We start from the raw sequence: 72,089 nt of genomic DNA, 5'->3' as shown, positions 1-72,089 counted from the left end.
GATTCCAACCCAGCCCTGGACAAGGTGGCAAGTGAACATTCAACTCTGCTGCTGTTTAAATTACACATTTTAATATTTAACTGACTTTGCCTTTTTATACCTTTTTTTAAAAAAATTTATGTTTATTTACTTTTGAGAGAAAGAGAGACAGAGCACAAGCAGGGAAGGGGCAGAGAGAGAGAGGGAGACACAGAATCCAAAGCAGGCTCCAGGCTCCGAGCTATCAGCCCAGAGCCTGATGCGGGGCTCGAACTCACAAACCATGAGATCATGACCTGAGCTGAAGCTGAACACTCAACTGACTGAGCCACCCAGGCGCCCCTGCCTTTTTATACCTTTACGTCAAATAGGCTTTCCAGAGGAGTGTAAGGGGAGCTAATAATTTTTGAGTACTTCCCTTCTGCTTGACAATATAATGGGCTCACAATTCACCTCATTTTATCTTCACGAAATCCCTGTACATTAATACTTTTATCTTCATTTTAAAAAAGAGTAAACCGGGGCTGCCTGGGTGGCTCAGTCAGTTAATCGTCGACTCCAGCTCAGGTCATGATCTATGGTTCATGTGTTTGAGCCCAATGGGGCTCTTTGCTGACAGCTCATAACGCAGAACCTGCCTCCGATTCTGTCTCCTTCTCTCTCTGCCCCTCCCTCGTTTGTGTATGCTCTCTTTCTCTCTCTTTCAGAAATAATAAATGAATAAAATTTTTAAAAAAGAGAGAGATAAATCAGCTCAGAAAGGTTAGGTAACTCAACTACTGTCACACAGGTAATAGGCAGAAGGAGCTGATTTAAACATGGGCTTTTACCTTTACATTCTCCTAGAAATAGAAGGTGTTTGTCAGTATCAGAAAAGAGAGATTATTTGGGTGCAGTAATTAAAGATCTTTTCTATTATTCAGTCTTTACATTTCTTTTTTTTAATTTTTTTTAACATTTATTCATTTTTGAGGGTGAGAGAGAATATGAGCGGGGGAGGGGCAGAGAGAGGGAGACACAGAATCTGAAGCAGGCTCCAGGCTTCAAGCTGTCAGCATAGAACCCAGTGCGGGGCTTGAACTCATGGACCGTGAGATCATGACCTGAGTTGAAGTCAGACACTCAACCGACTGAGACACCCAGGCGCCCCTCAGTCTTTACATTTCTGAGATAAATCAACTAGCACCACTTCAGATAGAGGTTGTGAATCAATCATTTCCAGAATAATGATGTAATATTGATCCCTAATTAACACAAACCCCATTTTAGAATTGTAGCCAATGAGAATTGAATGTTTCTTCAGGGATCTTCTAGTCCCACAGAAACTACATTTTAAATCAAACTCTAAGGTTTAAAAAAAAAAAAAAAACCTCCTCTATAATGTTTAAATAATGGTTACAACTTTTGTATTGTCCGACTGAAAAGATAATTATAAAAATAAAATATAAATTTAGTGGTACTTTTAAAAGAATTAATCACATTTTATTACACACAATAACATCTATAAACATTAGAAAAATTAGTAGTACTTATGTACAAAGATATATTACTTAATTCCACCTATAGACAATGATTGGTTGATACATAGATTTGAAAAATTCGGCCTTGGGGCGCCTGGGTGACTCAGTCAGTTGAGTATCCAACTCTTGATTTCAGCTCAGGTCATGATCCGAGGGTTGTAGAATCAAGCCCCCCATCGAGCTCTGTGCTGAGCATGGAACCTGCTTAGGATTCTCTCTCTCTCCCTCTCTCTCTCTCTCTCTCTCTCTCTCTCCCTCTCCCTTTACCGGTCTCTCCCACTCACATACTCTCTGTCTCTAAAATAAAATAAAAAGGAAAGGAAAAGAAAAGCTCAGCCTCTGCAAAGGATTTCAGCGGCTAAATTAGGAAGTTCCAATCTAGACCAGCCCAAGGATAGAGACGGATAAGCACAAAGGAGAATTTTACCTGTCCAAGGTCAAACAGTAACAAAGACAGACTAAAATCTAAACGTGACTTGCATGTCAGCCCTTTTTCCTACTGGAAAACATCCCACTCACTCAATTGTTCACCTTCAGTGCTTTTTTCTAAAACATTAAAGTAGGGAAAATAAACTCAGGTATGCAAAAATATAAGTTCATTTTTCTAAAACTGAATGTAGGGTTCATCTAGAATCCATGGTTCATCAAGGATAAAATGTTAACCTTGGTCAATTGTGAGTAAACTTACTTCAGGATGTCTGTCTTCTCTAAGTGTTGTACCCGGTGCAGGGTGGAGAGGCCAGGGGGCAGGATGGGGAACTGCACAATGTCAAGGCTTTTGAGATATCTGGTTTGTGAGTGTCACCCATCTACAATCCCTGAAATTAACTCTTCCCTTTGGTCCCAGAATGTCATTATCTTGCACACTGCATGCACTGCAGCTGCATTTCCACCAGGGCCCGGGTCATGCTGCCCATACTGAATTCCAGTCCCACCTCCCTTTTCCTGACCTTGAAGATCCCTGGGACACTGGTTTTCCCACACTTCCCCTATGCCCCTCTCAAGGTCAGGACACAAAAAAATCGGCCTCTCTTGACTTTTCCTCTCACTATTGCTTCTGCTCTCGGTTCTAAAGCCATATTTCAAAACTCCAGAACAAGAAAGTATTCTTTATTCTTTTCCTCTCATCATTCCTTCTGTGGCACCCCTTTCCTAAAGCATAAGGAAGCCATGCAACTGTGAAAATACACTGTTAATACTTGAACACATTGTCCTGCTACCTTTTGCTCTGTAGTAACTAAAGTAATTACAACAGGGTTACTGTCACTGTTAAAATTTCCTCTGGGAGCCCTGGGTGGCTCAGTCAGTTAAGCATCTGACTCTTGATATCTGCTCAGGTCATGATCTCACGGTTTGTGGGATTGAGCCCCATGTTGGGCTCTGCACTGACAGCACAGAGCCTGTTTGGGAGATTGTTGTCTCCCTCTCTCTCAGCCCCTCCTGTGCTCAAACTCTCTCTCTCTCTCTCAAAATAAATAAATAAACATTAAAAACAAAATTTCCTTCAGGTAAGGAGGAAATCACCTTTAATGTTAATCGCTCCCCATGATATAACGGACATAATTCCTAACCAAAAAACATCATGGAAGATCTTCAAGAGAAATATATAAACACTGCAGTTAAAATGATAGCAAAATAGGTACCCCAGTTCCCCTCACTATAGAAGAGAAGGAGACTCACATCAATGTAAACTGAGGTCTCTATACAGAGTTAAGGTGTGCATAATGTACAAAATAATAAGTACTTTCAACTTACTTAAATCGTAGCTTAAACTGTCTGGCTTAATTGCTCTCTAAAAGTTTCACTTACCTAATATTCTTCTAGCTTCAGTCTGGCATGACCTGAAGTAGTCACCATCAATGAACTGGGTAATAACATTCAGTCACTGCCTCCAAAAGACCCCCGGCTAAATGAGATTGAATCCAAATGCCAGTAGACTTGTCTGGTTGCAGAATAAAAATGCAGTCAAATAATTTCAATCACCCAAATTTTCCATCCTGGTCCCCACTGCCCTCGATGGAATTCTAATTCCCCTTGCCAAGCCCTCACCCCCAACACAAAACGGAACCCTGCAGGTGCTGAAGCACAGGGCTGCCCTCCCACTACAATCACCAGCCCCCACCTGCCATGATGGTGCGCTCCCTCACGAAAGACTTCTCCCCTGCACCAGCCTGCTACAAGTTCCAAAATTCTTGCCATTAATCTCCTTTTAGCTAGAGCGCTGAATGTCACTCTCTTTTAAACAAATGTATAATCTGAAAGCTATACTATTCTTCAAGCCATTATTAAGGTAAAATTAAGTTACTAGCGGCAGTAAAAGTGAAACCCCTGAACGGAAGGGAAAGAGAGAATGAGGATCACGAACAACATCAAGTCAGAAGCTACAGCAGCAGGCACAGCAGAAACACAGAAGAGGGGCAGCGTTGCGAGGGAGAAGAGTGGAGACAAAGTAAGGATAACACAAGATGGAAATTAAACGGTCCAAAGGAAACCAGGTCTAACTCTCCCAAACAGAAAATAAAGTAACATATCTGGCTTCTCAGGTCAGGCCCCACGTGAGAGAGACTCTCTCTTGAGAAAGGGGTAAAGAATGTTCCTGGCAAGTTGAAATTTATCATCAGAGTCATCAACGACAAAATGATGAACAGGAGTGGATGATTTAACAAATCTGCCCTCCGGTGAATTCATTTCGTCCATAGTTAACAAAGAAGCTCAGACCTTTAAGGGGGTGATAAAAAGATGATTGAAGAGGCGCCTGAATCTGAACACTATTTCAGCACGTTCACCCTGGTGAGATAAACTGCAAATCTGCTACTTCCCTTGATCTGAACACTGTACTCTGATGAATATAGTTACTCTAGTCCAGTCGGGCCATTATAACAAAATACTGCAGACTGGCTGGTTTACAAACAACAATAAAGAAATTGATTCTCATGGCTCCGGAGACCGCGAAGTCCAAGATCAAGGTGACGGCAGATCCAATGTCTGGAGAGGGCTCACTTCCTGGCTCACAGACAGCTCCCCCCCCCCCCCCCCCCCGCCCCGTGCCCTCATGTGGCAAAAGGACAGAGAGAGCTCTCTGGGGTCTCTTTTCTAAGGGCACTGATCCCATTCATGAGGGCTCCATCCTCATATTTAACCTTCTCTCAAAGGTCTGACCGCCAAATATATCACATTAGGGCTTAACTCCCTACATATGAATTTTGGTGAGACACAAACCTTCAGCCCATAGCAGTAGCCTAAAGAAATCTGCTCTCAAGGGGCGGCTGGGTGGCTCAGTCAATTAAGCAACAGACCCTTGGTCATGATCTTGCAGTCTTGTGAGTTGGAGCCCTGCATGGAGCTCTGTGCTGGCAGCCAGGAGCCTGCTTGAGATTCTCTCTCTCCCTCCCTCTCTGCCCCTCCCCTGCTTGGTCTGTCTCTGTCTCTCTCAAAATAAATAAATAAACTTAAAAAAAAAAGAAGAAAGAATGGGGTGCCTGGGTGGCTCAGTCGGTTGAGCATCTGACTTCAGCTCAGGTCATGATCTCACAGTTTGTGAGTTCGAGCCCCGCGTCGGGCTCTGTGCTGACAGCTCAGAGCCTGGAGCCTGCTTCGGATTCTGTGTCTCCTTCTCTCTCTGCCCCTCCCCTGCTTGTGCTCTGTCTCTCAAAAATAAATAAATAAATGTAAAAAAATTTTTAGAAAGAAAGAAAGAAAGAAAGAAAGAAAGAAAGAAAGAAAGAAAGAAAGAAAGAAAGAAAGAAAGAAAGAAAGAAAGAAAGGGAGAGAAAGAAAAAGAAAGAAATCTGCTCGATAGGCAAAAGCCTCGTGCCAGCACCCCACACTCTACTCCTGGTCAACAAGATCCTCAAGATCTTTTCACACTAATTTCCAGGCAGCCAGGTCTCTCCAGTCCTGTAGTTGGTGGGTGATTTTATGTTTAGCTATTTGACTTTTAATTTGAATAACAATTCCATATCGTCATCTCTGCTAAATGTAGCCTTGCCAGTTTTAACTCAGTATTTCAAGCTTTAAATCTATCGGCTCTATATTTGCTGATCTTCATACATTTGTGTCACCTTACACTGGCCAGTGATGCCTTCTAGGTTTATCTAAATCAGAATAACACCAAAGACGGAGCCCTGTATCACAACACCAAGTACTTCTGTCCAGGCTGAAAAGAATCAAAATTAACACATGATAGATGCACCTAACAGCACTATCATCAACCAGTCCCAAGGACGATGATGACAAAGGTAATAAAAATGATGATGACGATTGATGCTGATAATCACTCACATTTACTGATCAGCGTGTGTCAGGCCCTGGGCCAAGTGCTTTAAATGCCACATCTGGTTTAATACCACAACTATCCTACTAGGTAGGCTCAAACATCCCCAGATTTCAGGTGAAGAAATGGCAGCAAGCTTAGAAGAGCTACGTAGCTTGTCCAAGATTATGCACTTAGTGGCTGCTTGAGCTGAAATTTTAAAAGCCAGGCCATCTGCCTCTAGCACCTGACTCTTAACCACTCCATTCTTCTATTTCCACATGACACAAGGTTTTATTCAGGCCCTCGTAAAATCAAGATAGAAAGGCGGAATGGGTCAAATGTAGTGTGTGAAAAACAAATGATCTAGAAAAAAGGTCGCTGCCCTCAGTAACTTACAGTTCTGTTGGAAGGACAAGACTTCAAAAGTAAAGTATTTTAGAACAAAACAGTTTACTGTGGTGTAAAAAATAATAAAAAAAAAATGTGAATCAGACCTAAACATTCCTCTCCAGCTCAGTTCTCCAACTTTAAGGTTATGGACCGAATATTTATAAACTCATACAGAAAAGGATGAAGGAAACAAGGAATAGTCCTCCCCATTCAAGGATGGAGTAAAGGAGGCTTTCTTCCCTCTAGAGACCCTGGCCCCAGGCAACTTGGCCCTGGGGAATAACATGGGGAGTAATGGAAGTCCATGGAATTTCTCCTAGTGAATGTTCACACACTGCTAGGGGATGGACTGCCTCTCAGAAAAGGCCTACAGAGCCAGTCAGTGGGTGTTCCCCCAATTAGTATCTGAGGTTCCAGGGACAGTAATGTCCAGGCAATGAGCCAACAAAGCCCCAGTCAAGCAGAAAAATATTCCCATTGAAGTTAGTGGTCCGAATTCTTCAGGTCAGATGCAGTAACCCCAGAATTAAATTTCACCAAGTTCAAAAATCTCATTACCAACCAGGTTATCAATTATTACCTCAATGCCCAAAGATAACAAGTTATTCATGGCCTGTCATCCCAGTTGTTTTCATCAAGCAAATGAGAGAATGTGCCTTCAGAAAGATCCATCCCTGTCTCTAATTGTGTGAGCTGGGGCAGCCTCCAGGCCACCTCCAAAATGCTGTGAGTCACGTGACGTGATGAATGAGAAGGTTGTCTCGTAACCTAAAAGGTGTATAAACAAAGTTATTACTCTTACGAGATGTTCAGGAACAAATTATTATCTATATTAGAAGTAGCCTCACGTGATATGCAGAGCGCTGCCTAATAGAACCCATCGACTTTGTGGGCCTTAGAATTTCCTTCTACATTCTCACACCACCTCTGTTACACTTCCAGACTCCACACACACATACTGTCCAGAGCAACCCAGCGCTTTTTTATGCCTCTCTTCCTTTGTGTTGGTAAAAACATGCTGCTAAAGAAGCTAAATGTTGCTCCTAAAGAAATTTAATATTAAAACATACAGGAACCTGTGATTCTCATTCATTTCTCATTATCGGACTTTATCCCCTCTAGGCAGAATATCTTAATAACCAAACATTTGCATAATGCCTTTCTTTTTATGTCCTTGAGTCCAACCAATTGCTTCAGAATATTTCCCCATCCCTCTAATGGTATCAAATTCAATTAACTGATATGTTAATTTTAGGTAACTTGGGATATTCAGAGCACTTTGCTGAACTATTATAAATCATAAACTAGAAAAGAGGGCAAGGCCTCCAGACAAGAAAATGTCAAAAATGTCTCCTCCTGCTTCTTTCATTAGGAGAATCATTACAGTCGGAGGAGGAGCCTGGATTGAGAAAATAATAATCTTTTGGGGGGTTAGGAAATATTTGTGAAATTTTCTCTTGAGTTAGGCTTAGCGGCTTTGTGTGATCTCCTGATACCTGGCAGATGTCACGTATTTAATAAAATCTCCCAGTTCTTTGAGCCAAAGATCTTTAGCATCTTTTAAGAGCTCCCATGACACCAAAGGGTCATAACTGAAAAGGGCCCTGGACCAGCACATCTGGTCTCCACGGCCTGCAAAGCCACTACTCTCTTCTCCACCTGCGAACTCTCATTCTCCCTGGAAGAACAGCTGAGCCATCACACCTTGAAGCATCTCTCCTAACAGTGTCATGCGACACAGGACTCCGGGCTTCCATGGCACCACAATTAGAATGTCTATCTATTACATTTATAAAGGTGTAATTATTTGTGTAAATCAATATTTTTCATAAGACCTCGGATGTTGTTTACTCAATCTTTGATTCCAAAGCTCCTAGCACAGTGCCTGGCAACTAATAGTTTGAGAAAATATTTGTTTACAAGGCAAAAAAAAAAAAAAAAAAAAAAATGTTTACTGGGCTCTTGAAGAAGGATTATCCTCAGGGATAGCTCTTTGATTCCAAAGCCCACACACAGTCGAAAACGTTTAAATGGGAATCTAATTAGTGTTTCAATGTGCCACACCCTTTTCACGGTAAAATTCCCAGCTGCCCCGAAGGTGTGGATAGATTACCACCCCCTATGTTTTGTCACCTACCTGCATTTTTTTCTGTGTACTGCAATGGCGTGACTGAGTAAAATTACCACTAACAAGTCAGCCTTGAGCATACAGTGCAGCACAGCTCTTATTCACTGTTCGAGTAAATTAATCATCTCAAGCTGTTTACAAGGCTCCAAGTATTGCCCTGAAATGACCAAACCTCTACGTTTAGCACTCACTGTTACAAGAGCCAATTGACTTCCAGCAAAGTAGTCTGGTTAACTATACACAGATATATTCCAAGAAAATCCTTTTTTTTTTTTTTTTAAGTTTATTCATTTTGAGAGAAGAGAGAAAGCATGAGCAGGGGAAGGGCAGAGAAAGAGGGAGAGAAGGAGAATCCCAAGCAGGCTCTGCACCATCAGCACGAAGCCCAATGCGGGGCTCCGACTCATGAACTACAAGACCATGACCTGAGCCGAAATCAAGAGTCAAACACTTAACCAACTGAGCAACCCAGGCACCCCAAGAAAATCCTTTTTCTACCTCCACCTACTGATACATATCTTTGGCACAGGGAAATTTAACATATTTACTCACCAGATTTAAAAGCTGACAGATTCATTGGGGCGCCTGGGTGGCTCAGCCGGTTAAGAGTCCGACTTTGGCTCAGGTCATGAACTTGCAGTCTAGCCCTGCGTCGGGCTCTGTGCTGACAGCTCAGAGCCTGGAGCCTGCTTCGGATTCTGTGTCTCCCACTCTCTCTCTCTGCCCCTCTCCTGCTCATACTTTGTCTCTGTCTCTCAAAAATAAATAAACTTTAAAAAAAATTTTTTTTAAAAGCTGACAGATTCATAAAGCCATTTATATACTGCAATTATTGGTTTGCCCTTCAGTTGTCTTCCCAGACTGGGGGCTCTTTGAAGGCAAAAATCAGTACCGCTAATCTTTAGATGCTTTCCTAACACGTTGCCCTGACACACTAAGCACATTAAAAATATGCTTGAATACATTACAATGTATCCGTGGTCGATTGTAATAATAATAGCTAACTTTTTACTAGTCGTTACCTGTTCTGAGAGGCAATTTCATTCCCTTTGCACAATAATCCGCAATTCAGGTGGTTACTACAATCATCCCCGGTTTAGAGATGAATAAACTGAGACCTAAAAAAGTTAATGATCCAAAGTCACGTAGCTATGTAGGAGTCAAGACCAAGCTGCCCCAGGATGGGCCACTTTGGCATGAAAATTATTTTGAGTTAAAAGGGCAATCAAAACACGGCAGATTCAGGAAAAGCTCTTTACCTCCACCACAACTGCCTAAAAAGAATCCAGATGAATGACTGACCTGCTCCAGGAAGAGAGCTATCACCACAGAGAGCTACCTTATACTATGAACTAGGTATGGAACACAGGGAGGAACATAGAGGCCCGTCTGATACAAGTCCTCTGTGTCCCTTTGTTCTCAAGGGAACCAGCAAACATTTTTTGCCAAATATTTACTCTTTTTCATCTTCCTGTGAATTGGATTTCTTGTCTCTGAAGTCCCAGACCCCTGCCCCCTTCTCCTTGGTTCAGAGTAACACATATACTTCATTTTGCCTGACTAGTCTTTGGAATTTCTGTGTCTGTAGATTCGCCATACGTACAAAAATTAAATTTGATTTTCTCCTGTTAATCTGCCTCATGCCAATTTGATTCTTGGTCTGGCCAGAAGGACCTGGAAGCATCTCTCCTAACAGGAATTTTTGCTCTTTGACAGCTACTTAACAGAAATGGGACTAAACTTCACTCCAGTAAAGTGCTTTTGTTTCCTAAGCTTACACATGTGTTAAACCACTCTCCCCTACTACCTGTCTAAATCCCGAAAGGGACCCAACTCCATATTTTCATCCTGCTGTTTAGAAACTATATAAGCCAGGCTAAGCTAACTGCTATAACAAACAGCCACATTCCAATGGCTTTCATGGTAGAGGTTTATTTCTTATATAATGTCCAAGGCTGTCAGAGAAGGCAGGGTCACAACATTGAAGGAGCCTAGGAGTTCTCTGCCCAACAGCCTGCATCCAGCCTGCGGACAGAGGTAGAGAATGGGGACCATGCATGAGAAGTAATGACCATCCAGACCAACAAGTGATGTGCATCATTTCCACTCACACCCTATTGGCTGGGACTCAGTCATGTGACCACCTGCTTACAAGGCAGGCTGGGAAATGTGCTCCAGCTCTGAGCCCAGAGAGAAAAGGAGAAGGCAGATATAGGTACGAACCAACAGCCTCTACCCCCAGAAAACTAGGTGAATCAAGAGTCAAGCCCAGCATCAGAGAAGTTTAGAATAAAACAGTAAGAGACTTTCCTCCTCAATCGTCTATAAGATGTGCATTTTCCATTCCTCACTTGAAACCACTCTGACTCTTTAGCAACTACAGTTTCTCTTACTGGCCTATACCCATGTTACCTAAAGAGATATATTTAAATCTCCAAAGTATAGGTATATGTCAGTTATCTTTTGAGGAAAAAATATTCAAAATGTATTTGTTGTCCTACAGTTGTATTAGGACATGTTATTTCTATTGAAGAAAGGTGCTTCCCTTCAGGAAGAACTCATTGTCAAATAACTCTCATGAGAAAACTCTGAATACACAAAATTTTACGCAAACATTTTATCTACAAAAAGTGTGTTTACCATAAATTAAGATCATAGATTTGACAAAGCAGAGTTGATCTACGGGGTACTGAGTATCAAATACAAGTTATATTCCATTCATTCATTCATTCATTCATTCAATAAATATGTACTAAACACCTATTATATTTTGTTTCATCCTAAACCCAAGGACCAAAGGCCAAGCCTCAATAGGCTTAATACAACTATGGATGATGAAGAGATTAGATGATAGTACCTAAGACAAACTTGGGTCAAAAAGCTGCACCTGTATTCCCTCCCAGAAAATGCCTCTACACCTCAGCAAATCTGAAAGAACATGTTCAAGTTGCATCCGGTTCTGTCTGTCAGATATGGACACAGAGCCATTCCCCAACATCACAAGGCCTTATAATGATACAACTAAGTCACAGAAACCGATGCATTTCCAAACTCCTTGCACTTAAAATTGCCCGTCTGGGACAGTTGGTTCCTATTCCCCAAGATCCCAAAGACTATCAATCAATATTCAGGGCATCAAGATTGCCTTCCACATACTCTCTCTTCTTTCTCTTTCTATGAGTTAATGGATTTTAGAGCCTGCTGGAGTCTGACTGCCTGAATTCAAATCCCAGCTTCAACTACTTACTTGCTCTTGGGACAACTTTGAGACAATTAAGGAATTTGAATGTATGTTGGGTATTACTAGATAATATTACAGAAGTACTGGTTAGACAGGATAATGACATTGATGAAGGATCATAAGGCAAGCTGACACCCTGCAAACACTCCCTCCCTCCAAGTGGGATGTGTGTGACATTGCTCAAGCACTCCGGGCTGCCCAAGAGAAAACAAATGGTTAACTGATAGAGATCACAGTCATGCAGGACGTGAATCTCTATCAGTTTACAAATGTCTTAGTAAATTACAAGAAAAAGGCAATCTTATCAATAGTCTACTGTCCAGAAACCTAGAGACTCAGTTTCCTGGAGCCCCAACATCACCCTCCCCTCCATAGTGATGTGGGGAACAAAGGCAAGAAGGAAATGGCAGGTAAAATTAAATTTCCTTATAACCTGCAGCTCATTGACAAATACTTGAGGCAGATGCAGAGTATAACATTTCTCCAGGAACTCCTAAGGCCTTAATGTGAATGCCATACTAGAAAAAACTTTGGACGAAAGTTTTAGGACAAAAGTCCTTCTGGAGGCCTCCGTTTGGCCTTTACCTCCCCTAACTCCGTAGTGTATAATCAGTCACTCTTCACAACCCCAGGGTAGCTCTTTTTTTGCCCATAAGTCCTGTGCCCATAAGTCCCTGTGCTTTAATAAAATCACCTTCTTGGGGCGCCAGCGTGGCTCAGTTGGGTGAGCGTCCGACTTCGGCTCAGGTCATGATCTCACGGTTCATGAGTTCCGGCCCTGCATTGCGCTCTGTGCTGGCAGCTCAGAGCCTGGAGCCTGCTTCTGATTCTGCGTCTCCCTCTCTCTCTGCCCCTCTCGACACGTGCTCTGTCTCTCTCTGCCTCTCAAAAATAAAGAAAACTGATATAAAAAAAATTTTTTTTTAAATCACATTCTTGCACCAAAGATGTTTCAAGAATTCTTTCTTGGCCGTCTGCTCTGGACCCGCATTGCTCCAAAACCCCATCAGCATGACAGTTACTCTTTTGAAAAGTCCTCACCCACTAGAGAAGAAATGTTGATGTTTGGGATTTACTTTAAAATATTTTAGTTTTTTTTTTTTTTTTTTTTAATGGGGAAGGAGAAACAAGGAGAGCAGGTGAAACAAGGCTGGGGACATGGTAATAATTGTGTAATCAGGGTGACAGATACAGTATACATTAGATGGTTGATTCTACTATGCTCTCTACCTTTGGGTAAATATGGAAATTTCCAAAATAAAAAATTACAAAATAAAACACAATGGAAATTTTTTTTAAAGGTTACCCACAATGACTCTATTCTTAAAACTCTCTAAATCCCTTTTTTGATGTGAACCTAAGCTCCTGAGCAGTGCATCATTCTAGTGGTTTCTAAACATTGCTGATCATCAGAATCAACTGGAAATTTATATTTGTGTAAATTCTATAAATTCCTAGTCTGTATTCCAGATCTATTGAACTAGAGTCTGACACTGAGGTCTGGCAATCACGGTCTTAAAAGCATGCCCCAATTAATTCTGACATGCCCAGGGTTTAAGAAGCAACAGGTCTTTTAAACTTGCCCAATACTGTTTCCATCCGCATTAGGTCCTGATACCAAGGCCCTCACTCACGTCTTTGACAATCAAGCAGCTCTTCTGTGATAGATTGTCAGCCACCCTTGTTCCTCTAGGGCTTGACTCCAACCTCAGAGACGTTTTTCCTTTTCCACAGGTTTTACCTGGGAGCAGTTCCCTGGTTAATTCCAAATGCTAGGCAGGTAGCACTTGTTAAGGTAATAACTTCATCAGCTACATTTTAATGGAAGCATATTCTCAAATCCTTTTCAAAAACTGAATCAGAGAGTGGATTTTAAAACAAACAAGTTAGCACTACTTTAAAATCCATTTCCAGTCATTCTCACATCCTTAGTACAAATCTGTGAAAACTTCAGAAGTCATTAAGGAGGAGCCCTGAAGGTTTTTTGATTGTTGGGAAGTGTTATTGAAATGGATTTGTTTAAGGAATGCTTTATACTATTTCACACTCCTGTCAAAGTTTTATTAGATTTCTAAACCGAAGATAAATACTTTTATTTTTAACCATAACAATCTGAAGCTCTAAGAGGGAAAATGAGAAAGTCAAATTGTCCTAAACCTTCGCACAGAAGATGGAATTGCACACTTCCCCGTGGAGCTGCCTGTAATTCAAATGTAGAAGGACTTCCTCCATAACAAATAACAGCCTCCACTAAAGTTGAGATGATCAGATGTGTAGAAACAGCTAACCTTCCCCACCGATTGTCTGATTTAATTTCCTTATTTAGTACAGCGCTCTGTCTCATTCACTCCGGAAAAAAAAAAAAAAAAAAATCCTTCTCTTATTAATGCCTTTAATGGGCTCACAAACCTTGACAGGAAGCCTGCTTGAGAAACTGTTGGTAAAACCTCTGAGCTGGAGAGAGCCACAGGGATTATCTAGTCCAAACTCCTCTGATACAAGAATCCTTTCGCTGGTGTCATTGACAAAGAGAAGCTCAACCGGATTCTGCCTCAAAGCTTTCAAGGAAATTACGAGGACTGACATTTATAGGGCACTTTGCAGATAACAAAGCACCTTCAATCACATTGTTTCACTTAAATTATATTGTAGATGATGACATGGAGATTTTGAGACATTAAACGACTAGCTAGGATGACACAGGGAACAAATGGCTGAGCCAACAACTGGAATTAAGTCTTTGGACTTTCAATCTGTATTTCTTTTTCCTGCTGCCTCCCAAGGGCCAGAGGAGGCTCCGTTCTTCGCACGGCATTTCACTTTGTTGGAAAGCTGTGATCATTTAAAAAATTCTTAAAGGGGCAAAATCTATCTCCCTATAACTTTTTAAATCATAACAGAACCTTAAATAGTGCTCACTATTTGGAAAGCACTATTTAAAGCACTTTCCAAATATTAAATTGTGTAATTCTTATAACAATCATACAAAATGAGTCCTATTATTATCATCAGTTCACAGATGAGAAAACCAAAGCTGCCAGTAAATGGCAGAGTAAGAATCGAAGCCAAACTAAAGTCTGTCTCCAGAGTCCAAACCCTATCCTGCCTCTCTCACCTACCGCTGGGACTTCTTTCCAGTCTTTGAATCAACACAGAATAAAACTGCTTCTCTGGTCACGTAATAGCATTGCAAATATTTGAAGCCAGCTTCCAAACTCCCTCCCCAAATCTGAATCAGTCAGGGTTCAGTCAGAGAAAATGAACCACCGGGAATGATGGATAGAGGTTGGGATTCATCACAAGGGTCTGATTTTCTACAACTGTGCTGGCTGAGTTATCTCCTCTTGTACCTATGTCTAATGTTAGAAATCATACACTCGAAAGTTGAGATTTGGTAAAATTAATAGTTTTTACTGTTTTATCAAGGGCATTCTTTTTTTTTAAATTTTTAAAAATGTTTTTTTATTTTTTTCAGTTTATTCATTCATTTTGAGAGAGAAAGAGAGAGCGTGCAAGCAGGGGAGGGGTAGAGAGAAAGGGAAAGAGAGAGAATCCCAAGCAGGCTTCACGCTGTCAGCCCAGAGCCTGATTTGGGGCTCAAACTCATGAACCATGAAATCATGACCTGAGCTGAAATCAAAAGTCGGATCCTCAACTGACTGAGCCACCCAGGAGGTCCCTATCAAGAGCATTCTTAGGTAAAGCTGGTTTAAACACACATACACACACACACACACACACACACACACACACACACACACGGGCCTGGCAGCGAAAAATACAATCACCACCAGTACAGTTTGGTGCCACTGCTTTGATTCATGGTAAGGAGCCAGAAATTTGAGCTGCTTGTGCACTATCAATGTAAATATCAACACAGTGACAAAGAAAAATAACATCTTAGTCTTACTACGAAAATAGCCTTGAACTTGCAAATCCCCTGAAATGGATTCAGGTACCTCCAGAGATCAGTGGACGACCCTTTAACAAACGATGCTCTCTAGTATACCAAGGAAGTTTGAGCATTTCAACTTGATTTAGACTAGGTTTAAGTCAACTAACCAAAACCACACACGTGCACACAAACGCAAACCCACAGCCACCTGCACGCACGATGTTTCTTGAAACTAAAGCTCTCCACTGCCCGTACTTAATTCAATTGGGCTGGCACACAGAATCCCGATTCCAAAACAAAAGGAACTTCAAGCACGGCTCTGCTATAAGTACTTACCTTTCCTCAGTGTAGACACAAGGATATGTTTAAGTGAAGGAGTATCACAGCTTATGAAGGAAGGGTTACTGTAAGATTAATAACATCTATTCCCATCAGAAGACAAACTATTCCATGGTCCCTTGATGTGCTTCCCAATAGTCTCACTATAGTCTTGCTGGTTTCAGTCCAACATTCTAGCCTTTATTTTTACTTTTGATTCTGCCATCGTTAGTGCCAGGAGACTCTTGGAAGTCCTGAACTGCAGGCGGGGGCATTCCTTGGGCGTTTTCCACGTGACAATCCTTTCGTTATCGGAGACGAAATGGGTTCAATTAATTGTCACTTGTATCTTCGGATCGTGTTACCATAAGACCTTGACCACATGATTCCAAAACAAAATTAATCCAAGTATCAAGAAGGAAACTAAAGCAAAAAATGCTGCCCCAAATAGCTTTTTTCCCTGTCAGAGAAAATATGCATAGCTACTCTAGTGATAATTCTATGACTGATTATAGAAACCCATCTCTCAATGTGCCAAATAAAATCAAAAATTGGGTGTCACAAAATCAGTCACTTATATTATAAAAGAGGAGCTCTGGTCACCTTACTTCTGGGAGGGAGTGACCACCTTGTGGGTATGGAGACTGACTCTTGGCAGACCTCTCTTTTTCTACCATCCTTTAAGGTACAGGGAGGGAGAGCTCAGAGCACACACTGTGCAAACTTTGAAAATCAGAGGGAACCACTTCACGGACAGAAGACAGGTAAACTGATGTATTTCATTATTACTTAAGAATATGATAACAAAAAAAAATGAAAGGGAATTGACTGAAAAAGATTTTAACGGATTTTGTCTTTTAAAGATCTGAAAAACAATTTTCTGCTCAGAGCCTTATAAAATGACCACTTATGTTATAAGGAGTCTGACTGCATGTCATGTTTGACTGATGACGGCTTGTAAGGCTTCTCCTTCCCTCTTCCCCAATTCTGCTGCACACCTGGGTAAGCCAGTAAGAAAGCCAAGGCGCCAAAGGAAAGACTGAAACCATGGGAGCCCCTCGTGCACCGGACCACTCACAGTGGCCCCACCCCCAACCACAATTAAAAACTCTGAGCCAATCTCCTTTCCTCGCTCTCTCAAAGGATTTTGCACCTATTTGGAAGGCCTGCCCTGCTCTCCCCAGAGACCTCAATTATGTAAGTAATAAACCTAATCTCTGGAACCTGCAAATGTGATGAGATATCACTCCTATGATTCTGTCTAATTATATAGCACAATAGATCTTAAAAGAGGAGACTGTCTGCATGGGGCTAATCTAATCCCAGGAGGCTTTAAAGCACAGAATTTTCTCAGGTTGGTGGCAGAGGTAGGTAGAATGGAAGCCACCAGGGGGTGCCTGGGTGGCTCAGTGGGTTCCGCGACAGACTCTTGATTTTGGCTCAGGTTGTGATCTCACGTTTGGTGAGTTCAAGCCCGGCGCGTCAGAGCCTGCTTGGGATTCTCTCTCTCTGGCCCTTCCCCGTTCACTGCTCTCTCTTTCTCACTCTCTCTCTTTCTCAAATAAATAAACTTAAAGAGAGAGAGGAGAGAGAAGCGACAGGGGAGGCGAAGTCAGAGATGTGAAGCCCAGGAGAGATTCAACATGACCTTGATGGCTTGGAGATGGAGCGAGCCACGTGAAAAGGAACGCAAGTGGCTTCCAGCAACCGGGAGCGCCCTGACCTGCCAGCCGGCAAGGAAATGGGCACCTCAGACTTATAACTGAAAGAAACTGGATCCCACCAACAACCTGAACGAGCTCCTCCTGAGCCTCCAGGTAAGAGCCTGTTTGGGCTGACACCCTGTGAGATCGTGCACAGACAACCCAGTCAGTCAAGCCAGACCAGGTTTCGGATCCACAGAACCGTGACTGATAAATGGGTGTTGTTTTAAACTGCTCCATCTGTAGCAATTAGTTATGCAGCAATTAAAAACAAAAAATACAACATGCTAAGCATTTGGTGGAAAGAGCTTACCAAATTGAAAAATATAGGTTACCCCCCCACACACTCGAAGAGGTTAAAATCTATCTGGCAAATACACATACTAATAAAAGGAGATGTGACAAGTGCTGTATGATCATCCAAAGAAATGCTGCAGGACAGTGAGTCTCAATCAGGAGTGGTTTTCGCCCTTCGGGGGACATTTGGCAATATTTGGAGACAGTGTCAGTGGCACACCTGGGGCATATGAAACGCTGCTAAACATCCTACTATGTGCAGGACACTCCACTCTACCCCCAGCCCCCCGCCAAACAACAGCAAAGAATTATCCAGCACAAAATGTCAATAATGCTGAAATTAAGAAACCCTGTTCCGAGGATAGGGAGGTGAAAGTTTATTTCCCCTGAGGGATCTGAACCAGCTTCTTAAAGGTAGTGGGCTACCTACCTGGGCTAGACCATGAAGGATAAATAGGATTTTGACAGGTAGGGACACAGAGCACAAGAGCCACCCCTGGGGTCCCAAGCGTGGACTCTATAGCAAAGTACACACAGGCAGACAGTCCCTGTTATGGAATTGACCAGAAGTAAGGAGCCACCCTGCCATCCTCAGCCCCAGTTCCAAATCCCAACACGGTTTTCCTTGTAGTTGGTTCCAAGTGCTGTCACTTCCTAATGTGTCACTCAACAAAAGCACAATGACTTGAGGAGCTAAAGTGTGTGAAAAGCTAGAATTTATGAAGGACATTGTCCTTCGTAATGAGAAAATAACAATGATGGGAATGATTTATGCCCTCCGTGTGTTAACAATCCCCGAAGAGAGACAGGTCTATTTACAAATAAGTGTGCAGCAAACAATTTTATTGAAAGTAATTCTGTGCAACTCCTTACACCAATCAGTTACCTCAAGGAAATTCTCCAAGGTTGCCTTAACAGGTGTGAGAGGTGCAGTCAAATTCCTGCATGCATTTGGTTCATTTGGCCTATTTCCCTCTCTTTGAGGGTTCCGTGGGGTCTGCCTTGCAAGGTGGTCACGGGAACTCAGCCCTCCCCAAACTGAGATCATTTCTGTGCTCACTGCTCACTGTGATAACCCCTCATTACCCACAAGGTTTATTATCCATTTTGCATGCCCCTGGTCATCCAGAACGCAGGGCTATTGCTGAGTCCAGAAAAGGGGAAGAACATTAAGAAATCCCGTCTCATCTCTGGCACTGAACGTTTGTCAAAGCCAGTGCAGGAGGAGAAATGAATCAGTCGCTAACAGCATTTTCATTCTGGATAGCCCAAAACATGAGCAGCTGGGCTGAGATTGCCTTTTCAGAGTTCATGAGGGACTTTTACAGCTGTCACATCTAAGCAAGTCTTACCAGACATTTCTCAAAGTCAGACTTATTTGAAGCAAGCATCTGGTGACAAATGTTGAAAGAATAACAAAACTCTCTGTACCTTGGGTTTCTTGACCTTCGTGTTTATTCATGTTCGGCTTTCCCTGCCCTGTCCCACTCCCCCAATCTCTAAACCATGCCACTGGGCTCTACTAAATACATGCCACTAGAGACGAGCAAAATAGAATAGATTCCTATGCTTCTGTGCCTGACAAAAATCAATGCGTTAAAAAATTAACACATCAAATGACAGAAGAAATGCAGAGAGCAGGTTTGTTCAACCCTCAATTGGACTGTGGGTACTTTTTTTTTATTTTTTTAAAATAATTTATTGTCAAATTGGGTTTCCATACAACACCCAGTGCTCATCCCAAGTACTCTCCTCCCTGCCCATCACCCACTTTCCCCTCTCCCCCACCCCGATCAGCCCTCAGTTTGTTCTCTGTATTTAAGAGTCTCTTATGGTTTGCCTCCCACCCTCTGTGTTTGTAACGTTTCTTTTTCCCCTTCCCCGATCCCATGGTCTCCTGTTAAGTTTCTCAAGATCAGTGGATACTTTTTAAATGAACCAAAACTCCAGCACTCTTCACTAAATCCTTTTATAATTAATTCTATGTCAGCCAAGTAGATTATTTTCACAAATTTAAAACAGTGTAGGACTTCCTTCACAGACCATGAAGATTCCTTTTTTAACCCCAGCTTGCTCTCCAGAGCTGCCTAGAGAGAAAGCCAAATGGCTCCTGGAGCCTGTGAAAACTCTCCTTTCTTGGTCTGGGAAGAACTAGCCAGTCCCTGATTCTGTATCATTTTAATGTTAGCTTCAAGTTTACAGGAGCAGCAAAAAGGGACTGCCCTTGAGCTGAGAGGACGAGGTAACAATGGAGTGGGGCACTCCTTTGAAATCTGCCTTATTTATACAGAATCCTAAGACCTCGTCACTAAGTAGGATCTATTCACTTCGGGAATAATTCTCAATGTTCCCTGGATTAATTCAACAAATAAAGGCAGGATTACACTATGTGTGTGTTACTATGCTTCTTAATACACCCCAGAGGGCAGAAAACACTCAGGCTTGAAAGCCAAGCTTATTTATTAATGAAGCAGAGGGAAGGAAAGAAGCTGTGATACTAACTTGCCATCCAGCCAACAGTCATCTTATGGACACTGCCTAGATGTAACTAGCCATTGATGGAATAAGAGTGACTCCCCTTGACCTTTAACTTGACTTCCCAGCTGCACTCCCCAGCAGCATCGGCACAAGGAAAAGCTAAGGAGCTGAGCCTCCATGCAGCACCTGAAAAAGCAGAATGCATGCTCCCTTAATTCTAGCATGTACCTCCGACTGAGGTCTTTCCCTTCTACTTCCGTCATTAAAGGCAGAGTTCTATCAGGGTGCCTGGGTGGCTCAGTCGGTTGAGTGCCCAACTTTGGCTCAGGTCATGATCTTGCAGTTTGTGAGTTTGAGCCCCGCATCAGGCTCTGTGCTGCTGGTTACCTGGAACCTGCTCTGGATTCTGTGTCTCCTTCTCCCTCTGCCCCTCCCCAGCTTGCACTCTCTCTCTCAAAAATAAATATTAAAAAAAAAATTTTTTTAAAGGCAGAGTTCTGTCATTTGCTCACCCACCCTCTACGTGCAACTGCTTCCCCGTCCTTCTGCCACCACACACACACACACACACACACACACACACACACACACACTGGTTGATACATAAGAAACTGATTATTTCCTATTGTTTCAACTACTGTGTCTTCATATATTTTTTAATATGAAATTTATTGTCAAATTGGTTTCCATACAACACCCAGTGCTCATCTCAACAGGTGCCTTCCTCAATACCCATCACCCACCCTCCCTTCCCTCCCACCCCCCATCAACCCTCAGTTTGTTCTCAGTTTTTAAGAGTCTCTTATGCTTTGGCTCTCTCTCTCTCTAACCTTTTTTTTTCTTCCCCTCCCCCAAGGCCTTCTGTTAAGTTTCTCAGGATCCACCTAAGAGTGAAAACATGGAATCTGTCCTTCTCTGCATGACTTATTTCACTTAGCATAACACTCTCCAGTTCCATCCACGTTGCTACAAAAGGCCATATTTCATTCTTTCTCATTGCCACGTAGTACTCCATTGTGTATATAAACCACAATTTCTTTATCCATTCATCAGCTGATGGACATTTAGGCTCTTTCCATAATTTGGCTATTGTTGAGAGTGCTGCTATGAACATTGGGGTACAAGTGCCCCTATGCATCAGCACTCCTGTATCGCTTGGGTAAATTCCTAGCAGTGCTATTGCTGGGTCATAGGATAGATCTATTTTTAATTTTTTGAGGAACCTCCACACTGTTCATATATTTTTTAAAGTAACTTTTTTTAATAGGAGGGAAAAGGAAAAGGGAAGGAGAGGAGGAGGAGGAAGAGGAGGAAAAAGAAGAGAAGGAAGAAAAGGAGGAGAAGAATGAGAAGTAGGTGGAGGAAGAAAAGGTGAAAGGGGGGGAGAAAACACTGGGGGGTAAGAGTAAGATGTGGTCTCATTCTATCCCACATCCCCTTCTTCGTTCGATGCAGCATCTAGAGAGGCCTCCTGTCAAGACACAATTCAAAGCACTAGAGGTAAGAGCCAACAAAATAAAGACCCCACCCTTGTGGAATTTCTATTCTAATAGAGCAAGGTATTTAATAAGTTTGTGTCACCGAGCTCTAATTTACTATCAGAAAAGGATACATTTTATGAAAATACAAAGCAGGGTAAAGAGATGGAGTGTGAATGCCGGGTTCAGAGAGGGTGCTGTTTTACCCAGGATGGTGGCGAAGGGCCTCTCTGAAGAACGTTGCCCGAGAGCCACGAATGAGGTTCAGGAACCAGCTGGGAAGATGCAGAGAGGAACAGCATTCCAGCCCCCATGTCTGCAGTAGAGGTTTTCATGAGGTGATCCTGAGGGACAGCAGGATCAGTACGCTAGAGGGCAGTGATGAGGTGAGTGGTGAGAAACGGGGTCAGAGAAGTAAGCACAGACCAGATGCGGAAGGGCCTGGCAGCACTTGACTTAAAAATGTATTCCAGCTGTTGTGGGAAGCCATATGGGTAGTTTGAGCAGCGAGTGCCAAGATCAAATTGAATGTTTTACAGCGATGATTTTGACTGCTATGTAGACAGTTTCTGTGGGGGTGAGGTTGGAAGCAAGGAAAGTAATTAAAGGGCTATTGTAGTTGTACAGGAACAGCTAAGGGTGGATAAGGACTTGGGTGGACAGGAGTGGCAGCATTGAAGATGGTAAAATGTCAAACCTAAGACTGACTCCAAAGTATTGGCCTGGTATATGGTTCTGCCATTTACTACTATAGAGGCGATTAAAGGAACATATCTGGAGGTAAATAAAATGAGTTTATTTTGGAACACACTAGGTTTGAAATGGCCATTGGCTATCCAAGAGACATGAAAGCAACAGCTGATTACACCAGTCTAGAGTTGAAGGAAGACATTGGGGCTGGAAATATTGATCTGAGTCATCTCCTAAGAAAGACGATTAAGGAGGAACGCCTGGGTGGCTCAGTCAGTAAGCGTCTGACTTCAGCTCAGGTCATCATCTCAAGGTTTGTGGGTTCGAGCCCCGCATTGGGCTCTGTGCTGACAGTTCAGGGCCTGGAACCTGCTTCAGATTCTGTGCCTCCCTCTCTCTCTGCCCCTCCCCCACTTGCCCTCTGTCTCTCTCTCAAAAATAAATAAACATTAAAAAAACATTTAAGAAAAAGAAAGAGGATTGAGGAGTGTGGGTCTAGGATGTGAGTAGAGGAAGAAGAGCAAAGTTCTAAGAATCTAGCCTTGGATGCTGTACCATCTAGAGCAAAATAAAAAGAAGGAGCCAAAAAAGTAGACTGAGAGCTGCAGTCAGTAAACACAGTGTTCTAGAAGCCAAGTGAAGAGGAGGAGTTCCTCAAGGAGAGTGTGATCAAATGGGTCACACATTATTAAAAATAAAAAGGGAGGACTTGGAATGACCACTGTATTTGGTTATAGGTTATATGGTAGCCATCGAGTTGGGCCCTGACGTGTGTCTTTTTCAGTGAGGAGGTTCAGGAGAATAAGAAATAAGAAATAAGAAAATGAAAACAACTAGTGTAGACAACTTTTCTGAAATTCCCTGTAAATGGGAGCAAAGAAACTGGGCAATAGTTAGAGAAGAATTTAGAGTCACAGAAGCTTTTTGTCTTATGGAAATTACAGTGTGTTTGTGTGCCGATGGAAAGATCCAGTGGAGAGGGAAAAGGTGATGGTACAGAAGAGAAGGGAGAGATTTTGGAAAGTCCTTAGAGGCCAAGGAAATTAGACCTTCAGTATACAAGTAATGGAGTTGACTGTGGTCAAAAACCCACTGGGCATCCAGAGATGGAGGGGAGACAGTGTATCTGGGTTGGTTAGAAGATTCCATATGGGGAGATACAGAAGTTCTCATCTGATTGCATCTTCTTCCTCCGTGAAAGAAAATACACAGGTTGAGGAAGGAGGCTTGGTGGTTTCAAGAAAGGAGGGCTGTGAGATGGAGAGTCAGTTAATGGCAACTGCAGTGGAATTGCCAGGAAGACTACTAGAAGGTTGTGAGCATGAATGTACCCAAACAGTGAGAACCCAAATTTATTATCCCATGACCTCCATGATTCTCTTCCTAAGATAAAATAATAGTATTTTTGAAGAACTTCTATTTCACACACACACACACACACACACACACACACACACACACACACACACACGTTTCTTACTCTCAACATTTACGACGATTTCTAAAATATGTATTGATAATGATTGGACCCAAACTCTGAAATAAGGATTATATATACTGAACTACCGGGAAAATGTATGTATTTTATGAGAACAGGGATTTTTATATCATTAATTGCTGTATTCCCAGTGCCTAGCACCTAGTTAGTAAATTGAAAATATAGTCATTACATAAGTGAATTATGGTAACACATATGCTGTATGAACACTATACAGGCATCCGTCTAACAGTCGATAATAACAGGGTGTCCCAAAAGTCTTAGTGATGTTTTAAGCTTTAATAACTTTAGAAGTCTAAATGCTATAAGCCTACAAAAAACATCATTTGAAAGTTACATTATTTACATTTCTTATATGTCTACATAGTTTTGTAAAAAGTAAGTGTTTAATTGTAATCTTTTGTTTCCATGTTTGTCACAGTGACAGAGCCTGAAAAAATTAAATTATCTAAAACTCATAAATCACAATAAGTATATAAGAGATGTAAATAATTCAACTTTCAAATTATGTGTTTGCAATTTCACAGCATTTACACTTGTGAAGTTCTTAAAGCTGAAAACCACACTAAGGTGTTGCGGACACCTTGTATATATGAGCCATTGAACGTGGGTTGATACAGCAGCATATCAGTCCCCATTTCTTGCCAGAGGACATGAGGGAAGAGTCCCTCTGGTCCAGCCTCGACCCTCTTCTAAAGGTCCTGTACAAGAAATGCCTCCTTCTTACCTCCCATTACTGGTCAGAGATGGTGCTGGGCACAATCTTGAAGATTGAGGGCGGGGCTCTTTTGGAAGCTCCACCCTTGCTTCTCTGAATGATGAGCTGTCACTCAGGGAAATTCATTTTCCCTCTGCTGTTAGAGGTCCTCCCTTCCCTGCAGAGCCTACATAGGCAATTTGAAAAAGTCCCGCCTCTTTGGCTGATGGGTCTCTCTTTTCCTGAAATAGGAAGCCAGGGTACTGACACTTCCTTTGTAACAGCTCCAGGGCAACAACAGACCAGGAGAGAACAGAATTTGCTCAGTGCCTATAGATTTCTGTATAGGTTTTGAACAGAAGTCCGATTCACTAATTAAGTTCCTCTGTTGTAGACAATTTCACCGGAGGCTAGTTAGGAACAAAAGCTTGTAACTTAGCATTTTCACTGGAGAGTTTTATTGTTCCTCTTTCACTTCCCCCAACTAATATCCAGGGAACAGAGGGGAGGAGAGCAAAGACAAGGCAGATGAAGAATGCAGGAGGGATGAAACATTGCCTGTCAGCAGAATGTGTACAGGCGTCGCTGGGCCAGGTCAGCAGAAGAGACCACAGGCCTTCCCTCTGCCTCCACCATGAGGCTTCCAGCTGACCCATCTGAGCTATGGGACCCCCATGCCCATTTTTCCTGCATTCTAGCCCCCTACCTATCCAGATGATTCTCACTTAGAACTACAGATTTGTGTAACATGCTTAGAACAATGGTCAGCACACAGAAATACCAAATGTAGACCTCTTCTGTTGTTCTGCAAAGGGTTTCACAGATTCATATTATTTTCCCTTTTTAAAACTGAAGATTTTGTATAAAAATCAGGATTCCAGGGCACCTGGGTGGCTCAGTAATTTGAGATTCTGACTCTTGATTTTGGCTCAGGTCATGGTCCCAGGGTTGTGGGATCAAGCTCCATGTCAGGCTCCATGCTAAGAATGGAGCCTGCTAAAGAGCCTCTTCCTCTGTCCCTGTCCCCTGCTTAAGCTCTCTCTCTCTCTCTCTCTCTCTCTCTAATAAAAAATGTTTAATTTAAAAAAATTTTTAAATTTTAAAAAATGAAAAGCTTCTGCACAGCAAAGGAATAATCAATAACACTAAACAGCAACATATTGAATGGGAGAAGAAATTTGCAAATGACATACCTGATAAGGGGTTAGTATCTAAAATATATAAAGAATGTATAAACTCAACACAGAAAAACCCAAATAATCTACTTAAAATAGGTAGAAGACATGAACAGATATTTCTCCAAAAAAGACATACAGATGGCCAACAGACACATGAAAAGATGCTCAAAGATCACTCATTATCAGGGAAATGCACATCAAAACTGCAATGAGATGTCACCTCATACCTGTCACAATGGCTAAAATCAAAACCACAAAAAACAACGAGTGTTGATGAGGATGTGGAGAAAAAGGAAACTTCTTGCTGTGTTGTAGGAATGCAAACTGGTGCAGCCACTCTGGAAAACTGTAGGGAGATTGCTAAAAGCGTCAAAAATAGAACTATCCAGCAATCGCACTACTGGGTATTTACCCAAAGAATACAAAAATACTAAATTTAAAGTGATACACGTACCCCTATGTTAAAGCATCATTATTTACAATAGCCAAATTGTGGCAGCAGCCCAGTGTCCATGGATTGATGAATGGATAAGGAAGATACGGTATGTGTGTGTGTGTATACACACACACACACACACACACACACACACAATGGAATATTATTCAGCCATAAAAAAGAATGGCATCTTGCCATTTGCAATAACATGGATGAAGCTAGAGAATATAATGTCAGTCAGAGAAAGCTAAATACCATATGATTTCACCCATATGTGGAACTTAAAAAATAAAACAAATAAGCAAAGGGGAAAAGACAGAGAGGCAAACCAAGAAACAGACTCTTAACCATAGAGAACAAACTGATGGTTACCAGAGGGGAGGTGGGTGAGGGGATGGGTTAAATAGTTAATTGCGATTAAGGAGTGCACTTGCTGTGGTGAGCACAGGGTGTTTTATGTTGTATGGAGCACAGGGTATTCTATATTGTATGCCTGAAACTATACACTATATGTTAACTGAACCAAAATTAGAATTTAAAAATTTAAAAATTAAAGTATGTAGGCAAGTTCTGGAAATCTACTATACAGCATGGTCCCTACAGCTAACAACACATTGTATACTGAAAATTTGCTAAGGAAATAGATCTTATGTTAAGTGTTCTTACCACAAATAATAATAATAATAATAATAATAATAACAATAAAGGGGGCAGAACGAAAGTAGGAGGTGATGGCCTTGATGGTATTGATGATTTCATGGGAGTTTACTCATCCCCACACTCATCAAGTAATATATATTAAATATGTACAGCTTTTTACATGTTAATAGTAATAGTTGAGTGGTGCCAGGGTGGCTCCATCGGTTAAGCATCTGACTTCAGCTCAGGTCATGATCTCGCGGTTCATGAGTTCAAACCCCACGTCAGGCTCTGTGCTGACAGCTCGGAGCCTGGAGCCTGCTTCAGATTCTGTGTCTTCCTCTCTCTGCCCCTCCCCTGCTCGTGCTCTCTCTCTCTCTCTCTCTCTCTCTCAACAACTGGATAAAACATTTAAAAATGTCCTAAAATTTTTTAAATAAAATATTTTTAAAACAGTATCAGGTTGATACTGAAAGGTTACCAAAATAATTACAAGTGTATTGTCATGAAAAACACGAAAAATTGTGGCAAAGAGAAAAAAAATCTTAACATTTAAATAGTTTGCATATGACCATGATTTTTAACATTTTATAATTGAAATTTTGAGATGCATAAAAATCAAAGAGAAAAATAAAATGAAGAACTGAGAATCCACCACTCACTTTCAACACACTGTTAACAAAAGATGGACATCCTGGTTTCCTCAATTCTCCATTCTCTTCATATCTACCACAGCTTTTTTACATTTTTTATATTTTTTTTACATTTTTTTAAAAACTCCAGAAATGTATTATTGCACCATAAATGCTTCTGTGTTTATCATTAAAGATTACAAACTCTTTTAAGATAGCCAAAATATCTTTATCTTTGATGCACATAAAAATAACAATTATTTAATACCAAATACAGAGTCAGTGCTCAAATGTTTCCTATCTCAGAAAGGCTTTTACAGCTGGGGCATTTGAATCCAGATCTAAACAATTTATCCTCATTTAGTTTGGATATGTCATGTATTTCTTAACTGTCTTTTAATCTATAGGTTCCTCTTCCCACTTTTTTATTATTTTCATTTATTTGTTGGAGAAACTCATTCATTTGTCCAGAGATTTTCTCATATTCTGTATTTGGTGTATTACAATCGATTGATGTTGTTTAACACATTCCTCTATTTCTACAGTTCCTGTAAAAGCAAAAAGAAAATTAGAGGCTTTATCAGAATCAGGTTTGAATTTGCAAGAGTAATTTTTTCTCAAGAACAGACCAAGAGAATGATCCTCAAATGGCCTCCATGCGGATTCTATCCCATCATTTCACGTGACATACTATGTCTTTCTTTAAATTCAGGTCCTTTCCACCGTACAAACAAGGACATAGCATCGGGACAACGTTGCTAGGGAAAGGGGGACACTCTAAATGTCTCCTCAAAGATTTTGAGCATTCCCAAAAGCAACATTCCATGAAATTTGGTGTAGAGGAAGAAAAAGGGAACTGGAGATTACATAGCACCTGGAATTTCCTCAGAGCTATTAACTCATAATTATTACATGATCCTCATATGGTATTTTATTAATTATTCACATGCTATTTCTCCAGCTAAATTTTAAGTGCTCTGGTAATAAGGAGGCAGAGTTATGTCATTTTATGTTTATGCCCCTGGATCCTTGCAAAATTCCAGGCACACAGGTGAGTTCACTAAATCTTGTCCGAATATTTGAATTAGTTAGTAGTTACCCACAACCCCATATTTAGTCAGTGCTAAATGGAAGAAGGTAGCATTGAGCCATGCTGACACCTAGTTTACCTAGAGCATCACTGTGTGACATAGAGTTTCTTCTATAGGCTGTCCAAGGAGGAGAGTGGGGATTCTGGAACTCTTTACAGAAGTAGAACAATTCAAGGAAAAAAGAATGTTTAAATGAAGAGAAGAGGGATAATTAGGAGGTATTACTTTTGTTCATATATTTGAGGGACACTATCTTTAGAAACACTGTCTGAAACCACTCAAGCTGCCTAAGAACGGGACAGCCTCCCAAAACCAAGCTGTACTTGCAGGACTGGTAAGGGCAGAAGAACCCTCTGCCAGAGGTGCCAGGAGTCGAGATGGGCACCCGCTAAGGACATGTCCAGATGCAAGTGTCTGTGATTCAAGATGGACAAGCTCAGCCTTCCCACCAGGTCCTCCTGAGCATAAAGACCCACAGGAAACCAAGTCACAGCCAAAGTATACGTGATGGTGAAATTCTGAACCACCCAAGTAAACAGTATGAATACAACTACGCTCATCAGCAAGAGAACCAGCCTCCTTTGCCAGGAAAAATTCTCCATCCCACCTAAGGACACAGAAGCACCCTGGTCACATCATGAGCATGAGGTTCATACACAGCCAGCTCACAGCTGAGAATAGATACCCCCTCCTCTTGACTCAGTTCAGGAAACATGCCTCCCAGGAGCTCCCAGGACTCCTTCCAAGTCTCTCTGTGGTTACGTTTCCAAGGAGCTTTCCAAGCCCCACCTTCCATGCTAGCCCCCTGCCTTACTTCTAGTCCATTTCCCGAGCTGGAAAACTTTCCAGTGTCTACCAAAGGCACTGGATATATGCATATAATCATTTTCAGTTGCTACATAAAAAAAAATTTACCATCACAAACCTAGTGGCTTAAAACGTATTCATTATCTTATAGTTTCCATGGGTCCGAAGTCCAGGCACAGTGGAGCTGAGCTCTCTGCTCAGGGTCTCACAAGCTGATCTGGTGTTGGCTGGGCTGCGGTCTCATCTGGGGCTCAGGATCCTCTCAGGTCCATTCAGGTTGTTGGCAGAATTTTATTCCTTATGGTTGTAGGATTGGGGTCACATTTTCTGGCTAGTTGTCAGCTAGGGGCTGTCTTAGCCACATGGCCCTTCCCTAGGTTGTTCACCACATGGCTGTTTGCTTTCTTCCAGGCCAGCAAGAGTGTCTGCTGCTGCTTCTCTTAAGGGCTCTCCTGATTAGGTCAGGCCCACCCAGGATAATAGGATAAACTCCCTTTTTTCCTCAAGGGTAGCGTAATGACTGAGAGTGATACAGTGATGTTCACAGGCCCTGCCCACACTCAACAGGAGGGGACAACTCAGGGTGTCTAAATCAAAGGGTGGGAATCTTGGGGACCATCTCAGAAATCTACCTACCACAGGAAGGATAGCTAAAATGCACTCTTATTTCTTCCTTAAACATTTTCTTACATATTTGTTCATTTTAACAAGTGAAAAATATAACAAGAAAAGTATAGATCTTACTTAAAGGAGAAGGAAATATTCAGCTTATTATTCACTTGATATTACTCAGTGAAACTGGCAACTTCACCCATGGAATGAGACCCCAAATCTGGAGCAGGTCGGTAGCCCAGGGAAAGAACAGCTCAGCTCTTGGAGGTCACCTCAGGGCTGATCTGGCTGCCTTAGTCGGCAATTCCCTCCTCTGCTCAGTGCTGGGGTCCACCTGCACCCCTGGGTTCAGACAGCCCTCCCAGAGATTATTCCTTCCCAGAGATTATTCCTACTCTGGGTTAATCTGGTCTGTTCCAGCACACTCCGTATGTTAAAACATACAGGATGCACTCCTGTGTGTAAGGTTTCTTTCACTCAGCATGAAGTTTTCGAGATTCCTCCATGTTGTTAGCTGTTGTCAAGATTCACTCCTTTTGATCACTGAGTAGTACAAATACACCAAAGTTTGTTTTCCGTTCTCTGACGGATGGACACCTGCAATATTTCTGGGTCTTACCTAGTGTGAGCAAAGCTGCTACGAATATTCTGGTACAAATGTCTTTGTGTACATAAGTTTTCATTTCTCCTGAGTCAACATTTAGGAATAAAATGCATGAATGCATGAATGTCTCTCAAAGTGAGAGGCTTTATATTCTCAACTGAAGTTTATGAGGTTTCCAGACATTCCAGTTCTCTGCTGACATTTGAAGCTATCACGCCTTTTAAACTTTATCCATTTTGGTGAGTGTGTAATGGCACCTCACTGTGATTTTAATTTTCCTTTTCCTGATGACTGACGATGTTTTTTATGTGATTATTGGACATTTGTGAATTTTCCTCATAAAAGGATTGTCCAAACGCTTTACCCATATTTTATTGAGTAGCTTGGCATTTTATTACTGAGTTGTAGGACTTTTTCACTAGTCCTTCCTTAGATATACGTTTTGCAAATATTTTTCCCAGTCTGCACCTTGCCAGTTCATTTTCTGAATTGTGCCTTCTGACGAGAAAAAGGTAGAAGTCTGTCTTATGTCTTTTAATCTTGTTTATGGTTTTTAAGTAAAGGGATTTTAATTTCAATGGCATCATATTTCTCAGAATTTTATGATTTTTAATCTTAAGAAATCCTTCATATCCCAAAATTATGAATAGCATCTCCTATACTTTTTTCTAAATCCTCGTAATTTTTTTTTAATATCTGGTGTCTTCAATCCATCTGAAATTTGTTTATAAGGTGGTTTGAGGTTAAGCCTTTTCTCCTTGTGCACCAAGATCTCAACCACACATATCAAGGACTCTGCTGTCTTCTCTCTTTGCCCTTCTTATTTTCCCTTTATAAATTCTCCATCAGCCATTGGTTTCCATGGGTCCCATAAGCAAGTATGCACTGATGAAGCCAAAATGTTTCTCTAGCCTATGGTGGTAACTCCATGGGCTCCTCTCCCTACACACAGTCCTGTCATCCAACCTAATGGCATATATTCCTATATGTGTAGAAAGCCTGACCTTCCCTCCCCTCCACTGCCATCACTGTGTCCAAGCCATTATTAATGCCTGATTTGGAATGCAGCCTTAGCCTCTTGACTGCTGTTCCTGTTTCCACCATCCTGCCAGCATACAGAATGATCCTGTTAAAACTTGTCAGATCACATCATCCTTTGTTCTAACCCTCCAAACATTCCCATCACCAAATAAAAGGCAACTTTCTTACAACAGCCTGCAAGGCCCTCACGGCCCAGACACCCCCTTTCCTCTCTGTCCTCCTCTCTCCCCACTCTCCCACTTGCTGACCCCTTCCCAGACTCATTAGCTTACTTCCTTGCTTCTGAGAACACCAGGCATTTTCTCCCTGGGCTTAGCAGTGGCTATTCCCACTTTCTGGGATGCTTTTCCCTTACATCTCCATGGCCCACTCAATGGCTCAAATCTTACTTTCCCAGTAAGGGTTGCTTTACCCACACTTTTAAAATTAAAACCTATGCTTCTCTCCACTCTCATCCCAATCCCCATATACTACTTTATTCTACAGCATCCGTTATTGGCTAACCTACCAGATAATTTACTTACTACATTTATTGTTTATTATTTTCCCCTCCAAATAGAATATAGGCTCTACTAAGGACCAGAGATTTTGCCTTTATGTAACTGATACTACTACCTAAAGTGGTCCTTAGCACATTCCAGATGCTCGATATATGTGTTAAATCGGTAGCGACCAAATGCACTCAACCTTCCCTAGGCTGTCCCACTATTAAAAACTGCACTTGTATTATTTTTGCCAAAACCACTCCTATTTTACCCACAAGAGATGACCAGAATGGGCCTGGTTTTGTTGCAGTGGTGTCCCTCACCTCCATCTCCTGTCACCACCTTGCCATCCCCACGGGCAGGTGAGGAGCTTGGTGTCCTGTCTTTGCTGAGGCCACCGCAAAGTCTCCCAGAAGCCTCTTTGCGTCTGCTTTGGCTCCCATTTAATCCTTCCTTCTCACACAGCCACAGGGATGTTTCTAAAGCCTACACAATCTTGCCCCTTGTTGGCTCATGACCCTTCCATGACTCCGCTCGCCCGATTCAGCCGCCAGCCACGCTCGTGGGCTCACTCCCTACCCAAGCTTCCCACGTCCTTTCTCCTTGACCTGGAAGTAGCCCTTCTTCGCCTGGCTGCTTCCTCTTTCTTCTTTAAGGAGCAACTCGAATTTCTTTTCATTCTAGGTCAGATTTCATTTTAATTTCCTTCTTACCTACTCCCATTACCCTAGCGTTTAGCCTTCCGGTTGTAATTTTTGGTCTACTCCTCCATATTCCCGAATGCATTGTAAACAACTCTGGGGCAAAAGATAATCTATCACGAGGGCCTAGCACAAAGTCTAGCACACAGTCATAATAAGTGTCTCGTAAGATAATAGGGAACTTTCTGGAGAAATGCTTGTAATTTTTTCTCCCATCCTAAGTAAGTTCCCCTGTTGTGAAATGCCTTAGAAATGACTACATTGTGAGCAATTAAATCCAGTGGAGACTCAATGGGGCTCAAAGGTCAGCCAGATTCAGGTGAAAGTGTTAACTCTTACAATTTGATATTTAAGTGGTATAGACAAGAGCCAAACTGGTTATTTTCTATTTTCTGGTTATTTCTATTTCCCCCTGAAAAGAGGATATGTTCAGATTTTTTTTAAAGCAGCACGATAACCACCGTAATATGTTAACATTTTCAATCATTACACAGCAGGTGCGAGCTCTTCCTGCCTTTATTCCTACAAGTCCATGAACTTAGGTGCCAGGCCCATCCTCCCTGGGTAAAGTGTGGATGTGTGAGGGTAACTGGCCTAAGCCTACATTAAAGAAAAAGATTTTTTTTAAAAAGACACTGAAACATTTTTAAATTACCAAAACTGTAAAGTGTGGTTTCTGAACACACATCAGGAATAGTCCCGTCTGCAGTGGGGTCAGACAGTGGGAGAGAAGCCCAAGTCACCCATCTCTCCTTCCTCTGGGCCTGACGTCCTCCTGGGTTGCCATTCGTCACACTGGAAGAACAGAGGCTACAGTCGTAAGTTCCTAGTTGCCGAGAGCCATAGAAAACTTCACACAGTTAGGTTTGGCCAAACACGTCACCACTCACACACCATCTTTCCTCTACAGTTGAGCCAAAGAGCAAAGACACATAACCAGAGGATGAATTCGCAAGAACAAAGCTTTATACACATAATCTGGGACAGAAAGTTTCAGCCCACTGGAGCAAATGAGTAAGGACAAAGGCGCAGCTATAAGCAGCAGGGGGCATCCACCAGTTCCAAAATGAGGGGAAAATTGACTCAGAGCTGGGGTTGGCCAGACCAACGGTCAAAGTCAGGAAGGGGTCAGCTGATGATACATACAGAAAGAACTCTCTTCTACTCTCCACAGTGTAACTTCTCAAGTCTTGGGTTTCTGACCAGCCTCATCTGCCCCACACCCTCTGACACACACATCCCCCGAGGTGTGAGACCTCCAGCTTGTGGTAGGAAGGAGGAGGTTAAGTTTGTTTGACATAACTAGAAGGGAGAGCCTCTTCCCTGCAAAGCGAGCTCCATTCGTGGAAGCTTCTGCTTCTTAATTACTGAGATCTGCAGATCCTGCACTATGAGAGGATGAAGACTTGGTGTTCCTTCACTTCTGTCTCCCACAAGCCCTGGGTGGTGCCCCGAACAGAAAGCTGAAGCCTACTCTGACCACACCAGAGTTGGAAACACTCTGACCAAAGGTAGAAACGAAAGTGCCTCTGAGCATAGGTATTTTCTCAGTCGTGCTGCCCCCTAAAAGACAAAGGGGGTATCATGGCTGGGTGACCAGGTATTCTGACTGCAAGCAAAAGTAGAAATGCCTCCCTAAGAATGTGTGGCAACATCACCCTGACTGTAACACAAGTGCTTTGACCACGAGCATCCCAGGAGCTCAGAATGGTGGTGGGAAGGTCACCAAGCACAGGTTTGGTGATGTCCCCTTCTATTGCACCGCATGGGTCCCCAGTGCTCTGACTGTAGGTGGAAGCACGAGGGCCTGCAAGCATAGGAATGGTCCTGGCCGCTGCAGCTTCTAGAGATGGGAGTCTGGCCACATGTGCCTCGGATGCTCTGATCATAAGCACGAAGAGACATATCTCCCGGCACGAGACTGGTACTAATCGCTCCCGCTGCAGCCCACGTGCTGTGGCCAGGGGACCCTGGGAAGTCTGACAAAAGGCGGCAAGAGAAGCACCACCCAACATAGGATGGCGCTGGCCTCTCCAGCTGCAACGGATGTGCTGTGCCACAAAGGGCCCCAGCTGACCGGCCTACCAGGAGACAAAAAACTGTCACTTGACGCTCATTTCTTCTCAGTGGTGCGGACTCCTCCAATAGTCACAGATGTCCCTCTGCCCAGCTAGCCCCAAGTGCTCTGACTACACACAGGGAGGAAAAGGTCTCCCAGGACAGATGTGCTCTCTGTAGAGGTAGACTCTCCGTTGGCAACCGGGGTGCTATAGGCCAGCAGGACCCTGAAGCTTGGATCTAAGAGTCCTTAACTAGAGGAAGTAGTGAGCGCTTCATCCTGTGCCAAAGCTGAGTGCTCCATCCTGGAGGTGGGGCTTGGGCAGCTAACGCCACCCCAGAGCTGTTGCTACCCATTAGGGCCGCAGATCCCACAAACACAAATGGAGCTGCGGTGGTGTTCAGAAATGGTGAGCTATTATTCCCAGTCCTGGGCATCTTGGCAGCAACTGTAAAGCCAGAAGTAGTAGCTGCCGTACTGAGAAAATGCCCGAAGTGTCACCAAAAGCTGGCTGGGCGCTGACAGGGATGCCAAAGGGACAATATGGGGCTATCAAATCCATAAGCCCGGTTGAGTTGTGCTGCTATGGGTGGCTGGGCTGTGGCTTGTGCTGGGGCCGCCTAGTCTCCAAAAGGAAAAGGGCTGCCGTCAGGCGGCTCCAGGCCGCAGCCCATCACAGACCCCCAATATGGGCTGAGGGGGTGGCTCCAGAGTAAGGGAGTTTGAAAGTCACGTTAGGGCTGCTGACTGTGTGGACAAGCTGGCAGAACCGAGCCTGAGGCCACACTGCGCATGAAGTACATGTTCTCAGAACCAGAAAGTGCCATGGAAAATAAAAGTTCTCCCTGGAGCCCAGGGGGAGACATCAAGAGGAAAGTCTGAAAATGGAAGTGGTGTCTATGTCAGTGACCCCAAATTCCAAAGGAGGCTGGGAGGCTGACTCTGCAGATATGCTTGCTGCAGAAGCAGAGATAGACTGGCCGGTGAAGACTGAGGTGGGGGTGACTGGCGGAGACGTCCGCATGAAAAAGGGCAGATAATCCACACACATAGGCATAGGTGATTCCAATCTCCAGGAGGCAGGCTGAAGAAAGGACTGAGGTGCTAGGAGCGTGGGGAGATCCAAACAGGAGATGCCACAGCTACCACTGACGGACAGGAACGCAAGGCCTCCGTTCTCATTGCTAAGTAGTGCCCCAAAGATGAGCTTGACCCTGAAGGGAGAAAGAGAACCTGCATGAACAGCAAAGGGAGAATTAGGAATTGTGCATCTCATTTCACAAGCAATCTTAGGTATGGGAGCAGACGGATGGGGCCTGGCAGGCAGGTCAGCCAAGTCCGTGACTGGTAATGTTCTAGTGAGCGGGATGGGCACTGTGACAGCGGCTGAGGGCAGGCTGTGCGGCAATGCAGTCTCATCTCTAAGACCTTATTAAACCAGGGCCACTCAGCCGTCTTCTCCAAACCCAGGTCTTCGGCAATGACTGGACAGGGAAGCTGAGGACGGGAGGGCAGCTCACCTTCACCCTACGACAGTGGCAGAGGCACTGAAATTTCCCATTTGTAGGGCCCAGAGCTGGCACATGGGGTGACGTCCTCCTTGACAGGCGTGACAGGGACCCTCACTTTGTCTCCTTTGACGTCGGTGAGATGGAGACTGAGCCAATGGCCTTCAACAAGAACCACCTTTGTCAACCTCTTGAGAAGTGGCTGCAGAATGAGACTGGCCCTGCTGAACCTAGGTCACTCCTCCAAAGGGACCTCCCGCAGGGCAGGTGTCCTCCCTGGGACACCTCCCGCAGGGCCACGAGAGCTGGCAATGGAGAAGGAGAGCATCGAGGACACGCGGCTTTTCTAACTCAAACTAGTATCCCCAGCTTGGGTGGGAGGTTTCCCTTCAGAGGCCCAGAATGGCACCTGAAGGAAGTAAAGCTCCAGGGGGCTCCGGTGGCCTTCAGTGGCCTCCATGCCTGTGGCACACTCCCACTTCCAGGGCCTCTTCTCTCAATGTCTCACCTTTGGTCATCAACTGTCAGTCCTCCTTCGCTGAGCCTTTCGTGGGCTCTCCTAAAGCCCTGACTCAGTCTCCTTCGGGCAAGGAGCTGATGGATGACCGGATGGCTCTGGCCTCCTAAAGACAACAGTCAGGCGGCCAACAGAGGAGAGTCCCTTTGCTCCCTGGAGGGATATCTACCGTTCCTGGGTGGCCGGAGTAGCGAACATCATGGAGGCTGGAGCAGACAAGAGTTTCAGCCGCCGTCGCCGTCGGGGGGGGGGGGGGGGGGGGACGGTGTTACAACCCCAGCGGGGAGGTGGGGAGGAAGCGCGATCCTAGTGGCACCGACTGCCCACAGGGCAGAGGAGAGGTGCGGGCAACGTGGTCCCCGCCAGACCGGTGGGTGCGCGGTGGCGGCGGGACGAAGCTTGCTGGCAACTGCCACTGGGGTGGGGTCGAGGCTCAAGGAGGCGGCCCGGCCACCGGTCCAGCAGGTGTTCTAACGGAATGCAACGACCCCAACGGTCCTCCAGATGCTCCACCGCTGATGTTGGCGGGGGGGGGGGGGGGGCGCTCTCTAACGGAATGCAACGACCCCAACGGTCCTCCAGATGCTCCGCCGCTGATGTTGGCGGGGGGGGGGGGGGGGGGGGCGCTCCTGCTGGGTGTGCGGCCCGCCCCGACCCCACTCGTGGGACCGGAGCCCACCCAGCACACCCCACCCGGCCGGGGGCTGCAGCCTAGGCATTCAGGGCCTGCACGTTGTGGAGCCGGTTCACCTAGGTCCTGCAGTCGCCCCCCGCTGGGAGCCAGGGCCCCGGGCGCCTTAGGGGACTGGGGACAGGGCGGTAGGCACGCTTGTGCGAGACTGCCCTCGAAAGCGGGATGCGCGGGTCTCCCCCGCAGGGCTGGTCTTCCAGGGTCATTTAAAGAAATACTACGGCTTTTATATACTACGGCTCTTGTATATTGAGGTCTTGCTAAATTCACTTCTTCTTTCTGGTAATTTCTTTGTAAATTCCTTGGGATTTTCTACATAACACAATCACGTTTCCTATAAATTGCACTTCTCCCTTTTTAATCTGTGTGCCTTTTATTTCTTCTTCGTACTTTCTACATTTGCTCAGGCCTCCAGTAAAATGTTGAACACAAGTGGAAACAACGGATATCCTTTTCCTGTTCATTCAATAGTCTGTTAGGGAGAGGGTTTTTATAGAAGCCCTACATTGCACTAAGCAAATTCCCAGCTATTTCCACTTTGCTGAGAGATGTTTTTTTTTTTTTTTAAAGAGTGGACTGAGAGTGGACTAGATGGGAATTTAAATGACAGGTTAAAGGGGCCTCTGTATCCTTAGGCTATGTGGTAGCAACTCGCTCATTTTTCTATTATCCTTTAAACTGTGCATATATGTGATATATTCTCTTTGTATGCATGCTGCATTTTATAATAAAAGCACTTTTTAAACAGTAAGATGTAGAGAAATGTGAGAATATTATCATGTTGAAACACAAATACACAATATCTTCACTCAGACCCTAAGAGCTAAATATTAGACTTCTATGAAAACCCAAACATAACATTGTTTTTATGGGAAAAGGAGATTCTGAATTTTTTTAAAGTGATAGTAAGTTGTGACACATACGTATACACACACAAACACAAATACGTGGAAATGTGTGTGTATATATGTATATACAAATTAATAACAAAAAAAATTTACATTTAAGTCTCTAAAACCCTAAGACCCTTTTATTGGTCCTAGAGAGAAAAAATAACCGATAAGTTTTACTTATTTTTGCGTTGGCATATGTGTTATTTAATTCCTGAAAACTCAGAAGATAAGATCAAAGTATAACTTTAGCAAACAGGGAAATCTTGCAAATCAGCTAAAAAAAAGTCTTCAGAAATTTAAATGAATTCTATCCTACAATCACTTGGAAAGAAAAATAACTAGAAAAGAAAACAAAAAGAAAGCATGAAAATCCTGACAGGTCTACACAAACCCTAGGGAAAGCAAGACCAGCTCCCTCCAGAACACACACCCGGTTCTTGGTCTTTTCAAAGGTCTTGGTTGTTCAGGACTTGTGAGGTTGGGCACAAGGCCAAGAGCTGTCTTCAGAGCCCTGTGTCATAGCTCCATGGAAATTAGAGAAGGTTCAAAAGTTCTTGTCCCCCGAACCCAAGGACAGCTTTTTTCTCTCTCTCTTCATTCAGTATTGACGTTTATTTGTTACATTATGATACAGCACCAGAAGAAAATTCAGACTCAGAGATAGGAAAATATAACCAGCACATTTGCAAAGAGCTTAGCATTTGATTCAACTGAGACTCTCATAATAACTCTGGTTGCTGATCTCAAACAGAAAATGCCACTTGCACACATAGGGATGGGTTACCAAAATCTTTTCCTCCCGCTGCCATATTTGCTGGCTTTTTACAGAATGTAAAAGCAACACAAACTTACTTAGAATACCAGAAAACCCAAAAAGTAAAATGAAAACAAAAATTGCCCATAATTCTGCTACAAGGGATAACCCCATGATTTTTTTAATCTATCTCCTTTCCTTTCTCTATACATATGAGTTTCTACTTTTACAAAATTCAGTAAAATGTGAACAGCATCATAGCCTGTTGTTTAAATTTTACATCATGTGTAACATCTTTAAAAGCTCTTGAAAAACATTTTCATTTACTACACACATATTCTACCATTCTTCATTTCATTTTTAAGTGGATTTTTTTCCCCATGTTTGATTACTTTCTTAGGGTTTATTTACAAAAGTAGAATTACTTGGTCACAGGGTAAAACTGTCTTTCCAGAATGATTATAACTTCCTTCCCCAGAAGATATGAGAGTTTGGGGCTGTGTGTAGTCTTGTCTGTGAAATCTGTGCTCAAAATATATTTTTTAATCTTTTTCTTTTTACCATTTTCACTGATGAAAATTATATCACTTGTTTCTTTAATATTATAATTATTAATGTTTCTGAATACATCCAGTGGACATTTCTTCGTGTTTCTAACTCCCCTTCTGAATTCATACATTCTTTCGCTTCTTTCCAGAGCAAATTCCAGACACAGAACTCTACCTTTCCAATGACTCCATCTACTAACAAACTGCCCCCATCACTCAGATTGTGGCAGATGGGTAGGGCCCTCAATACCTAGATTTAGGAATGTTGATGGTGCAGAATAAACAGCTCTTTTCACGTATACTGGGGAGAATAGCCATTGGAATAGAATTATAAATCAGTAGTCTGCTGGAGCCTGTCCATTATAGCTCACAAAAGCACACTGTGCACCTCTTTCCTCAATTTTGTGTTCAATTATGTCACTTTGGTTGCTTGAAATTGGCCATAAGAGGATTTGCACCATGGAAATTGGCAAAAGCTACAAATTAAACCCTTCCCACCTACGCTCAGCCTCAAGAGCCAGCTATTAAACATTTAACAGCACTCCACTGCTTCTATTTCCAACTATGGAATATAAGCTAGTATCAGACTAACCTTCCTGAAGATAACAATTGGAAAGATGTGTAAAGGGGCACCTGGGTGGCTCAGTCGATTGAGCATCTGATTTTTAATTTCAGCTCTTGTCATGATCCAAGGATTGTGGGATTGAGACCTGTGTAGGGCTCCACACTGAGCATGCAGCCTGCTTAATATTCTCTCCTTCTGCCCCTCTCCCCTGCTCTCATACCCTCTCCCTCTCGAAAGAAAGAAAGAAAGAAAGAAAGAAAGAAAGAAAAGAAAGAGAAAGGCAAGAAAGAAAGAAAGACAGAAAGAAAGAAAGAAAGAAAGAAAGAAAGAAAGAAAGAAAGAAAGGAAGGAAGGAAGAAAGAAAGAAACAGAAAGAAAAGCTGTGTAAAATATTTTTTCAAACATTTGCTTGAAAAAACAAAACAAAACAAAACAAAACAAAACAAAAGATTTGCTTGAAGGAATCAAGCAGTACCAAAGCAGCCAAGACTTGAAGGCCTAAGATCATAAAGAGAAAGAAGGGCATGTACTGAGAAGTGAGTCTGATGTTGCCCCCACCTTTCCCCTTGATGTGTTTGCTAATTGACAAGTGGCTTGTGAAGAGCTAATTGGAAGACTGTGGCTGACAGGCAGAGAAGGTGGGGACAGAGATTTTAGCAGCTCAGGAGATGCAGAGAGAAAAATTCAAAATGTTTCAGGACTTACCAAAGAGGAGGGTCCCTGATAAGCACTCGGGCTTTCATTTGGGACTTCTGAAGGACAATATCCAAGGACTAAGGTGTCTTAGTTTGGGCTACTATTATAAATTACCATAGGTTGGGTGTTTTACACAACAAACATTTATTTCTCTTAGTTCTAGAAGCTGGTGGTCTGAGAACAGTGTTGCAGCATGGTCAGGTTCTTGGTGAATGCCCTCTTCCTGGTTTACAGACCGCATCTTCTTGCTGTGTCCTCACAAGGCAGCAAGAGAGCTACGTAGCTCTCTGGCCTCTTCTTAGGAAGGCACTAATTCCACTTGTGAGGGTTCCATCCTCATGACCTAATTACCTCCCAAAGGTACCATCTCAAATACCATCACACTGGAATCAGTTTCAACATATGAATCTTGGAGGACCCATTAGTCCTTTGCAAAAGGGTAACTGGAGACACCTAGGCCTCAAAAAGAATGAAGCACGGGGGTGCCTTGGTGGCTTAGTCGTTTAAGCATCAGACTCTTGATTTCGGCTCAGGTCATGATCTCATGGTTCGTGGGATAGAACCCCACAGGGCTCCACACTGACAACACAGAGGCTGCTTGAGATTCATTCTCTCTCTCTCTCTCTCTCTCTCCCCCTTCCTCACTCATGCGTGCTCTCTCTCCCTCTCAAAATAAATAAACTTAAAAACAAAAAAGAATGAAGCACAGTTCTGATTTAAATCAATCTCAGACTACAGTAAGGTGAACTTCCCCATCCAAACTACCTGCTAGTAGCGAAAGTAAATCCTTTCTGAAGGACTTATAGTAACACCAATAAATATCAAATACCTAGGAAGAAGTCTACTAAAGATGTACAGAACGGCAGGAGAATTGTAGATGTAAATATGAAAGTTTAAGCAAAAGCTTCTAATGGATATCAGTGAAAATCTCCACGACCCTGAAAGTACTCCAACACCTGTACACAAATGTCCATGGTAGTACTATTTCTAATACTCAAAAACTTGGAACAACTCAAATATCCATAAACAATGAAAGGGGTGCATAAAATGTGGCAAATTCATTCAATGGAATACTACCCTGCAATATAAACACATAAACTACTGCTAAACACAACAGCCTGCGTGGATTCCACCAACATGGTGGTGAATGAAAGAATCCAGACACAAAAAAGTACCTACTGTATGACTCCATTTATATAAAGTTTAAAAATAGGCAAAAGGTACCTATGATGTTAAAAGCTTAGAGGGAGAGTCTCCTGGAGACCAGAAGAGAAAGGCTGCTTTCCAGAGTGCAGGCAATGTTTTGTTTCTCGACCTGGATGATGGCTACTGGTTATGTCAGTTTGTTCCCATGAAAATATGCTGAGCATTCCACTTGGGGCTTGTACATGTCTCTGAATATTATATTTAAAGTTAATTCGATGACAACTGAGAGAGACAGAGAGCACTGAAACTCTTCCCCAGCGGTGGCACATATCTTCTTGAACCCAACAGGACTCCATGCTTTAAGTGACGAAACATTTCACTCAAATTGACCTAAAAAGCAAAGGGAGTCCAAAGAAGATGGACATATAGCCAGCAAGCATATGAAAAATGTTCAACATCATCAGTCAGAAGGAAATGTGAATCAAAGCCACAGTGAGATACTACTTCACATCCACGAGGATGGCTACACTCAAAAAGCAAGACAGTAACAAGGGTTGGCCAGGATGTGGGAAAGTCATGATACACTATAACATGGATGAACCTTGAAAAGATTACGCTACATAAAAGAAGCTTGTCATAAGCGACCACGTATTCATACTTACGGGAAATGTCTAGAACAGGTTACTCTACAGAGACAGGGCAGATTTGTGGTGGTGGTGGTCAGGGCTGAAGGCAGCGGGTGGCAGTTTCAGCCAGGGAGGTTGAGGGAGAAAGAACAACTGCTCATCAGAATGGGGTTTCTTTTGGGAGCAATGAAAGTGTCCTAAAATTCATTGTGGTAAAGGTTGCCCAACTCTGTGAAAGTACTAAAAAATATTGAATTGTACACCCATTAAAACAGTTTCACCATTTAAACTCTTTTTAAAAACATTAAGGGTGAATTTTATGATATTTAAGTTATAAATCAATAAAGCTCCTTTAACAACTAAGGAGACTAGGGGCGCCTCGGTAGCTCAGTCAGTTAAGCGACCGACTCTTGATTTCGGCTCAGGTCACAATCTCACAGTTTTGTGAGTTCAAGCCCCAAATCAGGCTCTGCAGGCTGATTGGGTGCAGAACCTGCTTGGGATTCTCTCTCTCCCTCTCTCTCTGTCCTTCCCCTGTTCACGCTCTTTCTCAAGATAAATGAAAAACGTAAAAAAATAAAAATTAAAAAAACATATAAAAACCAATGAGAATTTAATGGCTTATGTAACTGAAATATCTAGAGATAAGTTGCTTCTGTGAGGATCCATCCAGCAGCCCAAACATTATCACCAGTACCTGATTTCATTCTCTCCTTGATCTGCCTTTTGTGGTCTTGGCTTCACCCTGTCAGTAACTTAGCAGCTCCAGGCACGCCCATCTTGTCAGCAAAAAAAGGCAAGAGCCATTCAAGATGTCATAATCTCTTCTCGCACCATCTATAGGACAAAGAAAGTTTCTCTTTCTCAGAAGTTCCAGAAAATGTGTGCTTAAATTTTACCAATGCCTCACTGACACTGCTTGAGTTTTGCTCCCACTCTGCATGGAGAAATGGGGCAAATGATAGTCTTAAGTCAATCTGATGCCAGAGCCCCAGAGTCAATCCTACCCAAACTACATGGCTGAAGGTTGGGTAAGGGCAGCTTCCTAAAAAAAGGTGGGATCTTGTCACCAGAAATTGTGGAAACTAAAGTTGAGGAGTTAACATCAACCTGAATTACACACACACACACACACACACACACACACACACACACACACACCACACACGGAGCCAGAGTCATTGTGGACTAAAGAATACAAGCAACAGTTATTTACAAATTGATTTTCCACATTTGATGCAAGACAGAGGTACTCATGTTTGTAAATGGAGCACTGGACATACAACTGGGTCCATAACAGCTTCTCAATTGATTTTGAATGAATGAACAAACAAATAAGCCAATGGCAACAAATTAATAAACGAAAGAAATTGGCTATCTTGATGGTAAAGAACCCAGACTCTCTTTTGGTTCTTTTTTCTTCTGTCTCCTTCTTCTCTCTACTTGGTCAATCACCATGAGTCCAGTAAAGCATTCAAAAGTTAGAAAGAATTAGACAAGGAGAGTTTCAAATCTCTGTATGTTTTGGTCCTGAAAAGCACTCTGATGACAAACTCACAGTTGAGGAGGTTTATATCATTGGCTACAAAAAGGTTTAGAGAGTCTTAGTTGGTTTCAATCTCCAACACAGGGGAGATGTTGGCCTAACCCTACTTCTAAAACCTGCATAGGCATTGGTTCCAGAGATTTCTGAGTTACCTGTCATCCACACTGCCTCCTAAGCCAGGTCTTAGTTTCTGACCGGATATCCACTAGTTTATAAGTATTGCTGAATATTACCTTAACCTAACAGAAATCACCAAATGCATAACAAACGACATGAAAGACAGAAGATCAAAGCATGTCTTCTATCATTAGAATCCTGACCAAGAGTATGTACACTTACAATTTCTATTTTGACCTTCATCTCAAGCTGGAGATAAATTGGGCAAGCATTACTAACTTCATTATACAGATTAGGAAACTTAGGCTCAGAAAATGTTTGTCCTATTTTTAATTGGTGACAAAGCAGGGACCAGAACAGGTTCCCCCCTATAAATACAGGTGGATCCCTTTAAATACAATGTATTACCACTAAACCAACATCCAGTGTACTGAAAATTAAGATGTTTTCCTGATACTTAACAGAGGCATTTGCAATGACCCCACATTTTTGCTTGATTAATAACTAAGTAATATAGAATTTATAAAATCACATCAACCATTTCTGTCATTCATATAAGAATGACAGATTCATTCATATAAGAAGTGATCATAAGGTCATAAAACAGACAAAGCCAATTAGTTGTCAACCCACCTTCAAACCCATGTCCTTGGACCTTTAATGTCTTACTCTAGCCATCTGAGCTATCCATGGTCTTTGCAATAAAAAGATACTGAAACACTTCTTTTTTTTTTTAATGACTTAGATTTAATCATTGGAAGAGAAACACTTGTAAATCTACAGGTACACTGAGTATGTGTATGATATACACTGCATATGTATATGATACACTGTATATGATAGATTGGGTTTTTTTTTCCTCAAGTACTGAGCAAACTTTGTGCTTAAAAAAAGAATTCACTGTGTTACTGATAATCGAAAATGAATTTACTTAGTTGGGTAGCTTTAATTAGTTTGCTGGTGCTCCAAAGACTTTTGGGCGAATGGGATTTTTTTTCTAATACCTGTAATGCATACAAGCGTTAAATCAAAGCTGACTACAGCAAAATCTAATTCTAAAGACCCTAGAGTAAAATCACGATAAAATAAGTTACACCACAACCACTTCATCAAAATAGAAGGAAGTCTACGAATAGTCCAACAGCTATCACTACTATGATTTTTCCAAGAAAGGAGAGTTTAAATTTTCTAACAAATCCCACATTTGTTGCATTCCTATGGCTCTTAGTTTGTCCAAAAGGATTATTTTTTCTTTTCTTTTTCTAGATATTTTAGAGAGAGAGCATGCGCAAGCAGGGGAGAGAGGCAAAGGGAGAGAGAATTTTAAGCAGTCTCCATGCTCAGTGCAGAGTCCCACATGGGGCTTGATCCCACAACCCTGGGACCATGGCCTGAGCTGAAATCAAGAGTCAGATGCTCAACTGACTGAGTCACCCAGGCACCCCCAAAAGGATTATCAATTTTAAAGCACATCAATTTAACAAGTGTTTAATAAAAGACTAGTGAGAAACATACAAAAACTAGAAGAGAGGCAACACTTTCATGGAGGCATTATAGATTATTTATTTTTCTTTTTAAATTTGAATTGAATGCTGTTATAAGATTGTTATTTAATAAATAAAAAGCAATAAAATTGCCAGCTTTATGAGGGACAATGTCTCAGCTTTGGTGTAGAGAATTAGGATAATTATGAACACTGCTTGGAAGTGTCAACCCTGCACTCACCTGTTCTTTGACCCATGAGAATCTTCTCCATTTCACTGGGCCTGAACATCTCTGGCAATAAAATGATGATAAAGAAAATGACCTATTCTACCTCATATATTAGAAGAACATAAAAAGATTAATACCTATATGCAGTTATTAAATTCAGTCAAAGAAGGTTTGGGAAGTTGGAACTTACTTTTGAGACACAAATAGGCAAAAGTGAGGGAGGGAGAGGGATTGAACAAATTCCATCAGGCACACTGGACATGCTCCCACAATTTCAATTGCAGGCAACATCCAGAGACACAAGTGTTGATGCTCCCCCACACCATCCCTCCAAAAATGCAAATACTGAAACCTGTAAAATGCCAAATGGTGTTTATAATAGGTAAATTAAAATTGTATAAAAGTCAAACCTAGGATTATAGAGACTGGAGTCAGAAAACCTTGGTTCAAAAAACTATACATAGAATTTCCTTAAACTGATACAGGATATCTATGAAAGAAAGAAAGAAAGAAAGAAAGAAAGAAAGAAAGAAAGAAAGAAAGAAAGAAAGAAAGAAAGAAAGAAAGAAGGAAGGAAGGAAGGAAGGAAGGAAGGAAGGAAGGAAGAAAGAAAGAAAGAAAGAAAGAAAGAAAGAAAGAAAGAAAGAAAGAAAGAAAAGAGAAAGAAAGAAAACCTATTGCAAATATTCACACTTAATGGTGATATGCTGAAGGTTTCCCTTTAAGATTGGGAATGAGAAAAGAAAGATCTCTATCACTACTTATATTTAGAGATTCTAGCCAGTGCAGTAAAGCAAAAAGAAAAAAAAAAAAGAAAAAAAAAGAAACAGACGAAGAGAGGAAGAGAGGAGGGAAGGAAGGAAGGAAGGAAGGAAGGAAGGAAGGAAGGAAGGAAGGAAGGAAGGAAGAAAGGAAGGAAGGAAGGAAGGAAGGAAGGAGAATAAGAAGTGATATCTCGGGGCGCCTGGGTGGCGCAGTCGGTTAAGCGTCCGACTTCAGCCAGGTCACGATCTCGCGGTCCGTGAGTTCGAGCCCCGCGTCGGGCTCTGGGCTGATGGCTCAGAGCCTGGAGCCTGTTTCCGATTCTGTGTCTCCCTCTCTCTCTGCCCCTCCCCCGTTCATGCTCTGTCTCTCTCTGTCCCAAAAATAAATAAACGTTTGAAAAAAAAAATTAAAAAAAAAAAAAGAAGTGATATCTCATTATGATTTATTATTATTATTTTATTTGAGAGAGAGAGAACATGAACACAAATCGGGGAGAGGGGCAGAGGCAAAAGAGCAAGAGAGAACCCCAAGCTGGCTCCATGCTCAGTGTGGAGCCCGACACAGGGCTTGATCCCATGACCCCGGGATCATGACCAGAGCCAAAATCAAGAGTCAGACACTGAACCAACTGAGCCACCCAGGCAGTCTCTCATTGTGGTTTTAATATGTATTTCCCTGATGATTAGTAACGTTGAGCATCTTTTCATTTGTCTTTTGGCAGTCTATATATCTTCTTTGGAAAAATGTCTATTCAGGCCCTCTGCTCATTTTTTAATCACATTGTTTGTTTTTCTGGTGTTGAGTTGTATTACTTCTTTATGTATTATGGATATTAACCCCTTATCAGACATATCATTTGAAAATATCTTCTCTCATTCTGTAGGTTAAAATATCACTTTATGCCTGTCAGAATAGCTAACATCGAAAACATAAGAAATAACAAGTGTTGGCCAAAATGTGAAGGAAAAGGAAATCTTGTGCACTGTTGGTGGGAATGCAAACTGGTGCAGCCACTGTGGAAAACAGTGTGGAGGTTCCTCAAAAGATTAAAAATAGAATTACCATATGATCCAGTAATGCCACTACTGGGTATTACCAAAGAAAACAAAAACACTAATTTGAAAAGATATATGCACCCCTATGTTTATTGCACTATTAGGTACAAGAGCTAGGATATGGAAACTCCCCAGATGTTCATTGACTGATGGATGGATAGAGAAGATGAGATATATATATATATATATATATATATATATATATATATATATATATATATAACAGAATATTACACAACCATTAAAAAAATGAAATCTTGGGGCTCTTGGGTGGCTCAGTAGGTTAAGCGTCCAACTTCGGCTCAGGTCATGATCTCACAGTTCATGGGTTCGAGCCCCACGTTGGGCTCTGTGCTGACAGCTCAGAGCCTGGAGCCTGCTTTGGATTCTGTGTCTCACTCTATCTATCTGCCCCTCCCTCAGTCATGTGTTCTCTCTCTCTCTCTGTCTCTCTCTCTCTCAAAGATAAAGAAACATTAAAAAAAATTTTAATGAAATCTTGCCATTTGCAACAACATGGATGAACCTAGAGGGTATAATGTCAAGTGAAATAAGTCATCCAGAGAAAGACAAATACCATATGATTTCATCTATATGTGGAATTTAAGAAACAAAACAAAGAAAAAAAGAGACAAAAAAACAAACTCTTAAATACAGAGAACAAACTGGTGGCTGCCAGAGAGATGGTAGGTAGGGAGATGAGTGAAATAGAGGATTAAGAGTACATTTACTGTGATAAGTACCGAACAATGTATAGACTTGTTGAATCATTGTATTGTACACCTGATAGTAATGTAACACTCTATGTGAATTATACTTCAATAAAAAGAGAAAAAAGGAAAGAAATGAATGGTATAAGGACTAAAAAAATAAAATAAAATTGCTGTTACTATTTGCAGATACTATCATGTGTAGGTAGAAAACGCAAGAGAATCTACGTATGATTTATTGTACTTAATAAGTGTATTTACTAAGTTACCTAGATAAAAGGTCAATGTAAAAGTTAATTAACTATAATAATTGTATCTACAAGCAAATAGAAAATAATATTTTAAATGATATCTGCCTTTAAAAAAACTTAAAAACCTAGGAACAAATCTAATAAAAGATGCAGAAGACCTCTATATAGAAACCTGTAAAACGTAGATCAGAAGAGTTAATGGTGTAAAGATGTCAGTTGTCTCCAAATCCCAGAGGGATTTTTTTTTTTTAATTATAGAAATCGACAACTGATTCAAAATTTTATGTGGAAATGCAACAGGCCGAGAATAAGTAATACAATCTTAAAGCAGATCAAAATTGGAGTTACAGCTAGAGTTATGAAGCTACAGTAATTGAGACAAACTAGACAAATAGGCCAGTGAAGCAGAAGAGGAGTCCAGAAATAGGCCCACAGTTCTGTGGAGAACTGACTTATGTCAAGAGTGGCACAGCATAGCAGCGGGGAAAATGTTTTACTTTCAGTAACGGTGCTGAGTAGATTGGATGGTTTGATTGGGGGTAGGGGGGACCTGACCTCTATCTCATAGACAGAAACACAAAGAATGCCTACACGTCCAAGAAAAAAATGCAGACGATCCAGCAGAAAATTGAGCAAAACTTTTAAAAAGGAAGATATTTGAATTGCCAACAAACATATGCAAAGGTGTTTAATTTTATTAGTCATCAGGGAAATGCAAATTTTAAAACTGGTATGACATCAGTACATCAAAGTGGTGAAGGTAAAAAGAATGTGCTGTAAAGAATGGGGAGCAGCTAGAATGTTTATATGCTGCTGGTGTGAATATATAAACCTCAAATCAGGCCAAACCTGCCTATAATGTTAGAAATCCGGATACGGTTGCCTCTGGGGAGGAGGTAATGGGATAGAGACGGGGAAAGAACACAGGTGGGAAGGGTAGGAGCCTTGGGGGTGCAGTTCTATTCCTGGGTAATGTATTTCTTGATCTATATGGTGATTATCCATCTGTGTTCACTTTGTGATACTTCATCAAGCTGTACATTTAAGACTTGTAAACACGTCCCTGTATACATACTTCAATTATTAAGTTTATATAAAAATCGCCTCCGGTTTTAAGAACTCGAGATTGCAGCCATCAAAACCAAACAGACTATGACGCAGGCTGACATGAATTTTCTCAAAATTTTGCGATCTTAAAGCATTGTTTTAATATGAGGACAATATCCCTTGGTTCCCCAGTTCCTTAAAAGCTTGTTCTAGTATCTCCTAGCCAAGACTTCTCAAAGTTGTGTTGCCTTTAACAAAACTAAGAAATCTGGCAACTGTGGAAGTGTGAAGCATTTAGTCCTTTTCTTCAAATGCTCCTCCAGACCTTGAGCAGTAGATACAACTAGTTGAGGAGAGAAGGCACTGAAAGACCATTAGATCTCAGCATGGGAAGGGACCCCAGAAGTCATTAGCCTAACCTTATTCCACACACAGGAGGCATCCTGCAGCGCTGAGGCATGTAGTCATTTAGCGTCTGCTTAAACATCTTCAAAGTCAGGAAGCGAAGGCAGTCTATTTCCTGGATGAAGAGGTTTCCACGTCTGCAGGTCAGTCTATGAAAAGCTCCTAATCCAGCTCTCTTAAACTCAGACCCCTTAGATAAAAAAGAACAACCTCTCTCTAAATAACAGCACTTCAAATACAAGAAGCAGACGCCATGTTCACCAGAGAGTTTCTCTTCTGTACGCTGAACATCTCAGTCCCTTCAACCCTTCTCACGCTAAATCAGACACTGTCATATTGGAGAGAAGACTTTTGAATCAATTTGATTCAGTCTGTCAGAGATCTGGGTTAAGGATAAAATCCAGCTATGGGAGATGACCACAGCCAACAGCAATTTTGTGGGTAAGCAGAAGAGGCTATTGCCTGCTCTACGTCATTTGAGGAGCAGATAAATCTTCTGCGAATAAAACATGTTCCCCACTTGCCTACTTTGAAACCTGAAATTTTCATATCAATCATAACTTTTTGTTAAGGCATCAAAGATTGCTATGAAAAAAAATGTTATAGAGTAACCAAACACGAACATCAAAGAAGAAACTAGCTCTGGAGATGAGATAGAAGACGGAGGAAACACATGAGGGGGCAGGTGTATTAGAGGAGGGTGAGAAGGTCAGAAAGTACTGGAGAACGAAGCAGCCCAAGAGGACAAGACAGTTAGGGTGCCAGAGGATGGTGCACCTAGGAACCTGGACTAATGAAGATATAAACACCTAAAAAGAAAATGAAACTGAAAACCGGAAGAGAAATGGACAGCTTGCCAAGAGCAGCTCTTCTCAAAGGCACAGACAAGTGATCTTCTCCCCTGAGAAAGTCCAAGAACTAGTGGGAGGCTCAGAAGCAACAGCATGGAACATCTCTCCCTTTCTCCCTATCTCTCTCTCTCTGTCTCTCCCTCCCCCCTCCCTCATCTACACTCCCCTCTCCTTTCTTTTTTTGTCACTATGCAGTTGGCCCACCAGGCACTGTCCCTGTGACTCCCCAGCTTCCATGCCAGTGACTGGGTAAGTGGGTAAACCACATCAGCCCTAATTTGCATCCTGCTGTCTTGAATTTCATGGGGGCGGGGAGGGGGGTGAGGAGCAGAGGGGGGAGGGTTGGGAGGAGACCAGGAAGTCCCATTTGATCTTCTGGTCCAAGTTCTGTCCTTCAACACAGTTAAGTCAAACACATCAAAACAATATGGGAGAAGGCAGCAGTTACTGGGCAATTAAGAAAGCCGCATTTCAAACCCATATGGCTCAGATGGTTCTTGATTGGTGATAACTCAAATACATAGCAAAAGTGGACAGTTGACACCCTTAACTTCCAACTGTAGTATACTGATGAACAAAATTAGTTTTTGTACAAGCTCTTTCCTCCATAAACATTTAAGCAAAAGTCTTCTGGGGACAATGCTTTGAAACCAAAGAGATTGTATAAGGCAGAGATTTCAGCCTCTGTGGAACTGATTTCATAGCTAATATACAGAGAGAATGCCTAAAACATTTGCAAGGAAGGATAAGGGATGCACAGATTCACACAATAAGTAAGTGGCTGGAAATAGAACACATGTATCTACCTCTTGGTCTAGAGTAGAACACTACTAGTAGAACTAGTAGAGTAGAACTAGAACACTAGTTCTAAACAACGTGCTCCTGCCTTAAAGACCACTGGGACTTGGCATCGTAGGCCTGCCACCAGTTAAGGTGATGTGTGCCAAAGGATCCCTGAATGGCAAGGTATGGGAAACCATCCACTCTAATCTGTTTACATGTAAATATACAGAGAAATAGAAATCTGATTCTGTTCATCCCACAAATCCTTTGGTTTGGTGCACCCACACCTGGAACCATATGCAATGAATTAAATTAAGAGCAACTGTTGATTTAATGGTGGATTTGGAATTTTTTTAAATCAACCATGGCTTTCTTTAGCCAACTCTGCTCTTAAAAAGATAATTACACTTCAAGATGGGAGACATTAACCATATCCTTAGGTAATGGATTTTGAACTTTGCAAGATTTATGGCTGCTTCCTATTTAAAGATACTGAGCTCAGAAGATTGCAAAGTTAAGTAGAAACGACAATTATCCGTCTTCTGTTTCACTGAAAGACTTTGGAAGCTGGAAATTAATCAGAAAGGTTACTTTTTTCTTTTCTTTTTTAAAGAAAGAAATTTGGAACACAAACATCATTGAAATTTAGAACTTTCTAGCAAAAACATTCAAAATCATTTTGTCATAGCTGAGAGAACAATGGACAGAATACTTACGCACTTTATATGCATTTTAACTTAATCATTACAACAACCTATACGGTTGGCATATAGCCCCATACTCTAAATGAAAAAAAAAAAAGCTTCAGAGATGTTATGTAACTCTCCCTAGGACACGTAGATGGTAAGTGGAAGAAACTGAAGTTCAAATTCAGATCTGTCTCGTGCCAGAGGCTGCATTCCTAACTCCTATGAATCTCACCCCTTTCTTCCCTATCCTAAAAGCCTTTGCCGGTTACTTTCTATCATACCATCCTTCCTTCATGAGAATTCTGATCATCTATAATTGTCTTGCTCATTATCTTGCTTGTTAATCTGTATTCTCCCAAAGGTGGGGGGTGGGGGGAGCTCCATAAGGGAAGGGACTTTATCATCAAGTCTGCTGTTACCTCCAGGTCCTAGCACGTAATAGTCATTCAATAAAATGATTTTTGATTTAATAAATATTCTTGCTCAAAAATATTAGTCAAGGTAGGAAAAAGAACTAGAACTCAAATAGCTACTGTCTCCAAGATCAATGCTTATTCCACAGCCACAGCTGTTTGTGCACTTGAGACTGGAAAGCCTTTTCTGTGCACTTTTTAAAGCCAATGATGCCAACATCTGACCTCTTTACGTGCCTTCATAACAACCCTCCAAACATCTCTGGCTAAACACCTCTGTGAACACGAAACTGTTCCGGATGTATAAATAACTTACAAACTCTGGTCCCTGATCCCAAAGGGTTCATAGTCAAGCTAGAAAGACAAGAAATACGTTTTTAAAAAGCAACTGCAAAGCCATCTATTCTAAGTATCCAGTGAGCAGCTGTTTATGACAAAGTTTATCTTTTCTGCAGAAATTTCAGTTCCAGGGAAACCTAAAGCATCGCTAAGGTGAGGAGAAAGGAAGACTCCAATTTGCCAGCTCTGACATCCTCAGCACCTGCTGTTAATCACACACATGCACTCAGGCGTGATTTAGTGGCTCCTGTGATTGGCCATTTCAATTGCTGTCTCTGTAGATCACTGTCCCAGCTGAATATCCAGGGACCACATTCATCAAAAGCATAATTTGGGCGGAACGTGACTGTTTTTCCAAAACTGGAAGGATGGCATCAGCAAGAAAAATTGGCAGTATCTTTAAAGAAAGTTGGTTGATGGGGCGCCTGGGTGGCGCAGTCGGTTAAGCGTCCGACTTCAGCCAGGTCACGATCTCGCGGTCTGTGAGTTCGAGCCCCGCGTCAGGCTCTGGGCTGATGGCTCGGAGCCTGGAGCCTGTTTCCGATTCTGTGTCTCCCTCTCTCTCTGCCCCTCCCCCATTCATGCTCTGTCTCTCTCTGTCCCAAAAATAAATAAACGTTGAAAAAAAAAAATTTTTTTTAAATAAAAAAAAAGAAAGTTGGTTGTCTCCGAAGATAATGGATAGTGGTTTTTATATCTACTATTAAAAGGAAATTATCAGTTCCTCAGGTGTGTTTTTGAAATTATGGGGGTATTTAGTGTTGACCACCCGTGAAAACAACCAAGACACTAAGAATTCAGCCAGTGTCATTCTGGTAGGAGTTCCCAACATCTGAAAAGTAGGCCAGTGAGTTAGTTAAGTGATGCCAGCCCCACCCCTCAGCCTCAACAACTGGTCCAAGCAGGGCTAGTCAGAGCCCTACTCGGATATTTTCTCCTGGAACAGGAGAGGAAGAATCCATCTTTCTGCTTTGTAAGGTGTGAGGATGCGACCAGAGCTCCCTGCAGCTATGTGGAAGGGTCTGAGCAAATGAAGCTAATATGCAGAGAGAATCTAGAATACAAGATAGATACAAAGAGTCAGTCCCCCGTTCCAGTCACACAAGTCTCTAGAGCTGCCTCTCCCTACGGCTCTCACATAAGCTACCCAGGACCTTTCCAATACTTCTCCCCTCCGCCTTTTGCTCTTAAGCTAGTTACACTTCAGTTTCCGTCACTGGCAACCCAAAGATTCCTAACACAGATACTAGTATCAGGAAGTAGACTGAGACAGATGGCAGAGACTTAAAAGTAGACCAGGCTTGGTTGATAGGACACAGAGGCAGGGAAAATCACACCACTGCCAGCTGGGAAGGTGGCAATCCATCTTACATGAAAACAGAGCGTAGATGTTAACTATTACCTTATTATACCTGGGCAGACAGACCATGATAACAGTTTGGTGGCTTCGTAGAAAAATATTAAGAAATCAGAGTATGTTGGGCCCTGCCTTTAGCCTTCAGTAAGGTCCTTCAAATGGAGGGTAACCCTCAATGCAAGACGGCATTTCTTCAAATGGTAGGAAGTAAGTAGATATACAGCACTGTTAAGACAGAGCCCGTTTCTGTCTGTAGCCAGTGATCCAAAGCTGCCAAGGGTCAGAAAACCATGCTACCTGCAAAACTCTTCGACATGAACCTTCTGCTCTGCAGTGAAGTCATTCCACAAACAAAGAGAGGGTTTACCTGGGAGTAACCTAGAAATCAGGAAAACCCGACCACACAGATTTCTCCCAAACAGCTCCTGCTGTGCACAACCCCCTGAAAGAGGGTAGTAATTTTTCACATTGTAAGGTGCAAATGATTGGGATGCAAACGGGGGCCGGAGCTCTGTTTTACGCACTCCACCTATTGCTTCAGTTGCCTTAGAGGCAGAGGCCAAGGGGAAATTATTAAAGGGAGGCCATAGGAGGATGTTTCTACCCATAGGGGTATGTTTCTAGAAGATATAAATTTCAGAGGCAGGGTCCAAAGTCAACTATTAGGACTCAACAAGATTTCTGGTTGGTTATAAATCAACAGAGCTCATCAGCATGAACTCAGCTTTGATAGCCCACTAGCCCTTTACAAGAAGGGCTGAAGAAACTCTGAAACTAGAAGCCTGTAACGGCTCCTTTTCTAAGGCAATCCCTGGGTTCCTGTAACCATAATGACAGCAACTGGGCTTCTGGAAGAATACAGCCTCCCATGAGCTGTCTCCCTATCTACTGTGGCCACGAAGAGAAGTGATCAAGGCAAAATTTTGTGGAGACAGAATTCCAAAGATCTAACACTAACCAGGACAGTGAGCCAAAAATAGATATGCTTCACTGGTCCTGTGGAATGGAATATGGAATATTCTTTGGAGTTGTACCCATTTTGTTGCTTATCCTTCCTCCTTTTTTTCAAACAGGAATTTTTATTTTAGCTACTCTCTTTTTCCTGCATTGTTGTATCTTGGACAGGTTAGAAATAGCTAAACTAGTCTATTGCCCCCAGGATTCAAAATCTGGCATATCATATCTGACCTGAGAGAAAGACATTTCTTCCAAAGCCCTTGGACCTGTTAGTAGATGCAATACTTGATGATACTTTGAAATACCTACTTGAAGGAGCAGTGAGTGTATCTGTGATTACATGCAGACTCAGTACTTTATTTAAGCAGCAGGTAGAATTTTACATAAGAAATGAAGAGTGTGGGTGGATGTATATACACTAGGGAGCTATGGGGAGGACTGTGCTATCTGCAGGGTCACTCATGAAACCTTACTCCCAGCCATAGAAATCGATCCACAATGAGATCCATCAAAGTTATTGTCTAGGTTCTTTCTGCTGGAGCTTGAAGGGCAGATTTCTCTTTCTTCTTTGGTTACAATCAGGAAGAGCGTAATCCCAGAGCTGCTGAAAGACAAAGTCCCCAGTACCCACTAAAGCACCTTTGTGCAAATAGAAAACTGTACCTCCCTCAAATCATTTTACTGGTTTTTGTTAGAGAAGACACTTGAGTGCCATCTGCTGGAAATTTGCCATAATAAAACTATGAATCTACAGTGATATCACGACACCTGGATGCAGTGTAATTGTACACTGCACACGAAACAGGGGAGCCCTACTGACAGTCATGTCCCCCACTACATGGGGAAGTTTGACCCTATCATACCAATACCCCAAAAGAAGCAGATGTGATAAGAATTAAGAAATGCCTGCAGGCTTCAGGTTTCCGTTTCCACTTCTGAAAGTCTCCAGAGTTGGCCTGCGCCTGTGGCCTGTACCAGTTCGTAAACCTCTACACGCTCTTTGTAATATATTGCTTTTTTCTTAAGCTAGTAGCTATATACTGAGGTTTTGTTCTTTACAACCAGAAAAGTCCTGGAAAATATCCCCAATTTCACTCATTATCTAGCCATATGACCTTGTAGCTAAGTCATTTGACTTCTGCGAGCCCAGGATTCCTCAGCTATAAATTGGGCAATTATTGGAAGAGAAGCATATGAAATAAACATATGTGAAAGGGCTTTGAAAGTACAATATGCCAAGACAATATTGAAAATGAAGGTGATGACAATAATCAGACAGGGCGAGAGAAGATGCAAAATCTATTCTTATTATTTTTAGATTTCCTGTCTTTCTTCACAGCACAGGGGAGTTTTTTAATGTAGAAAGGAAGAAAAAAAGAGTGGAACTTCACTAAAGTCAAAATCAATAGGCATAGGGAGAAGGATTTGTTTGTGACCCTCTGAATAAGAGGCTCAGGAGTCTGTCCTGTCTTCTTCCAAAAGGAAGAATTAAAGATGGATAACAGCGGAGATGGTAAGTATGGTCTGTAGCTATAAAAATCAGCTCCCATCCAAAATTAATAAATTAAAAGATCAAACCTGAGACGTCTCATTTCCATCATCTCGATGTGTCTGATCAGCTACCTATTACAGGTGTCCCTCGGCAGCTCAACAAGTTGTTGAAAAATACCAATTACTCTCAGAAACAAAAGAGGAAATACAATTAGCAGCTGTTACTAACCCAGGTCAAAGACCTTCACCTATACCAACCAACCACCTTTAATGGTGATAAAATCGTCCGTTAAACAAGCAAGCAAGTTGAAAAAAGAGGGCTCTATATAGGGCATAATCTACTAGATTGTTGACCATTGGGCATAAGCAGGGACCAATATATCACTGTACTTTGAAACACCAGACTGCACTCTTTCATTAGAATGACCCAATATATTTCATCCTGACCTTATTTTTCCATACCTTAACTAATTCATCTGAGCTTGACAGGTCAATTAATTAGCAATTCTTTACTTAGGTTCACTATTTGCAAAGCCCTGTACTAGACAATTTAGACCCTATAAAAATGAGTAAAGACATGGCCCCTACCCTCAGGCAATTTGAAGTACAAGTGGGGAAAGAAAACAGTCACATGTGCAAGTTAAATCTGGTTAGTTTATTCATTCATTCATTCACTCATTCATTCACCATCCATCCATTCAAAAACTATTTATTCAACACTTCTTGGATGCCAGAAGAAAAAAAAAAAAAATAAGACAAATATGGCCCCTCCCTGATAGAAGTTACACTCTACCCAAGAAAAGCGACATTAAATAAATTTAATTTTAACCTGTAATAAGTGTTAGAAAGGAAAACTACATGATGCCTTGAGTACAAAAACATTTTTTTCTGAGAAAGTCAAATTTAGGTTGAAGATCTGAAGGATGAGTGGCAGTTGGCCAGGTGAAGGGAAAGGAGTAGACTATTTTGGGTAAATGGAAAAGCATATGTGAAGAAACTACAGTGAGAGAGAGCTCAGACTATCAGAACTAATTAAAAGGAGAGCAATATGGCTAAAGCACAGGGACAGAGGAGAAGAGATCAAGATGCAGCTGAAGGGCTGGACAGGGGCCAGATGGTTTCATCGGCCGTGTTAAGGCTCTTATCCTAATGGCAATTAGAAGCCATTCAAGGATTTTAAGAAGAGGAGTGTCATAATCACACTTGCATTTTTAAAGCTCAGTCTAGCTGCCTGTGTCAAGAATGAATTGAAGGATGGCAAGAGTGGATTTGGGAAGCCAGTCAGAGGAGGTGAACCAAGCTGTGAACAACCAGCTGCAGACGGCCAAGTCACATAAACAGCCACCGCCTCGTTGTGAGCACCAGTCGCTTTTACATTCTCAACCCCTTAGGTTAGAGGGAAAAACTCTCCAGGCATCCAAAAATGAAACTCAGAACACATTTTCCCTTAGAAACAATGCTATAAAAGGCAGTTGGGTTCCACAGTTTAATTAATACTTTACTTTAACTTTTATGGTGACTTTGCTTTTTCATTCTTGAGCAGCTTTATAATTGAGGGACTTGGAGTACTTCAAAAGATTCCCAGCAAAAGGCTATGAACATAATGAAAGGGTTTAAATATTAGTTCTGTGGTATAGGCAAGAGAAGCTAACACTGACTTTAAGTATACCTAGAGGCTTTTATGCAGATAACAAACAGATATTAAGAAGTACAGTTTCATGTTATTTATCATGTCAGATTCTTGCCCATGCTTAGAAAATCACTGAAGCTACAAGGTTTTCTGAAAGAGACAGAAAGGGGAATGCTCCAGTGTGTGGATGGAGGAGTGGGCCTCAAAGTGAGTTGTTGGTATCCCCTATGGCACCGTAGTCCAAATCCGACTCTGGGTGGGTGCAACACACCAGAACACACAGTCTGGTGAACAGAGGACAGGGTTAGGCTTTGTTCCCTGAGCCCTCTTGACTGGGCCCCCTCAGGAGTACACAATCTGTACAAAATGCAGCATCCCACACCTTGTAGACAAGATGGCGCATTCTCTGAGACGAAGAAGGGAAAGATAAGCTACCTGTGCCACAGTGGTTCAGAGCAGGAACTCTGGAGCCGCTACATGGTTTTGAATCCTGGTTTACTAGCTGTGTGACCATGAGTAAGTTCCTTAATCTCTCTGTTCCTTGGTCTTTCCACCTATAAAAATGGGGAAAATAATAGTACCTACCTTCAAAGTTAATTACAAGAATTGAGTTAATATTTGATGCACCGTAATAACTTTTTATTTACATTGACATGTGTGTTAATTAAATGAAATAAATAAAAACATACAAAGAGTAGGGACACTTTCTCTGAGTGAGGCAAGGGCAAGACCATTTGCTGTTCAGGCAACCAAATATTTAAGAAGTAATTTCTACAGAATACTGAAAATGGTTTCAGGGCCATCTTGGAAAAAAACCAATGCCTTTCATATAAAAAAACAGATGCCACCTATGACTATCCCTTGTCTGAAAGACATCAGAGGCATCCCCCACTTTCTGTGATGTTCTGCCTTTAAGCTATTGTTGGGTCAGGAATATCTTCAGCTGCAGCTGCTACAAGGAAAGCTGAATTCAGTAGACAGCCAAAATTTAGAGCAACATCACTGTTCCCCTCTCCTGAAGTCACCTGAATTCATGCTGAACACGGAAGAATAATTCCTGCCTCCCCAGATGGTGAACAGATTCATGCTCTTTTAAAAATGCTCATCTCACTCAAATGTTTCTCAGCAGGAAGTGTCTACCTGCTGCTGGAATACTCAGAGGATTAAGGAAGATTGTATGCATACACTAATGGCTACATTTACTCAACAGTTATGGGAGAAATGAATATTTCAACACAAAACAACACTTCCACCTTCCCATTACCAATTCAATTATTCCCACACCAAACTACATTCCCCACTAGGAAAGATGACTACATTATCCTCACTGATCTATCCTCAACAATTAAGGAAGACCCAGGCAACCAGCAAACACACGTACCCCTCACCTATTTAAGCTACCTTCATCTGCCTTTTAGCACCAAGAAAGCTAAAGGAAAAGGGGAAATTAACAACAACAAAAACAAAACAAGACAAAACCCTGGCTGTCAATACAATCTGCAGTGACCTAAACCCTCTATAAGACATTAGTGACATTCACCACAGGGAACACCTGGTCTAGTAAAAAGTCAATGCCACAGTGTGGCACCTGGTTCCCACACTTCCATGTCTTTTCTTTGAAAATGACCCCTCTTGTCCATCTTCATTTTCGTGTCAAATTTGAGATTTAGATTCTAGGAAAAGGACTAGGTTCAGGAGTCACTTTAATATAAACCACTTGAAGGCTCTAACAGCCAAGGTTCGATGCATCAAGTATAAAGGACTCTAGTTGTTTTGAGCAGGAAGGGATTCGATGCAGAAAATTCCGTTTACTGACTTGATGGAAGGGCTAAAGGAGCAGGTTCTCAGATGGGCCTCCAGGAATGACTCCCAGAACAATATAAAACTGATCTGTCTCTGAGGCTGCCACCGGCGATATAAATACAAAATCGATCATATCCCTGTGCCTGGAGTCCAAGAATCAAAGAGTGGGATCAAGAAGACATCGCCGTCCTAACTACCCCTCCATACTCAGGAAGCTGGAGGTTAGACATTGGAACACTGATGCAGAAAGAGCTCACATTTCCCCTTCCTTGCTTGAGGCAGAAAACAGACAAAAGAGGCAGGAAAATGGCCTCTGCCTTCCTCCCACGGTCTATATCTTAGCACAAGTGCATCCATTCGTCAGAATCTATTTCACATACAGAGCCATAATTGTAAAGAGCCATTGGAAATGTAGCTTTTAGCTTTCTGACCCCTCCAAAATGGAGGGTGAAGTAAAAATGGAGGTTGACTAACTCAATCAACAGAATCTACCACATGACTTCTACAAACTTCCAAAAACATGGTCACTACCCTAGCGGTCAAATACATGGAAATGTATGATCAGAGAATATTCTTTTGCATTAAGCCTTAACCTTTCCATGAACCATAGGAACAACTCCTGAAACAAGTACAACTTTAAGCCTCTAGCACTTTAGTGTAGATTAGTATATTTAATTACTTCCCAGAGTCCAGAAGATACGAAAGCAGCAGTCTCTACACAGGGGAAGAAGAGAGACTTAGAACCAAAGGCGAATAAATGTGGATATAGGGAGAGGGCAGGGACTGGACACTAAAGACATGGTTCACCTTCTTTACAACTGAGGATTAGGCCATTGTGGCAAGAAATACGCTCTGTCACACAGGCACTGGGGGTTTCTCAGAATCAGGAATAAGAGAAGAGAACGTGTGCACCCTCATCATGGGAGACACTCCCCGCTCGGATCTGAACAGACACCCCATCCACATCCTCACCTGAGGACTGGGTAGGCCCAAAGGACATTTCCACAAAACCACGAGGTAGATCCCAAAGGTGGCAATCAACGTCAGCAGTTCCAAACTATAGACCCACAGAACAAATCTACTCTCTAGTGTATTTTATTTGTCCAGGCCAGGGTTTGCTTGAAAACTGTGATTTGATTGCCTTTAGGTAGGACATGCACCCTCCATTTCAAAGCATGTCCTTACCTTTCTCTATCATTTTTATCTAGTAGCTTCTCACATTGATGTCATCTTCCTGGCTACCCCTGACCTGTTCTTTTTCCTCCTTACGGGAGAAATGAAGAGCCAAGGTCCAATAAAAATAAATAAAATCATCAAGGCCAATGGATAAGTGTGGGAACATAAATGAGAGACATAGCCAAGAATGAGAAACAAAAAGGGGCAGATCAAAGCCGGAAGCTGCACTCTGCCACAGACACCATTTACTCTTTGCTAGTGGGACCACTCTTTGCATAGTGCCTGGGTGTATTGCTGTGGTTTAGAGACACAGAGTCCCTGTGAGCCCCTAGGATCTGGGAGAGAACATTCTACATACACATCAGGAAGGCCCTTGGAGGTCCTGGACCATTTCCAGGTAAGGTGAGTCACCTTTGCTCTAACTTTCAATTAAAGAAGGGAGGAGCCCACTGGCCAGGAGCCTGGGAATTTGTCCTGCCTCATGGGTAGAGCAACCCAGGTCTGTTCACCTGGCGACCAGATATTAAGTTGTCTATGGGGCTGGGGCAAAGCCCAAAGTAAGCCATGATAATTATCCAGCCTGGCTATTCTCTGCCTGGGCTCCTCTTCGAGGCTCCTCCTACTCCCAGGGAACTACAAACCAGTTAACAACTCAACTCTAATTAATAAGCTCCTTAATGAAGATATAAATGCCCACACTTTTATCCTTTACGATGTACTTTGGACTCTTTTTTCCCTTAAATAGCTTAACTGATGTCTCTGCTTCCTCGTTTTTCAATTCCCACTTTCACATTGGTTTCTGATCTCTAAATAACAGCCACTATCTGTCTTGATTCTTCAAATCCATCTCATTCACTGCCCCCCTGCTCTTTGCTCCTTATTTTTCAGGATGTCTTGTGTGCTCTGTAGAAGCTCCATTGCCAACCTATGAGAACAGGAAAACCCACTAAGGTTTTCTTCTTTTTTTAATTAATTTATTTTTTTCAGGAATACATTTTAGTGATTTATCACTACATGTAACACCTAGTGCTCAACAAGTGTCCTCCTTAGTGCCCCTTGCTCATTTAGCCCATCTCCCCCCACCCAACACCCTTCCAGCAATCCTCAGTTTATTTTCTGTATTTAAGAGTCTCTTTTGGTTTGTCTCTCTATTTTTATATTATTTTTGCTTCCCTTCCCTTATATTCATCTGTCTCATGTCTTAAATTCCACATATGACTCAAATGATATTTGTCTGTCTCTGACTCATTTCTCTTAGTATAATACACTCCTCTAGTTCCATCCCCATTGTTGCAAATGGCAAGACGTCATTCTTTTTGATTGCTGAGTAATATTCCATTATATATATACCACATCTTTATCCATTCATCAGTCAGTGGACATTTGAGCACTTTCCATACTATTGGCTATTGTTGATAGTGCTGCTATAAACATTGGGGTGTGTGTGCCCCTTCAAAACAGCACACCTGTATCCCTTGGATAAATACCTAGTAGTGCAATTGCTGGGTCGTAGGGCAGTTCTATTTTTAACTTTTTGAGGAACCTCCATACTGTTTTCCAGAGTGGCTGCACCAGCTTGCATTCCCACCAGCAGTGCAGAAGAGATCCTCTTTCTCTCAACATCTGTTGTTGCCTGAGTTGTTGATTTTAGCCATTCCGACAGGTGTGAAGTGGTATCTCATTATGGTTTTGATTTGTATTTCCCTGATGATGAGTGATGTTGAGCATATTTTCACATGTCTGTTAGCCATCTGGATGTCTTCTTTGGAAAAGTGTCTATTTATGTATTTTGCCCATTTTTTCACTGGATTATTTAGTTGTGGGGTGTTGAGTTTGATAAGTTCTTCATAGATTTGGGATACTAACACTTTATCTGTTATTTGCAAATATCTTCTCCCATTCTGTCAGTTGCCTCTTAGTTTTGTTAATTGTTTCCTTCACTGTGCAGAAGCTTTTTGTCTTCATAACGTTCCAGTAGCTCATTTTTGTTTTTGTTTCCCTTGCCTCTGGAGATACGTCAAATAAGAAGTTGCCACAGTCAAGGTGAAAGAGGTTGGTGCCTGTTTTCTCCTCTACGGTTTTGATGGCTTCCTGTCCTACATTTAGGACTTTCATCCATTTTGAGTTTATTTCTGTGCATGGTGTAAGGAAGTGGTCCAGGTTCATTCTTCTGCATGTTGCTGTCCAGTTTTCCCAACACCATTTGCTGAAAAGAGTGTCTTTTTTCCATTGGATATTCTTTCCTGCTTTGTCAAAGATTAGCTGGCCATATGTTTGTGGGTCCACTTTTGGGTTCTCTATTCTGTTCCATTGATCTATGTGTCTGTTTCTGTGCCAGTACCACACTGTCTTGATATTTACAGCTTTGTAATACAGCTTGAAGTCCGGGATTGTGATGCCTCCGGCTTTGATTTTCTTTTTCAGGATTGCTTGGACTATTTGGGGTCTTTTCTGGTTCCATACAAATTTTAGGATTGTTTGTCCTAGCTCTGTGAAGAATGCTGGTGTTATTTTGATAAGGATTGCATTGAATATGTAGATTGCTTTGAGTAGTATAAAAAATTTAACAATATTTGTTCTTCCAATCCATAAGCATGGAATAATTTTTCATTTTTTTGTATCTTCTTCAATTTCTTTCATAAGCTTTCTGTAGTTTTTGGTGTATACGTTTTTTCACCTCTTTGGTTAGGTTTATTCCTAGGTATTTTATGGGTTTTGGTGCAATTGTAAATGGGATCGATTCCTTGATTTCTCTTTCTGATGCTTCACTGTTGGTGTGCAGAAGTACAACCAGTTCCTGTACATTGATTTTATATCTTACAACTTGGCTGAATTCATGTATCAGTTCTAGCAGTTTCTTGGTGGAGTCTTTGGGGTTTTCCACATAAAGAATCATGTCATCTCCGAAGAGTGAAAGTTTGACTTCTTCCTTGCTGATTTGGATGCCTTTTATTTCTTTGTGCTGTCTGACTGCTGAGGCTAGGACTTCCAACACTATATTGAATAACAGTTGCGACAGCAGACATCCTTTTTCGTGTTCCTGACCTTAGGGGGAAAGCTCTCAGTTTTTCTCCATTGAGGATGAGATTAGCGGTGGGTCTTTCATATACAGCTCTTATGATCTTGAGGTATGATCCTTCTATTCCTACTTTATTGAGGGTCTTTATGAAGAAAGGGTGCCATATTTTGTCAGATGCTTTCTCTGCATCTATTGAGAGGTTCATGTGGTTCTTCTCCTTTCTTTTATTAATGTGATGTATCACATTGATTGGTTTATAGATATTGACCAGCCCTGCATCCCAGGTATAAATCCCACTTGATCATGGTGAATAATTCTTTTAATGTATTGTTGGATCTGGTTTGCTAGTATCTTGTGGAGAATTTTTGCATTCATGTTCATCAGTGAAATTGGTCTGTAGTTCTCCTTTTTAGTGAGGTTTTGGTTTTGGAATCAAGGTAATGCTGGCCTCGTAGAATGAGTTTGGAAGTTTTCCTTCCATTTCTATTTTTTGCAACAGTTTAAAAATAATAGGTGTTAAACGGGAACCCTCTTGCACTGTTGGTGGGAATGCAAACTGGTGCAGCCACTCTCAAAAACAGTGTGGAGGTTTCTCAAAAAATTAAAAATAGATCTATCCTATGACCCAGCAATAGCACTGCTAGGAATTTACCCAAGGGATACAGGAGTGCTGATGCATAGGGGCACTTGTACCCCAATGTTTATAGCAGCACTCTCAACAATAGCCAAATGATGGAAAGAGCCTAAATGTCCATCAAATGATGAATGGATAAAGAAATTGTGGTTTATATACACAATGGAATACTACGTGGCAATGAGAAAGAATGAAATATGGCCTTTTGTAGCAATGTGGATGGAACTGGAGACTGTTATGCTAAGTGAAATAAGTCATACAGAGAAAGACAGATACCATATGTTTTCACTCTTATGTGGATCCTGAGAAACTTAACAGAAGTCCATGGGGGAGGGGAAGGAAAAAAAAAAGGTTAGAGAGGGAGGGAGCCAAACCATAAGAGACTCTTAAAAACTGGGAACAAATTGAGGGTTGATGGGGGGTAGGAGGGAAGGGAGGGTGGGTGATGGGTATTGAGGAGGGCACCTTTTGGGATGAGTACTGGGTATTGTATGGAAACCAATTTGACAATAAATTTCATATTTAAAAAAAAAATCTACCATCAAGGTAAAGAATAACTTCTTAGATCAAAGTTGAAAATAAAAAAAAAAAAACACTGAATCATGGGAAAATAAAAAAATAAATAAAATAAAATAAAAATAATAGGTGTTAACTCTTCCTTAAATGTTTGCTAGAAGGGCGCCTGGGTGGCTGAGTTAGTTAAGCATCTGACTTTGGCTCAGGTTATGATCTCAAAGTCTGTGAGACCAAGCCCTGCATCAGGCTGTGTGCTGACAGCTCAGAGCCTGGAGCCTGCTTTGAATTCTGTGTTCCTCTCTCTCTGCCCCACCCCCACTGACACTCTGTCTCTCTCTGTCTCTCAAAAATGAATAAACATTTTAAATAATAATAATAATTAATGTATGTATGTATGTATGTAGTATGTTTGGTAGAATTCCCCTGGAAAGTCATCCAGCCCTGGACTCTTGTTTGTTGGAAGATTTTTGATTACTGATTCAATTTCTTTACTGGTAAATTCAAACTTATTCAAATTTTCTATTTCTTTCTGTTTCAGTTTTGGTAGTGTATATGTTTCTAGGAATTTATCCATTTCTTTCAGATTGGCCAATTTATTGGCATATCATTGCTCATAATATTCTCTTATTATTGTTTGTATTTCTGCAGTGTTGTTTGTGATCTCTCCTCTTTCATTCGTGATTTTATTTATTTGGGTCCTTTCCTTTTTCTTCTTCAATTTTGTTAATTCTTTCAAAGAACCAACTCCTAGTTTCATTGATCTGTTTACTGTTTTGTTTTTTGTTTTTTGTGGTTTTTTTGACATCATTGATTTCTGCTCTAATCTTTATTATTTCCTGTCTTCTGCTGGTTTGGGGCTTTATTTGCTGTTCTTTATCCAGCTCTCTTAGGTATAAGGTTAGATTGTATATTTGAGACCTATCTTCCTTCTTTAGAAAGTCCTGGATTGCTATATTCTTCCCTCTTATGACTGCCTTTGCTGCATCCCAGAGGTTTTGGGCTGTTGTGTTTTCATTTTCATTGGCTTCTATGTACTTTTAAATTTCTTCTTTAATTTCCTGGTTAACCCATTCATTCTTTAGTAGGATGTTCTTTAATCTCCACGTGTTATGGTCTTCCCAAATTTTTTCTTGTGGTTGATTTTGAGTTTCATAGTGTTGTGGTCTGAAAATATGCAAGGTATGATTCGATATTTTTTGCACTTGTTGAGGGCTGATTTGTGTCCCAGTATATGATTGATTCTGGAAAATGTTCCATGTGCACCCAAGAAGAATGTGTATTCTGCTGCTTTAGGATGAAATGTTCTGAATATATCTGTTAACTCCATCCAGTCCAGTGTGTCATTCAAAGCCATTGTTTCCTTGTTGATTTTCTGCTTAGATGATCTGTCCATTGTTGTAAGAGGGGTGTTGAAGTCCCCTACTATTATGGTATTATTATCAATGAGTTTCTTTATGTTTGTGATTAATTGATTTATATATTTGGGTGCTTTCATGTTGGGGTCCCCACTAAGGTTTTCAAATAGAAAGGACAGGAGCTGTGTGACTATCTACATATGTGGAAACCAGAAGAAATGTTACAATATGTAAAACAGCAAATACAGTCACCATCTTAAGAGAAGATACAAGAAATGTGACTGGCAACCACCATTGTGCCTCACTGTTCTCCATTGAGGGCAAAATTCTAGCTGGAGCAGTTAGACTAAAGGCATGGGTGTCAGAAGGGTCAAACTTGAATATCTGAAATTCCTCTTTGTCAAACATTTAAAGGTTACTTTTAAATTTTTTTTAATGTTTATTTATTTTTGAGAGAGAGAGAGCATGAGTGGAGAAAGGGCAAAGAGAGAGGGAATCCAAAGCAGGCTCCAGGCTCTGAGTTGTTAGCACAGAGCCCGACATGGGGCTCAAACTCACCACCAGAGAGATCATGACCTGAGCCAAAGTCAGATGCTTCACTGACTGAGCCACCCAGGTGCCCCTCTTTAAGGTTTATTTTAATTTAAAATATATAATTATATATATATATATATATATATATATATATATATATATATATATATCTCCATTCAACAATCATTCCTATATTATGTAATATTTCAGACATAAGCTTTATGTATACCTTACACATACCTTCTCCCAGCCTAAGACTCAATATGTGACTGCCCTTATTTTATCCAATTATCCACACATTTTTCTCCACTACCCAGATTAACATGAAGCAAATCTCGGACATATTATCATTTTATGATCTCTTAATAAGACCTCTTATAAGATCGGGGCCCTTGTACTGACAAGCTTCTAACCATTGGCCTTAGTGTGTAGGCTCTGGAATTAGATACACCTGGGTCTGTATATGCCCAGGGCAGTAGCCACATGACTTTGGAGAGTTCCTGAACTTCTCTAAGTCTCTAGTTCTTTGTCTGTAAAATAAAGCTACTACCTCTTCAGGCTACTGTGAAGGAAAATGAGATAATGCAAGGGAACTATCCAGCCCTGAGTATGTATTTAATAAATATTTTTCTCATCGTTATGGTTATATGGAAATTTTAAAAGAAAGAACTCTTTATTTCTCTAGGAAAGTCCCATGTTTCATTGGATGATTTTTAACCATCATATATCATCCTATTCTTTATTGTTTCAATACCAACTAGACAAAGGAGAGCATCCTCCTTTCTTTAGAACTTTAGCTGACTGATCTCTGGGTACTTTCTTCTCAGCCTCTGGCTACATCTCAGACTCACCTTGTTAATTTCTCATTGCACTGAATATCAAGCAAAGGCAGAAATCAGATTTGACTGAAATCTGCATTTTTTAATGTTTATTTTTGAGAGAGAGAGACAGAGCATGAGCAGAGGGAGAAGGAGACACAGAAACCAAAGCAGGCTCCAGGCCCCAAGCCGTCAGCACAGAGCCCGATGCAGGGCTCGAACTCAAATCATGAGATCATGACCTGAGCCAAAGTCAGACGCTCAACCGACTGAGCCACCCAGGCGCCCCGAAATCTGTATTTTATTTGTTTCATTTTGGTTTCTTCCCACTGAGAAAATGAGCACACTGATACTAACAGTTTACAGATGTCTGGGGAGGCCTTGGTGAGGTCCAGAAGGTTCTATAAATTTGCAAAAAAGGAAGGTCAGGATGAAAAGTCCCACTATTGGAGAATTTACAATATTCTGAAAGCAGAATTTTATTCACAAACACTTCTAGTCCCACGATGTCAAACATCACTAATAAGTGATGAGTACAATCCCTCTGTCTTTGGGTAAAGTTGGATTCTGTAGACTTTACTGCACAGGGTCTGTGACCTGAATTGTGCAGGGATCTACCCTGCTGGTCTCACAATTCTAGGTGGTGACAGGACACTCATACTCTCTAAGGCAGTCGTTGGAAGCAAGACAGTCCTGACACTCAGTGAGCATTCTACTGCTCTTACTATGAAAGGAAGCTTTGTAAGTGGATTCTATAGCTGGAAATCCACATGAAAGTCTTTGAAGGGCACAGGTAAAGCCCTAACGAAATTATGAACCATCTTGCCTATCAAACTACATCAAAACATTCTCTTTTTAAGTACTAATTTTTTTTTTAATCTCCACAAAGATCCATTACTAAAATGCATCCATTGTCTTTACATCAGAGAATGAGTAGCAGAAGAAAATGGGTTGTAGACAGGGACAGGGATAGCAAGTGGAGGTATGTTAGTGGTGATGTGATCAGGGAGGTATCTGAGGTCAGTATACACAATGGGTTGATGCCAGACAGTGAGACAAATCATGGGTTGGCCAGATCTTAAGGTCAAAGTCACAGTTAGGAAAGTCAGGGTGTTTAAGGACACTGAATTGGTGAGTAGAGATCTTGCTGTGTTTCTCCCTCATGGTGGTATTCTGGAATCATAACACAGTAATGGTGGTCAAAAGAAGAACCAGAGAGGCACACAGGAAGTTTTCACTTCTGAAGGAGATAAAAATCTGATGTCAAATTACATGAATTCTTTGTGGCAGACAGAATGTATAATCTCTCCTTGGGTGTGGACGCAAAAATAATGGGATTTCACTCCCTTGATTACGTTAGGTTATGTGGCAAATGTTTCCCGCTCCAATATCTAATGAGGTTTTCTATACTTCACTTTCATCCCTACATCTCTGATCACAAGCCTTACGCCACTCTGGGGATGTCATGACAGACTGAACTGCACAATACTCGATGCATGTGCGTAATCCTCCAAGCATCTTCCTCCGGGAAGTCTTCTCTGACTGCTTTTCCCTGAGGCTGAGTGAAGCACTCAACTGTACAACATGCACAGGATGTATTCATTTATTTACTTTGACCTCACCCTCTTGTAAAAGGGCATGGCATCACTTTCAAAAGAATAACAGGATTTTTTTTTAATGAACAAATGAGAAATTCGAATGAAGAAAAAATAAAGGAAGGAAAAGTAAAATGAACTCAGGGTACAGATTAAGATTCAAAATGCCTGCCACACAATCTTACTAGATGCGAACCACAAAACGTGGCTCTCAGCTTTCCAGCCACCAAAGCAGGGAGAGAGACACAATCCGTTAAGTAATCCATAGTGACCCTACGCTTGCTTGTATGTTTGTTTTTAAGAGCACCTATTTCTGGTGCTGTCATCCGAGGAATTTCTTCCTTTGGTCTTCATTGGAAGAAGTCATGCAGAATTTAAAAAGCAGCTTAGAGGGAAGGATCTGGTTTGAACATCTGTAAAATACCCTATTTGCTTCACTTATGAGCACAACAGGTGCACTGTTTAGGGTCATTTAATCCCCCAAATAGGTAAACACCACGGCAGAGTTGAGGGAGGAAGAAGGAGGGAGTGGGGACCGGAGGACATCAGACAGAGAAAGAATCACTCATACTGATGTGGTTAGTGAGTGCCAATCAACGGAACCCCAAAACGTGGCAGAAGCAGGCAAGAGCCAGCAGGGAAGCCTGCACCCTGGAGAAAGTGCAGACTGTGGGAAAAGCAGAGAAGTTCTTCAAGTCACAGGCAGACATTAAGAGGAAAAGGCACAGTGCCAGACAGCGGAACATAGAACAACCAGGAATATTCCCACCAGAGAGGCCTTAGGGATGTCAAATTCCCTATGATCCCACCCTGCCTTTAAAAGTAAAGGAACAAATTCCCAGAGAGCACAAGCATCTGTCCCCATGGTCACACAGCCGATGCAGAGCTGACATCCTGTGACTATTTAACACTTTGGGTGACAGGGATGAACACACTGAGAAGCCTTCCTGAAGCAAGTTCATGGCTGACGTGGGTCTGGCGCCAGAAACACAAGGTGGATGACAAATAAAGCAGTCACTTGGATAGAGTGGTGCTTGCCTTCCGCTTTATCAAAACCCCAGCTAGTGCTGTGACACATATATGTGTTCACTAGCAACCTAGGAGAATTACAGGGATTACGGAAATGCCTCCTACATACCAGGCAGTGCACTCAACACCGTCCTGGCAGGATCTCACGGAATCCCTGCTATATGCCAGGATGTAAGATCCTCTACAGCTCACGGACAAGAAAACAGGCTCAGCCACGGTGAAATGAGTGTTCCCCCACGGTCACATAGCTAGGGGGTGGTGAACACAAGATTTGAACACGGGTCTGTTTGACTCCAAAGTGTGTGTTCCTTCTCCAGCCCAAGAAAACCTTTAACCTTCGATTCCATTGAGCAAGAACAAAGAGATGAGCCTTTACCTACAGTACCCGAACGGATACATTCAGCTTGAAGAGCTCCCCAGGAACTGCAAAAGGCAGAACCAGGCAGGGGATGCAAATGACCCAGCAGTAAATGCACTCCTGGTCAGGCCTATAATTCAAGTTCATGGTGCTCACTGTGTATAACAGAGGGAATATCCATCCGTGTGTGTATACACAATACAGACAGCACGCACACGGAATCTGATCCCTTCCCGGTGAGCCCACAGCAGGAGGTCACTTGTGAAGCTGCCCGGAGCTCTGACCCAGGGCTCCATGCCCTGAGTTAAAGCTGCCCAGTGGTAAATGTTCTCGCCTT

The 72,089-nt window shown here is 41.9% G+C and overlaps 1 long non-coding RNA gene across 1 annotated transcript; it reads right to left on the bottom strand.

Moving 5' to 3' along the window:
* Positions 1-27,659: 27,659 nt before the first annotated feature.
* On the bottom strand, positions 27,660-33,439 carry LOC147575957 (uncharacterized). The gene is made up of 2 exons (XR_015241621.1): positions 29,469-33,439; positions 27,660-28,000 (listed from the first exon to the last, which is right to left on the bottom strand). It is a non-coding gene; the product is annotated as an uncharacterized LOC147575957 (long non-coding RNA).
* Between the last annotated feature and the right edge of the window lie 38,650 nt (positions 33,440-72,089).

The sequence above is a fragment of the Puma concolor genome, chromosome D2 (genome assembly GCF_028749965.1).
Source record: "Puma concolor isolate L17-30 chromosome D2, mPumCon1.1.hap2, whole genome shotgun sequence".
NCBI classification, from domain to species: Eukaryota; Metazoa; Chordata; class Mammalia; order Carnivora; family Felidae; genus Puma; species Puma concolor.
Note: the sequence above shows the minus strand (reverse complement) of the source record. Positions and strands in the feature narration are given on the sequence as shown.